At 41.9% G+C, this 60,948-nt stretch overlaps 3 protein-coding genes across 12 annotated transcripts in view; 1 reads left to right on the top strand and 2 right to left on the bottom strand.

Annotated features, from left to right (window-relative positions):
* Positions 1-298: 298 nt before the first annotated feature.
* Positions 299-19,378, top strand: RBL2 (RB transcriptional corepressor like 2). Its single transcript, XM_034426503.2, has 22 exons — positions 299-793; positions 2,911-3,041; positions 4,009-4,209; positions 5,129-5,193; positions 6,752-6,880; positions 7,275-7,435; positions 7,530-7,594; positions 7,787-7,973; positions 8,990-9,156; positions 9,554-9,663; positions 10,123-10,226; positions 11,123-11,260; positions 11,754-11,918; positions 12,051-12,162; positions 13,221-13,496; positions 14,406-14,677; positions 15,412-15,588; positions 15,686-15,757; positions 16,391-16,493; positions 17,334-17,539; positions 18,065-18,229; positions 18,825-19,378. The coding sequence occupies exons 1-22, from the start codon at positions 473-475 to the stop codon at positions 18,993-18,995; spliced, it is 3,498 nt and encodes a 1,165-aa protein (XP_034282394.2). The 5' UTR covers positions 299-472; the 3' UTR covers positions 18,996-19,378.
* A 1,770-nt stretch (positions 19,379-21,148) lies between these two features.
* AKTIP (AKT interacting protein) lies at positions 21,149-32,138 on the bottom strand. Of its 2 annotated transcripts, none has more exons than XM_060682499.2 (9): positions 32,039-32,138; positions 31,356-31,561; positions 28,553-28,617; positions 28,356-28,456; positions 25,221-25,309; positions 25,023-25,121; positions 23,951-24,058; positions 23,162-23,222; positions 21,149-22,263 (listed from the first exon to the last, which is right to left on the bottom strand). In XM_060682499.2, exons 1-9 carry the CDS (start codon positions 32,078-32,080, stop codon positions 22,153-22,155), a joined length of 882 nt encoding a protein of 293 aa, XP_060538482.1. In that variant the 5' UTR covers positions 32,081-32,138; the 3' UTR covers positions 21,149-22,152. The 2 variants fall into 2 exon arrangements, with proteins under 2 accessions (XP_060538482.1, XP_060538484.1); XM_060682501.2 differs by having other exon boundaries at positions 21,149-22,260.
* Positions 32,139-60,055: 27,917 nt separating this feature from the next.
* The window catches only part of RPGRIP1L (RPGRIP1 like), a 59,701-nt gene continuing 58,808 nt past the window's right edge, over positions 60,056-60,948 (bottom strand). For all 9 annotated transcript variants that reach the window (XM_060682492.2, XM_060682496.2, XM_060682497.2 and 6 more), the window contains one exon: positions 60,056-60,296. In XM_060682492.2, the coding sequence (XP_060538475.2) occupies positions 60,184-60,296 (113 nt within the window). In that variant the 3' untranslated portion in view covers positions 60,056-60,183. The remainder of the gene's footprint in view (positions 60,297-60,948) is intronic.

The following is a 60,948-nucleotide window of genomic DNA, read 5'->3' as shown; positions in this document are numbered from 1 at the left end:
GGATTTAGCCTCACCTGAGTGATTGCTTGTACTGCACGGCTTCTGAGAGATGCCAGCAGCTTTTGATGCAGGTGTGGGAGGAGCCCACCTTGAAAGCTACATCCAATCACGGTTAAGCTTTATAACAAGAGGCGTTCCTTCCAAAGCATCTTTGAAGGTGTGGACTTCAACTCCCAGAATTCCCCGGGAGACCCAAAGCTCTCCTACGCCCCGCCTCCGAACAGTAACGCCACTGAACAGGACCCCACTGATTGGTTCGAACTCCTCCCTCACCCACCCAATGGGAGAGGCCGCGAGGGGCGGGGCCGGCGGCGACGAAGGAGGCGGGAACCGCGCTTTTCCCCCCCTTCCCCCGCACGCACACAAACAAGCCGCGGCGCAGGCGCAGTGCGGGCCTGGTCGCGCGAGCCCTTCCCCTCCACCATCCTCCCGTCTGCCTTTTTTTTTTTTTTTCCCCCCTCAGAGGCGGGCGATGCTGGGCGGCGAGGAGAGCGGCCAGGCCGCGGCCGGAGGGGGCGCCCCGGTCTCCGCGGCCTCTCCCGCAGCTGAGGCCGAGGCGCCGGCCTTGGCCGCCCCCGCTGCCCGCGACGCTGAGGTAAAAAAGGACGAGGAGGAGGAAGAAGAAGAGGAGGAGGAGGAAGAGGAGGAGGAAGAAGAAGCGGCGGCGGCCGAGGCGGAGCGAGCCACCCGGCAGCGTTACGAGGAGCTGTGCAGCAGCCTCAACATGGACGAGCGAGCCCGAGCCGAGGCCTGGCTCAGCTACCAGAGTATGAGGAGGAACTACACCCTGGAGGTGGGGCCGGAGGCGGGGCCTGTGGAGGGGGGCGGGGCTTGCGCGGCAGGCTGGTTGATCGGCCCGGCCACCGCCAGGGGGCAGCAAAGCATCGCAGCGCCCTTATTTCTTCTTTTTTGGGGGGGGTGGGGGGGAGGCGCGCTCCAGGATGCCTCCAATGGCAATTCCTACCATTGGCTGGCACAATTTCTTTTGTATTTTACAGCTGGTCCTCGCCTTACGGCCATAATGTTTGTAAAGTGAGACATGGGTGGAAGTGAGTTTTGCCCCCTTGCCCTCCGTTTGTTAAGTGGGTCACTGCAGTGGATAAGCGAGTCAGGTTAACTGTAACAGAGTTGGAAGGGAACCTTGGAGGTCATCTAGTCCAGGGGTCTGCAACCTTAAACACTCAAAGAGCCATTTGGACCCGTTTCCCGCAGAAAAGAAAACACCGGGAGCCACAAAACCCTTCCCATGTATTTCTTGAGTGGCCACAAAACTAGTATATGTAGTTGAATTAAACGTTCTGTTTTCTTCTGAAACTTTTCTTGGATTTATCCATGGTTGGCCTACCAGCGGTTGAAAAACTCAATGAATCGCATTGATTTATTCGATGATCCATCTGTTTGTTTTCTTGGCTGTCCATGGTCCTCTCAGGAGTCCTATCAAACACCAAAGTTGCTGGTGTAGACTGAGGGTGTCTGGAGTTGGTTGTGGTATATCACAAGGGGATGATTGAGCCACTGGGGTTTGATTTATATTTTTTTATCAGTTTTATTGTTGTGATCATGGAGAATATTGCTTAATCATACCCTATATTGTAAATTGAAATGAATAAATGCTTCCCTTAGCAAAGCATACCTCCAATACATCTAATAGACAGTTGAAAAGCAGCAAAGAGACAGGAGTAATGAACAAAATAAAGGCCTTCAGTGTTGAAAAGAGGAAGGATGTATAAAGAAACATGTAATCAGTGAGCAGTGATGGATTTTAGCCTGAGGGTTTAAAGCTTACATAATAGCTTTGGTAAGAGTTACAAATCAGTCATACACCCAGTTGTGGAAGCACATAGTCTGCAGTTATGTGTTCAGAAAACTGTAATTACAGTCTTCCAAAAGATGCACCTGATCAGAAAGAAGCTGTTTGCCTGTTATTTGCCTAATTAAATACTGGATCTATATGACAGGCAAGGACTTTTCTCTCTGCTTTGTGGGTTAAGTTGATGTATCACTATTAAATTATAGTACTGTTTGGTAAATGCCACTCTACATTTGGCCACTTGATGAATTTTACTGTTGTGATGAATAAACAAAATAAAACTAGTACATTTCTTGGTGGACCAGTATGAATATTTTGGTTTTTTGAGTTGGCTGCATTGCCACTGCAATTTACCTGTAGGAATGGCTGTCTGAATTCATGGCTTGTCATTGTGTAACCTTCCTGAAATCTCCATCCGTCTCTCTTTTAAGTACATTGTTAATTAATCCAGACTTTTATTATTTTGAACCTGAAGTTACTTTGATATAGCATAGAAATTCTCAGTAGTAAGAGAGTAATAACACACTACATGCTGGAAAAACATGGATTAAACAAAGAAAACTATGCTTTAAGCAATCCTTAAACTTCAAATATTTATTTCATTGGAAATATAATTGTAGAATTTAGAGACAGTCAGTGACCATTACATCAGTTAAATTGGAATAGATTTAAACCAGATTGCTTATTGCAAAAGTAATCTACATATATGTGAATGTGAGCCTTGTAAATCCTTTCTGAATGTGTAAATTGGAGCTCACAAAGTCCCACTACAGTTTCTGTATAGGCCAAGGTGTTAACTCACTTTCTGTTCCCCTGGATCAAAGGTGTTTTTTCAAGAGGCAACTGGACTTTCTGGTTTTTCTTTGAAGACGTTTCTTAAGACTGAAAATCTTCATAGACATTTCCGTGGATCAGCTTTCCTCTTCCAATAGAATATGATAATTGTTTATTATGAACTGAGCAAACTTTTAAAATATGTTTATAATAACCTAATAGTTAGTTAATTAATTAACATAACTAATTCCCAGTCAGGAACGAATTTATTGCAGTTGTATGACTTTGGAGATGGGTGAATTTATTTTACTGTTTTCAATTAACAGGGGAATGATCTGCACTGGTTAGCATGTTCGTTATATGTGGCTTGCAGGAAAGCCGTCCCAACAGTTAGCAGAGGGACTGTTGAAGGAAATTATGTGTCTTTAATCAGAATATTGCGTTGTTCAGGACAAAGGTAACTTCTCTTCTAAAATGTTATGAAGTGCTGAGATTGTCAAGTTTAGAAAGTCTGCTGCAGAACATCATATTTTAATGTGTAAATTGCTATAGTTACTAATGAAATCTTTTTTTTTTTTATAGTTACTAATGAAATCTTGTCATACCTTAACACATACTTCCTGATGGTTAGAGAGCACTTTAATTCCATACAGATAATCCTTGATTTGCGACCGCAATTGAGCCCAGTATTTCTGTTGCTAAGTGAGACATTTGTTAAGTGAATCTTGCCCCATTTTACAAACTTTCTTGCAACAATTGTTAAGTGAATCACTGCAGTTCTTGAGTTACCATACTTTTCGGAGTATAAGACGCACTTTTACCCCCCTAAAAGAGGGTGGAAATGTTTGTGCGTCTTATACACTGAATACAGCCATTTTTGGCCTCCCATTTTTTGCAAAAACAGGGCGCGCGGAGGCTTTGGGAGGCCCGCAGAGTGCTCCTGGTGGCTGGAGTAGGCAAAGACTTTTTTTTTCTTGCTTACCTCTTCGAAATCTTGGTGCGTCTTATACACCAGTGCGTCTTATAGTCCGAAAAATACGGTAGTAACCCGTTTGTTAAGTCAGTCTGGGTTCCCCATTGACTTGACTTCTCAGATAATCACAAATGGGGATCACATGATCACAGGACAGTGCAACGGTCATAAATATGAGTCAGTTGCCAAGAGTCTGAATTTTGATCACGTGACCTTGGGGATGCTGCAACAGTTGTATGAAAAATGGACGTAACTCACTTTTTTCAGTACTGTTGAAACTTCAAATGGTCACTAAATGAACTGTTGGGAGTCGAGGAGGACTACCTGTCCCCTTATTCTTGTTCACCAGAAGTAATAGACGCGTGAAGAGACATAAATTAGGATCAACAAAATGTTTTGGAATGTAATCGTTTCCTAAGTTTAAATTTCTGACCATCGCAAATGTCTTCAGTTTGATAGAGTTTTTTAACAAGATGAAGAAATGGGAAGATATGGCAGACCTACCCTCCCAGTTCAGAGAACGTACCACAAGATTAGAAAGAAACTTTACAGTTTCTGCTGTAATATTTAAGAAGTATGAACCCATTTTTCAGGATATTTTCAAGTACCCACAAGATGACCAACCACGACAGCCCAGAGGGAGAAAACAAAGGTATGTATTCATGTTGTTAGCTCAAAATTCTCCCAAGGAGATTTACACGCCTGGTTCTTTAAGTATGACCGAGTTCTTCACTTAATTCTTTATTAACTACTCGAGGCTGATTAAAGTGCAATTTTCAGTTGTGGTCATAAATGGAGGACCACCTATTTATTACCTGTGTTTTCTTGACATATTCCAGAAATTACAGTTTTAAGACTTTGTTTCAGTTTCAAACCTGTTCTTTCTGATTTGGGATATTTGTAACTATATTAGCAATTCATAGTCTATGTCTCCTTTGTAACTGTTTTCGTAGGAAATGTCCTTGCTGAGTTAATCTATACTAATTCCAGTCAACAGGTTCTGACAGGTTCTGGAGAACCAGTAGCGTAATTTTGAGTAGTTTTGAGAACCAGTAAATACCACCTCTGGCTGGCCCCAGAGTAGGATGGGAATGGAGATTTTGCAATATCCTTCCCCCAGGAATGGGGATTTTGCAGTATCCTTCCCCTGGAGTGGGGAGGGAATGGGGATTTTGCAGTATCCTTCCCCTGCCATGCCCACCAAGCCACTCCCACAGAACCGGTAGGGAAAAATTTTGAACTTCACCCGACTAATTCATATTTCCACTGATCACTCTGCTTACTAGGCTTGTAACTGATAAGGTAAAATTATATGCTCATTAAGGGCCGATTATCATTGCTTTATTTAATAAATACAAGAGCTATAATATCTGCACCAATAGTTCATTTTTTTTTAGCCTAAAAGTTCCAAGCTGTCAAATTAAAGAGGAAATAGGCATGTATACCACTTCCGTGGTCCAGCCTGAATGTATATAAATAAGCATCTTCTGGGGTGTACATTTTGAAACATTTTATTAGATAATTGAAACATAATACATTTGTTTCTTTTTCATGGCTACATTTCTAAAAAGGAGGCAGCCTTGCACTGTCTCTGAAGTTTTCCAGTTTTCCTGGGTTCTCTTTGTTTATGCAAAAGGTAAGAATGTTTTTTTCTCCCCATTGATTAGAATGTAAAAGCAGTAATGATGCTGGGTAACAACCAGCTCATTATATTTCTGCCTTGCTTTCAGAAAGATTGGGTCAGGACATCTTTTGGAATAGGATAGATACGTATATTTGATAAATTAGTAAAAGATCCTTTTAGTGTTAAATGAGCATCTCGATTTTTTATGACGAGCACAGGATTTCTTCAGCATAAAATGTTTCTACGATTTTATAGGACAGCTTACACCAGTTGCAAATTGTTATGTGACAAATTCTGGGCTTTTTTCTAAGTTTTCAGTGGTAAGTATTAGAAAACAAACACTTCACATAATGTTGCAAAACAGTTTCCTAGACGTTTTAAACATAAAATTTCAAGCCTTTTATTTTAAAATATTTGGAAAAAACAGTTCAATAAGGTTTTATGAAAGTTCATACCAGTAAAATATGTTCCAGTTGTGTGGAACACAACATATCAATGCACAGTTAGAAAAAACCCTTTCCTTCAGTTAAGAAAGAAATCCCATCTGCTAAACAGTATTAAGAGAGTTGCCAGAAGTCAGCACTGACTTAAAGGCATAGAACCACACAAAAATTTATGGTAGAGGTTTCTGTAAGTGAGAAGTATAGAACTAACTTTTTGTCTGTTTACAATACAATACAATGCAATACACAACACAAACCCACCTTATATAAATATGCAGAGCCTTAAAATGAGAAAAGTGACCTTTGTTACTTGTAAGCCCAGGAATTCAAAATACACACAGACACAATTTGTTTCCGTTTCTTTTTGTTGGGGGAGGTGGTTCCTGCTCTCTTTTTCATAGCAACCATACTTCAAAGGGCTGGTTTGGACTTGTTTAAGTGATAGGCTTTCTAACTTAAAGAATAGCAACATAGGTTTCTTTTTCCTGCGTGGAAAATCTGCAGATCTCTTGCCTGCTTGTAATTCAGATTGCTTTCCCCATGAAGGCACACGGTACGTAGGACAAATGCTAATATCCGGTAAACCGATTTTTAGCAGCATCGACTATTAATTTTGTATTCTTACTTTCCCCCTTTTAAATAATTATCTTCTGCTTGTCTAAATTTATAACACATGCTATTTAAAACTATTATTAAATAGATGTGATACTTTAGTTTGATTATTTATTTCAAATGGAAATAGGCTCACTTAAGAAGTGAAAGACTTCATTTGAAGCTAAGAAACATTACTTTCTGATGTTTAACTTTGGTTAAATGAAAATAATTCTTAAAGAATATGGCTTTGTTCAGATTTACCGTATTAATGCTCTCCTCTCTCTATTTCAAGATCAGCGGATAACTGAATATTTGTGGATTTCATCATCATATTCATCCTAGCATTTTAATAAATTTTTACAGCAAGTCTGAAACAAACCACAAACTAAAGAATTAATTTATTTGATATATAGGCATATGTTCTCAAGATTTCATCTGGTTATTGTTAAAGAATGTGGGGTACAAATTTATTAATTTAGATTAAAAATAAATTTTCTGAATTCTGTTATCTGTTTCCATATTGAATTTCACAGGCAATTTCCCTATGATCAGTGATGATCTGGTAAATTCATACCATCTGTTACTGTGCATCCTTGATCTAGTCTATGGGAATTCTTTGCAGTGCCCAAATCGTAAGGAGATTCTGAATCCAAGTTTTAAGGGTAAATTTAATACTTTTTTTTATTATACTGCTTTCCGAGTATTATGATTTATCTTTAATTAACTTAAACCTTAAAATGTGGCTAGCATGTATAAATATTGTGCTAAATGGTTCACCCATTTGCTCTCTTGTGACATCCAGTCATTTATTAAAAAGAAAATCATAATATGCCATAGAGGAAAATTATTCATATTCAGACTTAACTAATTGGCCTGATGAAAATTGAAGAGCAAGAAAATCACTTCATACTTTTAAAAGAACAACAGATTGTACATACAACAGGAAATTGTTTGTTTGGGGAGTTGGGTTTTTTTTCCTTTCCCATTTGTCCATTAAGGAAGGTGGAAAAATGTTTTTTTATTTCTCTTTCTCTCACCCACTTAATCATTACAAAGGGCTGCCTGAAGATTTTCACAGTAAGGATTTTAAGCTCTTGTCTGAAGCTCCTTGCATCATTGACAAACTTTGCTCCTTGCACGATGGCTTGGTTTTGGAAGCCAAGGGAATAAAAGAACATTTCTGGAAGCCCTATGTGAAAAAACTCTTTGAGAAAAAGGTATGTCATTGGATAACAATTCTAACCGATCTTCAGAATCACTATAGCTCCATTATTGATGGTTAACTTGAATACCTTTTTTTTTTTTTTGTAGATCCTAAAAGGAAAAGAGGAGAACCTGACAGGTTTTTTGGATCCTGGAAACTTTGCAGAAAGCTTGTAAGTATCATAAAACAATGGTACTACTAATTTCAGGATTTTCTGGGTATAAAGGATTCACCAGTCTATAGCTTCTAAGTCTCTTAAGATTCAGGTTGGGTTTCACAATTTTATGAAAACTTATAAAAATGTTTAGCGATCGTTTGCAAGCATTTATACTTCGATCAGCCTTTCTTCCATTCTTCATTCCAGTAAGGCCATCAACAAGGCCTACGAGGAATACATACTGTCAGTTGGAAATCTAGATGAGAGGATCTTTCTTGGAGAAGATGCTGACGAGGAAATCGGAACCCTGCGGAGGTGTTTAAACACAGCTTCAGAGATGGAAACAGCCGAAAGGGTACAGATGAAATATAATCTGCAGGAACACTTTGAACGGGTGAGTCTAAACATGGTCTGTTCTGAAGTTAGCTCCATGATGATCAGCCTCATTTCAAGTTCTATCAAACAGAATCTAGGATCTATCCAAGGGGACAGAACGAAAAAACTCTCTTATTCTAAAGAGGATGTTTATCTGTTGACAGACATTCCATTATTTCATTTAATATAGGTTATTAAAATTTAAAGTTTAATTACCAATGTGGGGTAAATCTTGGTAGCTCACGGTTGACATGAGTGGGTCCTTGGTGCTCTCTGAGCTTGCTTGTTTTCTTGCAGAAGTTTCATTATCCAAACTAGGTATTTGGATAATGTCTGCAAGAAAACAACTAAACCCAGAGACCACCAAGGATTCCCTCCATGTTTAATTAGCTTAACTTATCATATATATCACTTCTCAGACTCGCATCCTGATTAAGAGCTAGTGGTCTGTCAGTTAATTGCCGTGTCCCTTTAAAGCAATCATAGTGCCCTGTCTCACCCGAGATTATCAGAAAATGCCAACAGTTTATCTCTGACCCTGTACTTGTTCTTTTTCTTATGCACTTTATAGGGGCATTGTTCTGTATAGATATCTTAATAGGGAGACTATGGGTTAGAAGAAGAGGCAGATTTCAGTCCAAAGAAGGCATAACCAGGGATAAGCGTTGTTGGAGTTGATGAAGAGCCTGAGTGGCGTAGGAGGCTAATGCCTCCTACTAAGGCAGCATTTAACATCCAGCTGCCTGCAATTACTGCGAGTTCAATTCTCACCAGGCTCAAGGTCGACTCAGCCTTCCATCCTTTCTAAGGTGGGTAAATTGAGGACCCGGTTTGTGGGGGCAATAAGCTGACTTTGTATAAATATACAAAGTATGAAGGCTATTGCTTAGCGCGTTGTAAGCCGCCCTGAGTCTCCGGAGAAGGGCGGCATATAAATCAAATTTTTTTTAAAAAGGTGATTTTCTGAATCGAAATTTTGGTTGAAAGTACAGGAACTTTCTTGAAATGCCTTTCGTCTCTGTATCTTTTGATTAGACAAAATCTTTCAGAATATCTACGCCTCTCACTGGCCGGAAATATATCAAGGATAGCGATCCTTACTTGAGCCCCATTTCCATCGCGACCCACTGCTTGACACGGCTTCACACAATGTTGGCAGGGCTGAAGAACGCCCCTAGTGAGAATCTGGAGCAAATTCTGAGGTCAGTAGAATCCCCCTCTTTGCACTTCCCAAATTGGTGGCTACATGACGATTCAAATTTGGGCAGGCGGCTGAAATTTAAACAGGATTTAGTTGGTGAAGTGGCACTCTTTTTAAGAATTCCATGTGTTTTTTTTAATTCAATGTTTTTTTTTTAAATCCCAAAAGTGGACTGTGTTCTTTAGTGACGTTGTGTGTGTAATAAATCAATTTGTGAACACTGCATCATTATACAAAGTTAAACCTTTGAAACTTAAGCACGGGTTTTAATTTCTTTTAGTGATAAATGCTTGGATAAAGGGATTGTTTTTAAAAGCCTCCTATATAAAACTACATACACACAAAGATGTTTTCTTTCAAAAGTGGCAAATCTACATTATTCACTTGTTCGTTGACAGGGGGTGTTCCAGGGATCCTTCTCTCTCCATTACCAATAGAGTGAAAGAAATGTATGAAATTTATTCGCAAAAGGCACCATCTTCTGGAGAATCTGGGAATTTCCCCAAAGGTGAGAATGTGTAAAAAGCGTTTTTGCTTTTTGTTTTGTGTTCCCAAAATTTTAGTATTAAACTAACTATTTAATTTAACATTTTTACTTGGTATATTCTTACATTTTAGCACAATATAAGAATGATCATTTACTATTATTTATCAAATTTATTGGCCGCACAACTTAGCACAGGGTAACTCTAGGAAGTTTACAATATCATTTCTTAGCGTTTATGAGGTATGATGTATAAAAGAAATTCTGTTTCTTTACAAGCTCATTCTTAATTAATGTTCATTTCAAGAGACCTTAAAATAGTTCATGTTTCAAGAAACCAGTTCTGAGGGAGAAGGGATCCACACGTGTGTGTGTTTAATGATTATTTTACTGGTAGTTAATAACCCCTGAAAGTTTTCTGTTCTTTTTTTAAATGTTATTATGGGAAAACAGTGCTTATTTTATGTTACATGATTATTTCAGATCTTGTTGGTAAACACTTCCGTCTCGCTGAGGTCCTTTATTATAAGGTTTTGGAATCCGTCCTAAAGCAAGAAAAAAAAAGACTTGAAGACGCTGACTTATCTGTAAGTATAGCCCAGTGATTTGCATAAATGTTCTCTTTTTTTAAAAAAAAACTAATGGAGTCTACAGGAAAATGCAGCATGGAACACTGAGTTAAGATGCAACACTGGCCAGAATCTGATACTTAACCATACTGATTCCATACATTCAGCCTTCAGTTTGCTTACAGCTTTCCACAGAAAAATCAACTAACACGATAATTTGGCAGATGGATATAATGTTAGCAGGGCCACCATGATTTAACCAACTGCAATGAGAGATGAGGGTAAGAGAGTCTTCTTAGGGAAAGAAGTTAGAAAAGATTCACCCTGATCATCACAAGGTTTAGGACACCCCAATATGGCTCAATGGCTAAGATGCTGAGCTTGTCGATCGAAAGGTTGGCAGTTCAGAGGTTAGAATCCCTAGTGCCGCATAACGGGGTGAGCTCCCGTTACTTTTCTCAGCTTCTGCCAACCTAGCGGTTCGAAAGCAGGTAAAAAATGCAAGTAGAAAAATAGGAACCACCTTTGGTGGGAAGGGAACAGCATTCCATGCGCCTTTGGCATTTAGTCATGCCGGCCACATGACCACGGAGACGTCTTCGGACAGCGCTGGCTCTTCGGCTTTGAAACTGAGATGAGCACCGCCCCCTAGAATCGGGAACGACTACCACATATGTGCCAGGGGAACCTTTACCTAATATGTAATCAGGATGTTTTATTAAGCTTCTTTAGTGTCCCCTTCCACTTAAATCTGCTTTGTATACGTTTCTTAACAGACAGATAGCATTGCAGGTGCATTTAAAACAATCTACCTATGCTTGGCAATTTAGGCACATAATAATGTTAGCGATCAACAAATATTTGATTTTTGTATTGACCTGCCTTCTCTCTCTCTTTTTTTTTTTTAATTCTAGGCCATCCTGGAGCACGATGTCTTTCATAAGTCTCTCATGGCCTGCTGCCTTGAAATAATTATTTACTCCTACAAGACTGCAGATAGTTTCCCGTTCATCACGGATGTTTTTGATGTTCCTGCCTTCCACTTTTATAAGGTAAATCCTTTGCGTGGAGTGCTGCAACAAATTAATGTAATTGCTGTTAAAGGCACAAGCAATGGAAACAATAGTAGAGGAGCATGTGTCAGGCGCAAGAAATCAAAAGCCGGGATGGAATTGAAAACTACTACGAGTTTATTCCATGCTACCTATAGACATGCTACCTGATCTACTAACAGTCAAGGAAAATTGGCACCAGATAAGAGAACAACTGGGGGGACGCGGTGGCTCAGTGGCTAAATGGCTAAGACACTGAGCTTGTCGATCAAAAGGGTTGGCAGTTCAGCGGTTCGAATCCCTAGCGCCGCGTAACAGGGTGAGCTCCCGTACTTGTCCCAGCTTCTGCCAACCTAGCAGTTTGAAAGCAGGTAAAAAATGCAAGTAGAAAAATAGAGATTGTGCGGCGAGAGCTCCACCTCTAGGCCACTGCACCACTCATCCTTATTGCTGATCCTTGTCCATAATAAAGACTTGATTTGATATATTGCAGGTGATCGAGATCCTGATCAGAGCAGAAGATGGCCTTTGCAGAGAGGTGGTGAAGCACCTCAACCACATTGAGGAACAGATTTTAGAGAGCCTGGCATGGAAACCGGAATCTCCACTCTGGGATAAAATAAAAGAAAATGAAAATAAGGTTCCTACCTGCGAAGAGGTAAAAGACCTCTTGCTCCTTTGTGACTTGTACAAAGACTTTTACTAGAAATGTCCAAAAGACTTGGAGCAATGGGAATTCTTAGGTGCCTAAATACCTATAATACCGTGATGAAATATTTTGTGCTTTTAGGTGATGCCACCTCAGTATTTTGAAAGATCAAATGGGAACAGCGTGCCTGGTTCCCCTTTAACTCCAAGAAGATTAAATGAAGTTCGTGCTGAAACTGGAACACAGGGAAAGGGTAAGCCTTTCCAAATTTAGAGGAAGATACCAAGCTTATATTTAAAATTTCTCCAGTTTTGAGAAAATATACATTTATTAATGCAGGTAGTCCTTGACTTGCCACCATAATTGAGCCCAGGATTACAGTTGTAAGTCGTTACAGTTGTAAATTGAGGCACCCACATGAGCAGAAGTAATATTTCATCTTTTTTTCAGAGTGGTTCTTAAGCTAACCCATTCATTTGAATGGATTTTTTTTTTTTTTTGCCAGAAATCATTTGCAGTCATAGAACTGCAGAATGCCACAATAGATCATAAACTGACCTGCTGGACGTGTGGTTATGGGACACGGTGTGTGTGCGTGTGTCAATTTATGATGTCTGGGAGTGCTTTTATGAGCCATAAAGTTGATGTTCCATAGTCATTGTAAATTTGAACAGTTGTAAAACGAGTGGCTGTTCAGTGAAGTCTTACCTGTAACAAAAAAAAACCCACTTCTTTTTGTTGTTGTGGCATCTGAGCTAAGTTAGAAAGTGGCCATAAGTCTCAGGAAGCTATTCGCATTTACTGTCTCCCTTCGGTGACCCATCCATGTATCCTTCCTTTCCTTAATCTTCCTATCATCATCATCATCATTTAATGACCCCGGGCAACTGAATGGAGCTGAGTGTTTACTGCCCAGATGCCCTTCCTGTCGCCAATGCGGAGCTATATTCAGCAGATATATTCTCATTGTCCCCAGAGAGAGAAATATCTGCCTCTACCTAAGATCGAACTCACAGCCTCCTGAGTGTGAGGTGAGAGCTCCACCTCTAGGCCACCGCACTACTCTTTCCTTAATCTTCCTATCTGATAGGAATCCAGTGTAGGGCCCAGAGATGAGGTTCAAGCCCTTTCAAATCATGAACTGTCACATTCTTGCTCTGTTCTTCTTCTTGAACTTCCAGCATGTCTAAAAGAGCTCAGTGATTTAGACCGATACAAGCCCTTTGAGATTGCCCTTAGTTTTTTTACCCAGGTTTTTTCACGTCTGCTTTTCTCCCCCCCCCCCCACCCTTCCCTTTGTGATCTCTGTAGGCATTTCGTTTTCTCCAGCCACCCTCTACGAACGGTACAGTTCTCCAACCACCAACCCTACCAGAAGAAGGCTGTTTGTTGATAACGACACCTCCGGGGAGGCCCCTCGGACACCCGTGAGGGTCCCTCAGCCGCCTGTGATCAGCACCATGCCTGTACAGAGCGTCTCCTCCGATACCATCCCTGTTACGCCGGTGCCTGGACAGACTTTGGTAACCGTGGCAACCGCCACAGTGACTGCAAATAACGGACAGACAGTTACCATACCTGTACAAGGTGAGGTGGATCAACGCACGGGTGAGAAATAATGCTTCCTTAAACCGTGGTACGGCTGGCGGCTAAGGAAGGACCACGTTGACATCGAGAATGTAGTCTATTCTTTGTTGGCCAAGTGTGATTGGACACACAAGGAATTTGTCTCCGGTGCTTAAACTCTCAGTGTACATACAAACAACAAGTAATATAATCATAAGATACCATTAGGAGAAGGGGTAGGAAAATGAGAAGGACGGTAGCGAGACAGCCCTACTACATGGGTAAATATCCTTAGATCTAAAACAGTGCTGAGGGGATTAGATATTCAGCAGAATGATGGCACGAGAAAAAACTGTCTGGTTATTTTTTGGCATGCAGTGCTCTATAGCGGCATCCTGAGGGGGGAGGTTGAAACAGTTTATAACTAGAATGCGAGGGGGTCTTTCAACTAGTTTTCCAACTTGAAATAATTTGGGGGGGCGGCAGGCTTTCCTGTCCAAAGGGGGGAAAGTACCAATCGCCTAATCTATTCCTTGGCGGTAGGATTATATAATAAGGGATGCGGTGGCTCAGTGGCTAAAACACTGAGCTTGTCAATCAAAAGGTCGGCAGTTCAGCGGTTCAAATCCCTAGTGCCGCGTAACGGGGTGAGCTCCCGTGACTTGTCCCAGCTTCTGCCAACCTAGCAGTTCGAAAGCACCTAAAAAATGCAAGTAGAAAAGGTAACAGCGTTCCGTGCGTCTTTGACGTTGAGTCATGCCGGCCACATGACCATGGAAACGTCTTCGGACAGCACTGGCTCTTCGGCTTTGAAACGGAGATGAGCACCGCCCCCTAGAGTCAGGAACGACTAGCACATATGTGCCAGGGGGAACCTTTACCTTTACCTTAGGATTATATATATATATATATTTCCACTTCCTTTGACAGGCATTGCCAATGAAAATGGGGGCATAACATTCATTCCGGTCCAGGTCAACGTTAGTGGACAGACTCAATCACTGTCTAGTCCCATCCCGCCTCTCAGTGCGCAGACCCTTGCTGGCACGCTGAGTTCTCAGCAGATGACTGGTCCAACCCTTCAGTTGCAAGGCCAGCTTCAACAGGTGGCCCATCCTGGAGAACGACGACAAAAGCAGCAGATCAGTAGCGGTGGCAACAGATCCCGAAAAGCTGGCTCACTCACTCTCTTCTTTAGAAAGGTACATCGACCTTGGAAAAGAGACACTTTGCTGTAGTGGTTAAGGTGCTGGCCTAGAAACCAGGAGACGGGGAGTTCTAGCTCCGTCTTAGTCAGGAAAGCCAGCTGGGTGACTTTGGTCCAATCACCAGGAGACTTGTGAGTTCTAGTCCTGCCTTAGGCATGAAAACCAGCTAGGTGGCATTGGGCTAGTCACTCTCTCGGCCCAACCCATCTCACAGAGTGATTGTTGTGGGGAAAAGAGGAGGAGGAGGAAAGAGTATCAGGTATGTTTGCCTCCTTGAGTTATTTATAAAAAATAATAAAGGTGAGGTACTAAAATAATATATAAAAATAAATATCGTAAACCCAAACAAGGAACTACCAAGACCATTCCCACCAACATTGACAGAGCAAGCCACTAACATATAAAAAGAGCAAACCTCATTCCATGCTACCATTGATGATATTACCTAGCTTGGTAATGAAACGTCTGCAAGAAAACAAGCTCAGAGAGCACCAAGGATCCCACAGTTCAATCCTGAGCCAAAAATATTCTCTTCCATTGATGCAAATAAATCAAAGAATATGGCATGTTTTGCAAAAAAAACTCCTCTCCCTGTCTTTTCCCGAACGCTGTAATCCCGTGAAGCATTTTCATAATTTTTCATCCAGATGCGAAAAAATGTCATTCTATGGAAAAAGAAAAAAAATCGTATGTCTTCTAGCTCTGATAGTATTTTCTGGCTTCAACAGGTATTTTATTTAGCAAGCGTTCGTCTGAGGGATATCTGTATCAGGCTGGATATTTCCGACGAGCTGAGGAAGAAAATCTGGACCTGTTTCGAATTTTCACTGGTACAATGCTCGGAGCTCATGATGGACCGACATCTCGATCAGCTGTTAATGTGTGCTGTTTATGTAATTGCAAAGGTAAAGTTTCACCAATTTAACTTGGAAGATAAAAAAAATACCTAGCGCTAAATAAAAGTGCTAATATTTGTCCGCTAACGGATACCTTCCATTCCAGGTTACCAAAGAAGACACTTCGTTTCAGAACATCATGCGCTGCTATAGGATGCAGCCCCAGGCCAAAAGCCACGTGAGAACATTTTCTTTGTTCCTGTATTCAATCGTCTTCTTTTAATGACCTCATAATCCTTTGTGGGGTGGAGTCTGGGCAACTGAATGGAGCCTAGTGTTTACTGGCCGGATGCCCTTCCTGTCACCAATGAGGAGTTTTGTTCAGCAGATATTATTCTTATTGTTCCCAGAGAGAGAAAATATCTGCCTTTACCTGAGATCGAACTCACAGCCTCCTGATTGTGAAGCGAGAGCTCCACCTCTAGGCCACCGCACCACTCTTGTTCCTGCATTCAATGCTACATTCAATTGTTTTATTGAGTTTGTTTTCTTCAATCATCAGTTTTAGTTCAACCTTAAGGGGGAAATTCCAGATATTGGCATAGTCTTCAAGATTAGCACCCAATTTTATTAAAGAAGGTCATATCCTACCTAGTGAAAAAAGGGCCTTCTATAAAACTATCATGAAATGCATACAGAAATGCTTCCCTCTGCATCTCAGATTCGTGCCGCTTATACTTGCAAGAGTTCCATCTAGCTGGGCTTGATGTTGTCTTTGAAAAGTATCAGAAGAATAACTCTCCCACTGAAAGCTCATATTTTTATTCAGCAAGGCCATTTTCCCTTCTGAAATAATTTTGCCTTTTTTAAGGTGTACCGCAGTGTATTGATTAAAGGCAGAAAACGAAGGAATTCTGGCACCAGCGACGCAAACAATCCTCAGAATTCCCCCGTGGAGAAAAATAAGGACCGAAGTAAGTGAATGTAGTAAGTAGAAGACTAAAATTAGAAAGGTCTCCCGCTTTCTAGCCTGGTGCCTTTACTACTAGAGTCAACTCTGAAGTTGCCCTGACTGAGGCCATCTTTGAGGCTTCAGTGTTGCCACAACAGTGATGAGGGTTAAAAGGTAAAGGTTCCCCTCGCACATCTGTGCTAGTCGTTCCCGACTCTAGGGGGCGGTCCTCATCTCCGTTTCAAAGCCGAAGAGCCAGCGCTGTCCGAAGACGTCTCCGTGGTCATGTGGCCGGCATGACTCAATGCCAAAGGTGCACGGAACGCTGTTACCTTCCCACCAAAGGTGGTCCCTGTTTTTCTACTTGCATTTTTTACGGGCTTTCAAACTGCTAGGTTGGCAGAAGCTGGGACAAGGAACGGGAGCTCACCCCGTTATGCGGCACTAGGGATTCGAACCGCTGAACTGCCGACCTTTCGATCGACAATTGGAGAGCGCTGGGGGTTTGTAGCCAAAACAAGATACTTTCCCCTGGGAACTGAGGACATTTCAACAGGTGGCTGAAGGGAGGAGGAGTGATGTTACCAAGCCATTGAACAGCACCCTGATTGGACCATGTGACTGTTTGGGAAAAGGGGAAAACTTTTAATTAGTTGAAAACCACGGGAACCTTTAGAGTCTGTGCCAATATGATAGATCCAATAAAAGTGTTCTTTGAGGAATCTACCTGCCTCTGAGTTCTGATTGTTATGGGTGCATTACTTGGAACCCTGACGACAAAAAAAAAAAAAGAAAAAAGGCCAAAATAGCCAGTGGTTTCATAAAACTATCCGATCCAGTGAATCGCAATCTGTTTTTGCAGCAAGCCGAGATTCCAGCCCAGTCATGAGGTCGAGTAGCACCCTGCCTGTTCCGCAGCCTAGTAGCGCTCCTCCAACACCAACACGACTGACCGGAGCCAGCAGCGACACTGAAGAGGAGGAACGTGGAGACCTGATTCAGTTTTATAATAATGTCTACACAGACCGAATTAAAGACTTTGCCCTAAAGTACTCTTCAGCCAACGGAGTAAGTAACCCTTTTCTCCCCCTTCCTTCTTCAGAATAGGTAAGCTACTATTTGTCTGATTAACAACTGGAGTTACTCAGGTTGTCCTGCCATTACAATATTTTACTTTTTTTTTTAAAAAAAAAATCCCAATCTATTTTTGGGTGTGTGCGTGGATATTGACGTGATCTGGGCAGAAACTGGAAATATCTGGGCAGAAACTGGAAATAGTAAGAACCTAAGTCCATTGCAAATAAATCTCTTAAGATGAATAAAAGCATCTCTGCCTTACAACAAAATGGAACCATCTTGTATTTGACATGGGATTCTTGTATTCTGTAGGCTAAATTTTAAAAGCTGGTAATTCTGAAAACTTGTCACAATTCTCATACAGAATTTCTAAATTGCTCAGGACCAGGAATGTAAAAAAAAAAAAATCCAGTGGATGTGTTGTGGTGCTTTAAGTTGCCAAATGCATTCCATTCTCTTTTTTTTTTTGTGCTTGCTTGTTAACTGTATATGCATTTTATCACTCTTTTGCATCAGACTGATGTTCCTCCCTTATCTCCATATCCGTTTGTGAGAAGCGGCTCTCCACGCAGAGTCCAACTGTCTCAAAACCACCCAATTTATATTTCTCCCCACAAAAATGAGTGTGCAGTCTCTCGGCGTGAGAAAATATTCTACTATTTCAGTAGCAGCCCATCAAAGGTAAGAGCTGCTGTTTGGTCACTCTGTGGTGCTGTTGTCCATTAAGTATTTTGAAATCTTATGTCATTTTAGTTAATCAATAACTACATGCTTTAGCAAGCTGTATATCTTTTTTCTATAAATATTCATGGCTGACTAGATTTGCCAATGAATGTCATTATTTATATGGCGGAGAGAGGGGGGGGAGAGAAAAAGAAAGAAAGAAAAAAAGAAAGAAAGAAAGAAAGATTGATTTGGAAGTTAAAATGCAAAGTTTTATTTCTCAGTCGTATTATTCAAGTATTTAATGTTTTTCCAAAGCTGTATTTGTTAGGATGAATGTTGATTGGAGCCTCTTTAAAAATGAGACCAATGATTGAGACAAAAAAAAAAAGCTATTGTTTGAACTGTGGGGATTTGAGATGTAATCTTGAAATATTAATTTACGGAGCAGGGGACTGAAGCAACCTCAGCCACGTTGCTTAAGGGGATTACAAGAAGTTGAACACGATGTCAGTGGGTTTAAACGAGCGATGTAGAGATTAATCTTTGCAGCTGGATTTTCAGGGGAGGGAGAAAAAAATGACCAGTCTTTCTTGCTCGTTGCACATTTCAGAGACTTGAAGAGATTAACAGCATGATTAGAACGGGCGAGACCTCGACGAAAAAGAGGGGCATTGTCTTAGAGGAGGGGGCCGAATCACCAGCCAAGCGCATGTGTCCGGAAAACCACACCGCCCTTTTGAGAAGGTTGCAAGATGTGGCCAACGACCGAGGCTCTCACTGATGTCAAAGACTGACTGAGGATTGATACATATATATTTTTTATCGCTATCTGGGCTTTTTTAAAACATTTGACCAGTAATAATAGAAGCTGTGACTTCCACATCTCCAAGGCACTTTGGGGGCAGTTCCCTTTTTTTAACCTCCGTGAGCGTGATGCTCCTGACATTACCACGGACGTCTTCTGCTCAAAGACAATCAGAAAGTTTGAGAAGAAGCATTATTTCCTCTGTCGCCCTGCAAGTCACACCAGCTGTGTTTGGATGTCTCCTGTCAAGCGTTGATCGATCCAGTTTACATCCTTTTTTTTTTTTTTTAATTTATTCGGTAGAAGGGATTGGTTTTAATCTCAAAACTGGAAAGACAAAGTATTTTTACATTAGCCCATTAACATTTCTTTTTTTCTTTCTTTCTTTTTTTAAGCTAACTGGATCTCATCCAGTGTCATGTTTAGAATCTGCAGTATTTTAATCGCATTTCGAAATGTGGAAGTCAGCAGTGATGGAATCAGCTCTGTGACTAATTATCTGACCCAGTTCAGAACTGCTGTGAACCTTCTTTTTAAATTAGGAGTGAAGATTCTAGAATGTTTGTCAGGCAGTAGTTAAAAAGCACACTGGAGACTGACCAGAAATTGAAACGGAGGGGAGGAGAGGAGGACTTAAACCCTTCCTCCCCTCCTTCTCTTCTCTCCTTTCTCTTCTCTCCTTTTCTTCTCCTCTCCTTGTCTTCTTTGCCCTTCAGGTGATATGGGAATATTATGTATATATACCACAATTTCATTGTATTTTAGCTGTGCAATGTTTCCAGTCAGCTCCTATCAGCAGGTAGCACTTCACTAGTTCTTAAATGCAAATTAGTTTTGCAACCTTGGCAATGGCACTTTTGAAAAATATATATATATATATATTTTAAATAGCAAACCCTAAAATGAAAAGCTGTGTAAAACTGCTTGAATTGTATTTATTCTGGAAGCACACAGAAGTCCTACTGAACTCTCACGTATGAATATTTTAAGATAGGTCTGTTAGCCTTCCCTGTTTCTTAGCTTTATCGGAGCAGTTGGTTGGGGGGGGGGGTTCCTTTTCGAAATGAGGAAAACATTGGCCATCCTGGATTATCGTGGTAGCTGTTTGGTCTGTTGCAATGTTTAACTGCTTTAAATGGAGGTCAGGAAGAATGATGTAGAAGAAGAAACTGAACAGGCCACCATCTAGCCTACTTGTGATCACAGTGGCTCAGTAGCATGCAATACGACCGTTTCCTAGCTTTTTTTAGGGATGCCATGGATTAAACCTAACACTCTGTGTATGCATAAGAATATGTGCTCCACCACTGGACTGCGGCTTTCATGTGGTTTCTAATACATGCAAAAAAATTCCATTTTCCCCCCCCATAAAGGATCAAATTGAGTCTATAGAAAAGTTAACAATGGTGTTCGGGCAATTGAATGATCACTTTGAAGACTAATACGATCACACTCAATATTGCCAATATTTTGCCCTGGATTGCATTTGCAACAAGATCTGTGCTGCTCTTAAAATTGCTCCAAGGGGATCTAAAGATAGGCATTGGAAGAGGGATTTTAGCTTTATGAAATGATCGACTGGACATAAATCGAATGCAGGGATGTGGTCATGAAACAGGGCAAGTTTTGGTGCATGTAAGTTTAGCCCGTTCATGTCATTCGTACATTTTATAAAGGAACAAAACCCAAAAAGATCTAATTTAAAAACATAACAAAACACTGCTAATTCAGCCTTTCATCAGGCACTGTCAGCAGCTGTGCTACTTGCCATCATAGCTTCTCAAAAGGGGGGAGGGAACAATTATGTGTCCCATAGATTAAGCCAGTTAAACCCTGTAAAATTCTTCCCTCATTTAATAGACTGGATTCAAAATTTCCATCCAGTCATCATCTGAGGCAATTCTCCTGCATCCAAAGTAGTGAAGGTGTGCTTAAATTTACCTATCGATACCATTATACAAATGACGTTATTTCCTGATTTAACAGATTTGGGGGCGTAATAGAAGCCCTTTTCCGTTAAATGGCCTGTTAACTTGAGGTTTCACTATAGTCGGCAAATCAGAATTCCAAAGAACTCGTCCTTAAAATTTGCAAATATTTTATCCAAAGAAAACAACCACAACGTGGACTTTCTGCCATGATTGGTCTTTATTTTATTTTTTTTAAGATGTTACTAGTAACACATTAGTCAAACCATCTCAAGCATGATTCCTAAGTCAACCTACGCTAGGTTCCCTTTAAGATTTTTATTAAAACCAAGACCTCTAAAGGATTCTGATTTTTTTTCATTTAAACCCCTCCCCCCCACCTTTCCTGACTAATGTACTATTTAAGGCTGCCTCTAATATTACTTTGACACATCTTAAAGGTTAATTTGAGTTAAGATGCATGCAACTATCACAATGGAAGAGTTCTCTACCTAAGCCCCTTTTTGCAGTAAAATCTTTCCTCCTATATGATTCTTGCAGGCAATTCGGTTGTGGCCCTAAAGATTATGGGACAAGTTATGTTAGAAGCAGCCAGTAGTGGCAACATCTGTAAAGGAGAAAAGGAAGGAAAAAAAAAATAGGTACACATCATACATAAATCAATCTCGGCCTTTCTGCCCTTAAAAGGGCTAGAAGGAATTGGAACCAAGTATTTACAAATTCCATATCCTAATAATATTTACAATAGAAACCAATGCATTTAAAAGTTTTTAAATATAGTATTTTACTCTGCTATATTAGTTTACACAAACACAGATTATCTCTGGAATGAGTTTTTTCCGGCCTGCTCTTTACATTAAAAAAAAAAAAAAAAAGCTTTAAAAAGGAACCCACCGAAAACTTCGAGCTACATTTGACTCCTGAGCCATTCGTTACCCACGCAGGACCGACTTCCCGTACAGAAGCTCAGCCTCTTTTGTTTTAATAAGACCTACTTGCAGGCTGCAATTAAAACCCAACGTAAAAACATCAAGACGAGTCCGAGCAACCCCGCTGAAAACAGGATTACTTTTAAGTCATTTGCTAGCATTTACTCTTTACTAATCCAAAGTCAAGAAGGAGAACCACAGTTTTCGCTGTTGGGCTCTGTTTACGTTCTTCCTTCCAGTCAAAAGGGTGGAGTGTTTATCGTCCTTTTCGGGCAGCTAGGTGGGAAGGGTCTTGTCTTCTTTGCTGAAAGGTTGAACGGAGCCCGGTTTGACCCACGACAGGCCGGAGACTTGCGTGTTCTTGCATTGTTGGTCATCTCCTTTCTTCTAGGAAGAAATGAAGAAAAAAAAGCATCTTTTGTTGCAAACTTAAGTCATTTTTGTTGCCTTTGGCAAGCCTCCTTTCTCACTAAGCCCCCCTTGCTCAGCTGAGTAATCCACAATGCAGCTGGTCCTAAAAGAGTTAGATACCGGTAACAGTAACAGAGTTGGAAAGGGACCTCGGAGGTCATCTAGTCCAACCCCTTGCTCATGCAGGAGACCTGTACTAGGGATTCGAACCACTGATCTTTCTGATCGACAAGCTCTCAGTGTTTTAGCTCTCAGTGACTGAGCCAGCTAGTCAAGATATTCTTAGCCTCTCTGCAACTTCAGTGTGAAAATATAGTTTAAAGCAGGGGTGTCCAACCTTGGCAACTTTTAAGACGTGTGGACTTCAATTCCCAGAATTCCCTCAGCCAGCATGGAATTCTGGGAGTTGAAGTTTAAAATGAAAATTTTAAATTTTTAATTGTATTTTAAAATTATGGGTATTTTAAATTATGGGTATAAATTCAGCCAAATTTATTTAATTTATTTTATTCGATTTTAAATTTTGTATATTTATGTGTTTTATTTCATGGCTGTACACCGCCCTGAGTCCTTCGGGAGTAGGGCGGTATAGAAATTCAATAAATAAAATAAAATAAGTCCACAAGTCTTGAAGTTGGACACCCTTGGTTTCAGCGATGTGCAGCCATGTGCTTTCTAGCCTGTTTAAAGATGCACAACCCCCATACAGAACAATCTTCTCTCTTGTCTCACAACAAGGCTACACAAGGGACTTTCTGCTTGATAACTTTCATCATAAAGAGCTTGCCTCAATTTCTTTCAATGCAACAGGACTTATTTCTCCCTGTTAATTTTTTACAAGTTCTATAAAATAAGACCGATGCTTCCTCCGTACCTTCTGAGTCAACATCTTCTCTCTTACTTCATTGTGTATAGCTGGATTCCAGGGAGAAAAGCTGCAAGATGCAAGCAAAATGTCACCAGGGCTTCAAAGTTTCCAAAGCTAAAGACAGATGATCTTTTTAATGGAAGTACAGTAGTCCAACAGAGGTAAAATATGAAAATTAATAACCCACTTGTCCTAAGCACGTCTATTGGATGTTTACAATGTCCTAAGAATTTCAAAAACTTGCAATGAAATACCGTGTTTCCCCCAAAATAAGACCCTGTCTTATATTTTTTTGAATCTCGAAATAAGCGCTTGGCCTTATTTTCGGGGAGGGCTTATTTTAGTGCATGCGCTCAAAAGCTCAATTGGGCTTATTATCCGGGGAGGTCTTATTTTCGGGGAAATTGTATTTTTTTTCCACACAGGACGTCTATGAATGTAATTGATTGTAAAATCGTCCAGTTTGCATGGACTTGTAAACACTTTAGAGAGCCTAAATCTACATATGATTAAGAGAAATACAGGTAGTTCTCATTTAGCGGCAAAAACGGAACTAGTGACTTGGCCATTGAGTGAAGTGGTCGCTATGTGAAGCCTTAACTGTGCTTAGAACCATAGTTCAGCTTCCACTGCTTTACAGATCTGTGGAGGTCATAAATGCAAGGACAGATCACTAGATCTATCCTTTTTCATCACCCATCGTAGCTGAAGAGTCACTGAGGCTGTTGCTAAATCAGAATTATCTCTAGTTGGTCCAAACTATAGGATATGACTTGATAACTGTATTAAGGTTACCTAATTGCATGGGGGTCTTCAATTTTGGGGGGATCAAATAAGTGACTGCTGCATAATTTTACGCTGTCAACCACTTTACTCTTGAAGAGTTGAATATCTTTTTCATACCTAAGAAGAGAAAGAGAATGCATCTTAGAACTCCACTGGAAAGGAACGGAAGCATTCTATTAAATGCCTTGAAACAAACATAAGTAGATTTATTGCACATTTTACCATTATAACTTTGGTCACTAAATGAATACCATATTTTTCAGAGTATAAGACGCACCTTAGTTTTTGGGGAGGAAAATAAGAAAAAAGCTGCTTGGCGGCCTCCCAGAATACCCCCAATCAGCTGTTCCCAGAGGTGAATTTTAGCAACAGGTTCCTTGGTTGTGAGCTCTGCGCCTTGCTTTTTTTTCTGACTCTGAAAGCCTCCAAAACAGAGCTTCAGAAAAAAAGCCTCTGAAGCTGTTTCTGAGGCTTTTTTTCTGAAGCTCTGTTTGGAGGCTTTTTTTTTTTTTTGGAAGCTCTGTTTGGAGGCTTTTTTTTTTTTTTTGGAAGCTCTGTTTGGAGGCTTTTTTTCCTGAAGCTTAGTTTCTGATGCTTTTTTCAGCTTCTGAAACCTCCGTTTGAGAAGCTGGGTGGGGCTACATTTGGAGTATAAGACACACCCAGATTTTCACCCTCTTTTTTGGGGGGAAAAGGTGCGTCTTATACTCCAAAAAATACGGTAGCTGTAAGTTGAGGACTACCTGTAGTTTAAGTAGAAGGGAGTTAACCCCTTCTAGAATTCCTAGAACGGATTAATGAAAGTAATTTTGGAACTGAAGCAAAGAGGGAAGGCACTGTCCCTTGGCCTGAGACATGTAAATATAAGAAAAAAAAAATCATACTCAAAAATAGTATATTATGGACTGCAACTTTCCGAGAAGGTTCTCATGTCCCCCCTCTCCACAAATAAAAAGAACTTTGTTCTTTTAGAATAAGTGCACTAACGTGCCTCCCATTGTATTTTTATTCTCTTCTTCTTGTTCTCATTTTTGTTTGACCAATTCCAATAAATAAATAAAATAAAATAAAAAGAACTTACAGCACAGCAGATTCGGGGTTCAGAGGGTTGGTTGTGTCGATCTTGTAGAAAACTCTGCGCGCGTACATCAGTATTTGCCATATGTGGTTGTGATTGCGCCTTTAGGAGAGAGAGAAACTCAGATCAGAGCCCTCATCAAAGGCACATCTTCCTCTGCTCAGTGCTGAGGCTCTAGACCCCCCGGCCCATCGCTCTCACCTCCATTTGGCAAACGCTCTTTTCACGTCCAGTTCCCCTGAGACAGGATCCACAAGCGGGTGGAAAATGGGCAAATCAAAAATCAAGCGCTGAAGAGAGAGAAAAGAAGAAAAACACAGATGCCAAACATGCAGATTGGTTGATGAAATTCCATTCAAAGGAACCAACTCCCCCCTCCCCCCCAAAAAAGTTTCTTTCCTTCATCAGAGTAAAGATGACACAGTAAACTGTTATTAGATGCAAGGGTCAGGTTGCACTTTGGCTGTTAAGAATCCTTTCGTACTATTTTTGAGCCTTTAAGGGATGGCATTTAATGTGCTGTTGGAGGATCTGAAAGACCAGGTTAGGGAACAGAACATCAAACCATCATCAAAGAGAAAAATCCATCCATGTGGTTACTAAAGAGTCAACAACAGCTTGATGGCACGTATAACCAATCAATCAAGAAATGTCAACGCTAAAGACTACAATTTATCCGTAGGCTATTGTGCTAATTTCACTGAACGGGCAACCAGGCCAAGTATTAACTGGTTTTTATACTATACATTCTACTTTCCTAGCCAAATGCATTCAGAGCAGATTACAATCACATTCACAAAATTGTATTTTTGTGGTTTGTGAGTAAGCAGAAATGAGTTCTTAAGAGTTTGAGAACGGACCCCAGATTTTCCTTAAGGTGTGAGGAAAAGAGGACTATTTTAGGGTTGTCTTGGGTAGAAAGATAGATAGATAGATGATAGATAGATAGATAGATAGATAGATAGATAGATAGATAGATAGATAGATGAGATAGAGATAGATTATATATATATATATATGTGATAGAAATAGAGATAGATAGATAGATAGATAGATAGATAGATAGATAGATAGATAGATAGATAGATAGATATAGATGATAGATGATACATAGATGATAGAGATATAGAGATAGATGATAGAGATAGATGGATGGATGGTAGGTAGGTAGGTAGACGAGAGAGACAGAGAGAGAGAGAGAGAGAGAGAGAGAGAGAGAGAGAGAGAGAGATGGTAGGCAGACAGACAGACAGAAAATATGTTTAAAAATTCAGTAGTTTCCAGCAACCCCAATCACTCTTGAGAACTATTCAGCAGGGTCAGGAGGATTATCTCTGACTTTCTTTCAAGCTGAGCTCAGCTCCTGGTATCCCCATAGATACTACTTTCTCCCATTAATAGATTTTGTCTTCCCAATTTAGCCCACAGCCCTGTGAGTGCCTGATGGCTTCCTTCCAAGTCGAAACCTGCTTAGCTTTTCTTAAGGTCAACCAGAGACTGCCATCTGCTATGACCCTTCCTAGTTCTATTAGTAGGAAAGTGGCCAATAAACTGAAGCAGCCTCTCCCTGGAGTTCGGCCTTCATCCTGGCAACGGCGACTTCTGCATTCCAATATTATTTTTTTAATCATATCTCTAATTTAAATGGCCTGATATAAAATTACTTCCATGCAAATTCCTTCCAGTGAATCACATTTCAATAAAAGCATAAGTGCGTCTCCCAAATCTCGAGTTAACTTTTGTAAAGTTTAGTTCCACACGATGACTGTGCAATAATTACCAGTGGAGTTACAGTAATTTTTTAAAGAAAGTTTAAATGCATTATTGCCTAAAACTCTTCTAGTTATTATATTTTTAAGTTATCTGTGTTTTACATATGGCTTGGTTCCTCCCCAATATCGTTCTGGATTAAAAGGCATTTAATTTTTCCAGCAAAGTAGTTGCAGGAAGCTAAAGACATTTTGACAATAACTTCGCTGCCATAAACATCTCCGAGTTTGGCTGCATTTCTTAGTCCCTTGAGATCTGCCAGAGTCAACCCAGAAATGGTAAACAAGGCAGTCCTGTAAGCTCAGGAACTAAGGGGACAAAACTATAATGCATTTCATTGTTACAGAATGCAAAAAGGAAGGTAAATGGCTGATGTCTGGAACAGGTGACTTCAAAATATTCTCATTAATAGGTTTGGACTTGTTACAAGTAACAGAGCTTTAAAATTCACGCCATGTGACGATAGATGCAGAGAACATCAGAATCTTTTGGCGGTCTGCAATAAATCCACCAGGATTTCTGACTCTTAATAATTAAATGCAGAAAAAAATAACATTGGCCCTTTTGCCCACCCTAAAATGAGGACCACGCCAAGTAAACATGGCTCGATTTTTATACGAATACTTTGAGGTTAGTATGCAGAATAAATTCCTGAACCGAGAATGCTTTAAGTCTCAGCAAGGATTAACTAGTAAATTTCTGGGTTGGGAATCTAAGGATTTCAGTGTAATAGCAGCCTAACCTTAACTACATTCCTGAGCTCAAGATACAGGATCGCTGGTTCAAATCTCATCTCGGTCACCAATTTACAAAATTGGCCTAGTTTAGATAAGCCATTATCTCTACGTCTCTAATATCTTGTATTATTTATTTAGGTGATGTAGGGTATATGTAGCCCACTCCCTTTAATGGATGTCAATAAGAACACAAGAAGTCTTGTTGAGCATTTCAAAATGCTTTATAAACTGGAAAACATTTGACACAGGTAGTTTATTCGCCTGCTTCCAAGTTATATCTTGGAAAAGCTATTGCTTAATCTCATATTTATCTATTCTATTAAAAGATCACCTCCATCAGACGGATATTTATTGGTGCACAAAAGTGAATTAAGAGTTATACCAGGGGTCTCCAAACTTGACAACTTTAAGACTTGTGGACTTCAACTCCCAGATTGGAGTTTGGAGACCCCTAAGTTACACTGTCCCATCTCTATTCTCCCCAAAATTTCCAGTCTGCCGCTTTAGAAACTGTGATGACATGTTAGGAAGAATTACCTGAGTTTACTCCCCAAACCACCTAATTTTTCCCCCACTTCCCTCCACATCCCTTTTTTTCCTTTAATGTTGTGTCCTTTCAGCATGGGACACATACAGAGGTGTCCTTTTGAAAGCCAGAGGTAAGCCAATTCTGACATTTCCTTGGCTGAAGAGGATAGGATAGGATACTGTCCATAAATAAAGAATACAATAAGCACAGGCGTTCCATAGGTATATTTTCGAGTAAATATTGAGGCGACTCAATTGACCACATTCAAATAATATTCAGGATTGTTTGAAGGTTACTTACTGGGCAATCCCCATCGGGATAATTGTCGGGGATGTAGATTGTAAACTTAAAAACACCGTCCTGATATAGCCCGTGTCTTATGAATATGACTCCAAACCACACTGTTCAGAAAAACAAAAAAGATTTTTTTTAAAAAAAATGAGCCACTGAAATAACTCTGTATGGGAGGAAAAATAGATCCAGACTGTCAGACTTACTTAATGCGGACTGGTAAGAAGGCTGTACGTAGACTCCCGGCAGTTTCTGCTTCACAACCAAAGTACTGAAATAAAAGACACAATTAGAAACTTTCAAAGACACCTTCGTGAGAACAAAGCCACTATATATATATATATATTCCTTGAATTAAGACATTTCTTCCTCAGAGCCAAAGGCACAGATGTTACTCTGCTCATCTGCCACAGCTGGTGAGGTTCTATCAGCTATCTCAGTTAATGCTTTGGGTAACCGGGTCCCCAATGTTTAAAGCAAGGTAAAGGCAAAGGTTCCCCTCGCACATATGTGCTAGTTGTTCCTGACTCTAGGGGGCGGTGTTCATCTCTGTTTCAAAGCCGAAGAGCCAGCGCTGTCTGAAGACGTCTCCATGGTCATGTGGCCAGCATGACTCAACGCCAAAGGCGCACGGAACGCTGTTCCCTTCCCACCAAAGGTGGTCCCTATTTTTCTACTTGTATTTTTTTATGTGCTTTCGAACTGCTAGGTTGGCGGAAGCTGGGACAAGTCACGGGAGCTCACCCCATTACGTGGCACTAGGGATTCGAACCACTGAATTGCCGACCTTTCGATCGACAAGATCAGCGTCTTAGCCACTGAGCCACTGCGTCCCTTGTGTTTAAAGTATATCCCGGTTAATGGTGCTCTCTATGTACCCTACAGCAGTCTTTCTCAACCTTGGCAATCTGAAGAGGTGTGGACTTCAACTCCCAGAATTTCAATTTCCCCATGGCTGGCTTGGGAATTCTGGGAGTTGAAGTCCACACCTCTTCAGATTGCCAAGGTTGGAGACCCCTGCTTTAAATACTGGGGACCCAGTTACCCAAAGCATTAACTGAGATAGCTGGTAGAACCACACCAGCTTTGAGGATTCACAAAGTAAACCTATAAGACCGGTATGCCAAGAAAATGAGAAGTACAGCAAGGAAATAAAGAGATGAAAATTCACAGCAGGAGAAAAATACGACTATGTTTTCTTCTAAAAGCATGCAGGCTTGCTTGAAAGCTAACCAGGATCTGCTTCGGATGGACTCCTAATTTGTCAAACTGGACTTCCATGAAGGAAGAAGAGGTTCAGCATGGCATACTTTGTAGACGAAGAAGATCCTTCTGGTTATCTAACTCGTTTAACTGAGAACAGCTTCTTAAACTAGAGGAGAAAATCTTGTTTTTCTGCATATTATGCACAACAAACCGCAAGACTAACAAGAATGGTTGCAGGAGGCACAACAGTGTCAAAAGTCTTTCGTAGCCCCTTTTGCCTGATACAGAAGGATGACATGACATTTCTGATCTTTTTAGAAACTTTTGGGAGCGGATTACATCACGTAATGCTGTTGCAACTGGAGAAGAGGACGCCCAATGCTTTCTTGACAAGGAAGGGCATGTGTGAGAACAAGAGGGAGTTCTGTTCCCAGCACAGCGGCAGAATCTGACCCAGCCATCAAGTAACAGGAGCAGGGACGGCATTTTGCCAGACCGAGGAGACGAAAAGATTTCACAAATAAGATTCTGATTAGCTAAAATGCACGTCTGTTCAACTGAACAAAGCTAGTCGAGAAAGGGAGCTTTCTCACTGACTGTAGCACCAGCAAGGCCTGTGTTAATTCACATTTAAACAGGCCTATTCACAATTTTCAGATGGGTTAATAAAAGAGTACTAACCAACTTAGCCAAGAATACACTGACATGGAAATAAATTTCTTAACTGGGTCAGCTTGCCGTCCTTCTTAAGCCAAAAATGGCAGCAACAAAGACACCACAAAAGCCGAGAGTAGCCTTCATTTAGTTTGTTGTTACCAACAGCCCATCTTACAATAAACTTCTTTATAAAAAAAAGTATAGGAGTTTATGTCAAGGGAAATGCATCCCTTCTTTCGCAACCTATTCAGAAATCGCTTTTCAGTAAGGAATGGAACCGATGTCGATCAATTTCTTCTCTTTTTCAATCCCATGCTTAGGATGCAGATCAGCAGATGATCGAAGAAAAGAACTGGATTTTATTTTACTTAATTATCTATAAGAGCTTTTCCCCAATCTGATCAGACGCGCCCTTCCCTCCTGGTGAATGTATAATTTTGAGCCAGTCCAACCATTCCTCTGTGCTGGCTTGAATTCTGGAAGTTAAAATCTAAGGCATGGAAGAACAGATGAAGGAAATTTGCTATGTGTCTTTTCCAAGGAGACATCTTCGAAACCGTCATCAGCCTACTGGATGCTAAAGAGAACTTGTTGTTATTAAAGTTGTATGCTGCCAACTCTCAAAACAATCCTTGGCAGCTTTCCCTAAACTATGATCTATCCTGCAGCCCTTCCAACAGAAACTGATGCAGGAGGAACAGTGAGATCTGATGCACTGAGAGTGTCCAGGACACTCTCTCATTTGCCTTGTCTCATGACAATATATATATATTTTAATCACAAAGCAGCATGCAAACCAGAGATTCGACCTAATGATATCCCACTGCATCTTGGGCTATCATAAGGGCAGCGTGAGAAATTTTCCCTTTGTCAATCTTGAATCGCGGATGGCGACCCTTAAACAACGGAGCGCTGGCTTTTCGAGAACTCCGTGGAAATCTTCCAGCTCTTCGGAAACCTGCCCTTCAACCCCCGAGAGAAGATTAAAAACCTCGGGGAAATAGCCCCGATTCCCCTACTATTAAACCGAACGCAAGATGCAAACTCAGCAATGGGGTGTGTCTTCCTAGGCAAAGAAAATGATCCTAATTCAAAGGGAGCAACCAAAGTCAGCACTGCACATGGCCACAGAAGGCAAAGACATACTATTCTGCCAGCAGGGAATATTCCAAATAGAAAGGTCCATAGGAGGCATGTGTCCCATTTGTAGACTGGGTAGACAGGGCAGGAGATGCAGGCTTGGTCATCGGCATGACATTTTTGGGAACGGAAGGCAGCTGTTTCTTGGGAGCGGAGCGTGGAGGACTGGTCTTCAGCTCGCCAAGCGGAGCCTTTTCCTCCGTTTCCGGTTTCTGCAGGAGGGAGGCAAAACAAGAATAGTCGAATTCCAGCTGCAAAGAATATAAACCCCATTCAACCTCTCTCCTGTAGCAATGAAGCAGATGTGCATCCGGGCTAGTCCCAACGACTCAAAATGCACTGAACGTTGCTATGCGTAAACTAACTATGGCCAAATATAGATTGTCATTACCTAGTCTACTTTTTAATAGCGCTAACCACCTATCTGCTTTGCCAGATCTTTTTTTTTAAAAAAACTCTTGGCCAAGTTCTAAAAGACGGGAAAACTCCACGTAAGCAAATTCTCTTTTGAAGAAAGGGTTGTCCAGGAAGGTTATTCTGGGATTATAGGATTGAAGAGTCTATTTTTTTATTATTATTATGCTTTCTACTTAATTACCCAGGAATTACGATTTTTAAAATGACTGACGTTTATAGCTCAGAACACGTGAAAACCAGCAACAAAAAAAGAGGAACAGCAGATAAGCTACCTTGCGTGTAGAACTTGCAGACATGCTCCAGAAAGAGTTCATAACGTGTAGGCCCAAAACACCAGGTGGAACTGTACTATACTTCCCAAGCGTCCGACTTTCTACAGTTACTTTCTAACCTGGAAACATGAAAGTGAAGTTAATGGCTCAGTTCCCACTGCTCTGATCAAGAGAGATGTTCTTTTAGCTTAACTGCCCCGTGTGCTTTAACTGTTTTAAGTCTCCAATATTTCACCCAGAATGAAGCTCATCTAATCTATGAAATACGAATTAATAGAACTCAGCTAGCTTTCTCGGCAAACTCATATTCCCAATTCCCCTTTTTTGGAAATGTAACAAATATGCTGGAGTCAAGGTTGCTTGCTGGAGAAAAATTGGCAAGCTAAGGAGGGACGCTTGCAACAGCCTGGGACAGGAGATAAGACATAAAGTCGAGGAGAGATAAGCCACGGTTATAAGTCAAGGACTACCTGTATGTAACACTACAGGAAAAGTGTGATCAGTATCCAATGTGTATTTCACCAGCACGTTCCTTTTCGTCGATGCCTTTTAGAATTGCTTCCCATCATTTAAAAAATAAATAATAAGAGCTACACTGAAAGATTCAGAGAAATTCCAGATGTGCTTAAGCCACAGGCTGGCATGCTTAGCTGATGCTTCCCTGCACAAATCACAGAAAGCTCCATTTATAAAATGTTGGGGAAAAGGGTATCGGAATGGCAAAAAAATGCTATAAGGATTTTGCTTAGTTTAGAGGATGGACTACTAAACACTTAAAAGTCAAACATCACAAAGTCATTAACATCTTCATTTCTGAAACCAGATTCCAGCGGATTTGGTCGAGGCTAATTTTTTGTTGTTGTCTTTAAGGTGTTCTTAATTATCTTGAATAACAAAGAAATAAATGTGGTTTTTCCCTCCCTCTCCCTGGAATGCATTTGTGCTATTCAGAAATCATGGGCACAATACCATCTTCAGGAGACGTGATCTCACCTAAAGAGCATGTAAAACAAAAATAGGCCAGCTAAGGAACGACAGCAGGTTAGACTTGTCTGCCCACTCCATTGTAAATGCCAGCACACCTTTTTTTCTGAACACCTAATCACTTCCTGCGGTTCCTATTTTCACTGAAAGGAAGGCTGCGGATACTTCTGTGCCTCCATCCTCAAATTTTCCTATTAAGAAATATAAGGACGCGCACTATATACGTACCGGGTTTTCCCAAAAATAAGACCCTGTCTTATATTTTTTTGAACCCTGAAATAAGCGCCTGGCCTTATTTTCAAGGTGGTCTTATTATTTTGGGGTACATGGAGCAAGACGGGGCTCCTCTTGCCGTCTTATCTGATTCCCAACTCTGTCTCCCTAACCCTAACCAGAGGAAATGGCGGGGACCAGCTGTGCATGTGGTTAAATATTTTCGGGGAGGTCTTATTTTCAGGAGAGGTCTTATTTTCGGGAAAACACGGTACTTCAAATTTCTGACTGCCGAACAAAATAGAAGCAGAAATGTGTTGGACGAAGCCGCCCTGCCCGGATACAGAGTTCAGGGTTTCACAAATAGATAAATCCCAGGGGGAATCGACAAGAGAAAAAAGGAAAGAATTCAGAAACAGGAAGGGGAAAAGTCTATTGTAAAAAAAAAGAGAGAGACCCAGAGCCACAGACCTAGGATTATGATTAAGTACTAAGCGAGCTTATTCTTTATGTCCAAGAAAATTCCTTGCATTAGTAGACGGGAGTGTTTTCCCTCTGCTTCGTTTCTTCCTGTCCATAAGGCCTTACCAAGTCATATACAATTTCAGGGGCAGCCAAGAACTAGGAACGGCCTTCCAGAAGAATCCGGAGAAGCTGTCATAAACATGTTTAGTCAAGAAATCGGGAAGTGATTTAAGGAGAGCCGGACAAGGCCAAATTCCAAAGATCTATTTGGTTTTCCGCTGCAACCAACCAGATCCCTACAGGAAATGCACTTGTAGAAAATAAGGACAACTGTTCTGAGCTTTATACGGACGATCCTACCAACTCTACCTTCCCAAAAAGATGTATGCTCAAGCTAATCCATTTCTACGTGCATAATTCTTCCGCTGGCTGCAGGGAGGTGCAGTTCTACAAGAAACTGCAACCTGAAAAAGGTAGTTTACCTACAATGCTTAAGCAGGAATGCTTACCCTTTTCTTTCTTTCTTTTTCTTTCTTTCTCTCTCCCTTCCTTCCTTATTTTTCTCTCCTTCTTTGTCTTTCCATTCTCTTTCTCTTTCTCCTTCCCTTCCCTCCTCTTTCTTTCTCATTTCCTCTTTCTCCTTTCCTTTCCTTTGCTTCCCTTTCTTCTCTCTCTTTCTTTCTTTCTCTCCCTTTCTCAATACAAGTAATCCTCAATTTACAACAGCTTGCTTAGTGACCATTCAAGGTTACAACAGCACTGAGAAACGTGACCGATGATAATTTTTATACTTACAGCCACTGCAGAATCCCCCTGGACACCCGATCAAACTTCAGATGCTTTGGCAACCGACTCATATTTATAACGGTTGCAATGTCCCGGGTCATATGATCCCATTTTGCGGCCCTCTCACAAGCAAAGTCAATGAGGAAAGCCAGATTCATTCGACAACCGTGTTACTAACTTAACTGCAATGATTCACTTAACAACTCTGGCAAGAAAAGTCGTGAAATGAGGCAAAAGCCACTTAACAAATGTCTCACTTAGCAACACAAATTCCGGGCTCAATTTTTGCTGTAAGTTGAGGACTACCAGTATAACTCTAAAAGCTTATGGGGTGAAGCCTGATAAAGAAATAAAATAAACTCCCTTTGCACCTGTTCTCACTCTTTTTTAACCAGAGCCAGTCCCAGAGATATCTATTCTATAAACTAAATCAGCTGGAGATTATAAGATTTAAAGTATGAGATATGGGAAAGGCTGGTTTAGCTAAATGTTTAATTTCACAACATCTTTGTTTGTTTGTTTCTAATCTCAGATGTACCCCTTGTTTGCTAACATTCCTCCTCCTGTGTCTATACGGTCTGCAACCTTAAACACTCAAAGAGCCATTTGGACCCATTTCCCACAGAAAAGAAAACACCGGGAGCCACAAAACCTCGGTGGGTGTGGCCGACACAACATCACTCACTCCCACCCAGTCACATGACACAAACCCCAGCCAGGCCTACCCGGATTTTGTGGCTCCTAGTGTTTTCTCTCTGTGTCTCTGTCTCTCCTCACTCCTCTCTCTCAGGCCAGGTGAGGAGTGACTGGAAGGGGAGGGCGAGGGGTGGGGCCAGCCAGTGGTAGGTTCAGCCGATACGGAGCCACAGTAGGGGGATGAAAGAGCCGCATGTGGCTCCGGAGCCGCAGGTTGCTGACACCCGGTCTATACGCTGGAAGTAATATAGAGAGTGAAAAGCAGGGATTTTTTTATGAAGTCCAGCTCAGGAGCAGAATTAGTGTGGAAAATCCCCGATTTCCAGAGATAAGCTTCTTCAGTCAAATACTGGGCATCAAAATAACCCTAAATCACCTTTTTAAGCCAAGAGGCTCTACGCAGCAGCAGTATACAAAGGTAATTCATAATTAGCATTTTAACCATGGCTCCGTCACAGTAGAGGGCCATAAACCATGGACGATAAAATCCAATGACTGGTTGACCTGTACATATAAACCAAAGGAAAAGAAACCAACTTTTTGAACTTCAATCGACATGTGACACTTCCTCTTATACTAACAGGAGGAAAAGAGGATCGTCCTTTTCTGAAGCCCAGTTTTTGAAGATTTTTTGCTAAAGTCAAGTTTAGCCAAGAAGGCTTGCAGTAACCAAGTCTGCCCTCATATAACAACACCGCAAATATACAATAAATTGGTGAAGGTACCGGCTAGAAACTAAAACAGCGTCAGCTCTGGTCCTCTCGTAGGCAAGAAAGCCAATTGGGTGATTTCAGATCAACTGCTCTCTCTCTCTCTGCTCAGCCCACCTCACAGGGTTATTTGTTAGGGTGAGTGAGTTGGACAGCCTATACATTTTCTTAATAAATAAAAATTAATTTAGAAAGTGGGTAAAAACATAACAACACTTCATAGGTGAAAAAAAACCACCAAATCCAGTCTAAACATCTGGCTGACTGTGTGACCTACTATGACATCATAATAATAATTTGTCATACCCATCATGACTACAGCCCTCTAAGCAACAGCTAAAGGACTCCTCCAATATTTGGAAATTTTGAATTTATCGGACGTAAAACCGTCCCTCCCCCCATTACACAAACCTTGTTTAGACCTTCTTATATCCTCAAGCGCTACATTAATAATTTTTAGGTCCATAGGTCAGGATTTGAATTATTTTCAGCGGACTGTAAATCTAGCTGCAGATTATTCATGATATTCTGGCTGACTAGGCTCTGAACCATAATAATTATAATTATAATAGCTCACAACCATATCATCATCCTAATATAGTCCTGGTAACTTGGGCTGGGTGGCTTTGGGCCAGGCTCTCTCTCAGCCTACCTCACTCAACAAGGGTGTCATTGTGCGTTTGAGTGTGTACATACACATACACACAGAGAGATGCTGGGTGGTTATTATGTTTATATCTATATCCATTATATTGTTCTTTCTTTATCTCTCTCTCATATATATATATATAAGTGTGTGTGTGTTTTTCTGTTGAAGCACCTGGTCTACCCCAATATGGGAGGGAGCCTCCTGCTTCCCTTTCGCCTTTCAGCTCCAATCCAGGAGCCCTCAAACAGTCGCATTCACGACAAACCATTTTATATACCAAATTTAAATATAAATTTGGTGTGTGTGTGTGTGTGTGTGTGTGTGTGTGTGTGTGTGTGTGTATGTGTATATATATATATATATATATATATATATATATATATATATATATATATATAATGTATGTATATATGTATATACACACACATATATACCTATAGAGATGTGTTTTATATAATATATAAATTTGTAAATTTATATATTATAATTTATAATTATATACAAACTATTCTAAAAATACGAGTTCCAGGTATATTAGTAAAAAAAGAAGCAGACATACTGCGAACTCCGGAACTTAAGATTTTAATACATATATACATACACACACAAACACACTATGTGTAGGTGTGTGTGTACATGTATATGTGTATTTAGATATATGTATACACACATATATATGTGTATGTGTGTATATATATATATAAATATAAATGTATATCTACATGCCTACACACACACACAATAGGCACATATAGGAGAGATACAGAGAACAAAAATTAGACAGGTGTTGTGTGTTTTTGTGAATACACATACACACACAATACATATATATACTTGTACATACACACACCACACACACACACACATATATATACACACACAATAACCCCCCCCCTCCAAGCAGAGGGCCAGGAGGTGCCCTAAAGGAGGGAGGGGAGCCCAGGAGGAGCCTCCTATTCCAAGCAGGGCAGGCAGCCGCTCAACAGGTGAAGCCCCCCCTCCCCCCCACAATTGCCCGGCCAGAGCTGTTTCTCCTGGCGAGCCGCGGAGGGAGGAGGCGGGGGCCCTGCCGGGGCTGCTCCTCGAGGCCTCCTTCCCCGGAACGCCCTGGAAGTTCGTCAGGTGAAGCTGGAGCTGAGCAACCCGACCTGGCGGAGGGCAGCCTGCCGGGCCCGGCGCTTCTCCGCCCCCCCCCCCGCCGGAGCGGAGCCTCCTTTCCCCGCACGGAACCCCCCGGAGCGGAGCCTCCTATTCCCCTCACCTTCAGCCGGGAGGGCGCAGAGCCTCGGCGGCCGCATCCGCTCAGGCCGGCTGTCAGCGCGAACCAACGCGCGTCCGCTCCCGATGGAAGGGCGGGGGAAGTTTGGCCCTCGCCGGGCACCGTCGCGCAAGCCAGGACGCGCGTGCGCAGGAGGCCCCGCTGCCCTCCCACCGCGCCCCAATTCCACACACACACACTCACATAGCCCCACCTCCGCTCGCGGCCTGACCTCCCCGAACTCACCACGACCGGCCCCGCTGGCGCCCTGCCTGCCTCCTCGCCACCCCCATCTGGACTGCTCCCGAGGCTCTCGACCGAGGCTCTTTGGCAAGGGACGGGACGCGGTGATTGGCCAACCCCTGACTCAGGCCCGCCCCCCCGTCACAGCTGCTTTTGTGACTTCCGCCACAAACCTCCGGATGGCCCTCCCCCCCCGAGGGAGCGGTTGAAGGGGCGGGGCGGGGAGGCCGCGGCCCCGTTGCTAAGGGGCGGAGCCCGGCGACGCCCACTGGGTGGGCAGGGCAGGGCTATCCGGATTGGATGGCGCAGCCGCCTATATCCAAAGGCGGTCGGATTACAAAGAGACAACCGCGAGGAACGATTTTTAACAGACGCGGGGATTATCCAATCAAAGCGTTCGGGCGGGGGGGGAGGGAAAAAGAAAGGAAAAAAGGAAGGCGTTGATTGGTGGACAGGGAACGAGGGCTAGGCCAGGGCGTAGAAGCAATTTCCCTAACTCTGCTGATGGCGTAGACTACATATCCCATCATCCTTGGCTCCCCAAAAATAATTCCTGATTATTTCGAAACGGTGGAAAATATTTGCAGCTGGGGTGGTGGAAGGTGGTTGGTGGCGGTTTGTCCTCTGAGCTCCTTGCTTAGTTTCTGAACGTTTCTTCACCAAGCTGGGTAACATCATCAGTCGCCTTGGAAGGAAGCACCTTGGTTTGGTTCTCTTCTGCTTACCCAGGCAGTCCTCGACTTACGGCCAACATTTGAGCCCAGCATTTCCGTTGCTAAGCGAGACGTACCTTCGTTGAGCGAGTTTTGCCCCATTTTACGACCACTCTTTTAAGTGAATCCCTGCAATTAGTCACACGGTCGTTAAGCGAATCCGGCTTCCCTGTTGACTTTGTCCGTCAAAAGGTCACAAAAGCTGAATCACGTGACCCCGGGATGCTGCAACCGTCATAAATACAAGTCAGTGGCCGAGCTGACGAATTTTGATTACATGACTGTGGGAATGCTGCAATGGTCGTAAGTGTGAAAATCAGTCATAAGTCACTTTTATCAGTGCCGTTGCACCTTTGAACGGTCACTAAATGAACTGTTGTCAGTCGAAGAATACCTGTATAGGACGTTGTTGTTCTCTCCTTTCTGTACTTTCTCCTTGGTTCAGGACAGCTCTTGTCGGAGTGTTGATGTTGGTTTGTGGGCCCCCATTATTCCCAGAGGTTGTAGAATTCTGGCCGCCATTTCTGACACGAATTGTAGGGTTTGTTTCCGTGGTATGACTGTCAGAGTATGAAGCTGTTTGGGTAGCAGTTACGAAGAAAGACGTTGAAAAAGTACCACTTTGTGATTTGGTGGGAAAGGAAATGTATAATTGCATTTCACTGTTATCGCAGGGGTGAAATCCAGCAGGTTCTGACAGGTTCTGGAGAACCGGTAGCAGAAATCTTGAGCAGTTTGGAGAACCAGCAAATGCCACCACTGGCTGGCCCCAGAGTGGGGTGGGAATGGAGATTTTGCAATATCCTTCCACCCAGGAGTGGGGAGGGAATGGGGATTTTGCAGTATCCTTCCACCCAGGAGTGGGGAGGGAATGGGGATTTTGCAGTATCCTTCCCTTGCCATGCCCACCAAGCCATACCCGCCAAGCCACACCCACAGAACCGGTAGTAAAAAAAATTTGGATTTCACCACTGTGTTATCAGTTGCTCCTTGCCCCAAACCAGTGTTTCTCAATCTTGCCAAAATGTGTGGATTTCAACTCCCAGAATTCTGGGGAATTCTGGGAATTGAAGTCCACGCATCTTCCAAGTTACCAAGGTTAAGAAATACTGCCCTAAAACGATCAGGTGCTTTAACCAAGATTTTTAGAACAAGCCTGGTTGACACAATACTATCCCAGCCTACAGTTTATACACGCCTGAATTGGCGAAAACACATTTATTTATTTATTTATTTATTTATTTATTTATTTATTTATTTATTTATTTATTTATTTATTTATTTATTTATTTTTCGAATTTCTATACCGCCCTTCTCCTTTCGGACTCAGGGCAGTGAACAGCCAAAATAAAAACATTTATACATAAATACGATTAAAAATAGATTTAAAATAATTAAATTTGGCCCCTAGTTTAAAATTTATCAATTTAAAATCCATATCAAAATTTAAAACCAACCATAAAATCATAAAATCAAGAGAGACCGGCTAACTGAAAGAGATTTAATCTCACTCTAAACAAACCACATTATGGTTTCGTCTGCATCCGTAGTCTTACAGTGCCACGGATCAACGTGCCTTGCCCATCGTTACTCTTAACAGGCATCGGCTCTCTGGTGGGTACCAGTTACGAGATGCCAGCCTGATTAGTTTTGTTGGGAAATAAAAGACACCACTAGATGGAAACCTCCACCGTTTTTTAAAAATATTTGCTTCCTTTAAAGCAACCGATCTTTGCCCAGAACAGGCTCAGATTGAGAAATGCATGGATTCAGCTCATCCCTTTGGATCGCATTCTGTTGTCAAACCGATTCAAAGAATCCAGTGGGTTTGATTTGCTGAATCAAGGTAGCCTTTCCAAATACAAACCCTTGTTGGGGGGCAAGATGCTGAATCTTATAAACTGCTTAGAGAAGGGCTGTAAAGCACTGTGAAGCGGCGTATAAGTCTTAAGTGCTAATGCTGTTGCTCTTCCATCGGTTTCTTTCTTTCTTTGTGTATGCAAACTCTAGTAAGAATCCCACTGCCTCGCTCTTCACACTGGCACAGTTTCTGTTGGGTGGTTGTTTCACCCAAAGAAAGAGAACTTCCGCCGTGCCCTTAAAACCCACTTTTTCCAGCAAGCCGGGCTGGCTTAGGAAGAAATTTTTTAAAATTTTTAAATGTTTAATTGGTTTGTGGTTTTTTAAATTTTGGGCCAAATTTATATAGATTTTAATTGTTTTTAATATTTGTATTTCATGTTTTTAATTCTGGCTGTGCACCGCCCTGAGTCCTCAGGGAGAAGGGCGGTATATAAATTGAAAAATAAAATAATAAAATAAAATAGAACTAAGGAAGTGAATGATCCTCAGCCTCCTCTCGACGGACCTGTGCCCAGTGATGGGATTCAGCCGGTTCGGGCTGCTTTTGGGCGAACCGGTAGTTAAATTGCTGGCTGGCCCCTCCCCTCCCCACCCTGCTCCTTCCAGGAGTCCCCATGCGGCCCATTTTGGCTCCATTTTGTGACGGAAGTTTGGCTCCCACCATGGCCACGCCCACCCAGTCATTAAGGCAGAGAACCGGTTGATAAATTATTTGAATCCCACCACTGCCTGTGCCCCCCGTCCAAGATCAAGGAACAGCTTCATGGCAAGAACATTCCTGAGGGTGCCCAAGAACAAAATCGAATTAAAAGACGGAGGAAAGAGACCATCGAGCAAGGAGTAACATTAAAGCAAGACATGGCTGAAGGATCTGACCTCCCTTACACTACTTGGAGGACTCTGAATAGGCTGAGGGTTGGAACACCTAAGTGTAAAAGCAATATACTCAAGCGGAGGCTCTTAGCGGATAGCAAGACAGTGTGTGACACAGACCCAGAGGCCAGGCCATTCGATGGTATGTCAGCAACTACCAGAAACATGTTCCGATAATGACTTCCTTTTGGCCAACGACAAAGCCAAGAAGGGGGCTTCATTCTGGCAGTTTAAAGCTTGATCTTAGACATGGAAGAAGAAGCCAGTCAAAACTGGCTGTGAATGTGACTCACACAAGTCAACTTTTTTCTCCAAATCACTCTGTCTTACACATGGAATACGTTAACCACAAACCCCGTGAACCATGATTCCAGCTTGCAATACTCAAGATGCATGGCTCCAGGCGCCAGTCCTGTTTGTAGGTTACCGGCATATGTAGATGTCTGCCAACGAATTAATCTATTAAACTCCTCTGCTTAATTAGCAAAGATGCTTCCAAATCAGTTGACAAACCTTATAAAGGATGAGAAGTTTTGCAAAGCAAGAAGAAGAAGAAAAACATCGACTTCTTTGTAAAAAAAAAAAAAAAAGAATCAAGGTTCTGGATGGAACTTTTCAGAGAAGGTTTAATATTCATTTTTGCTCTTGGCAGACATCCTCTTGCTAATCTGAATGGGCAAAAAAAGAAAAAGAAAAAAAAGAAGAAGAGGTTACGTTGCCCCGAGGCAGTCAGAAATGCTGCATGAAGATTTGATGAACAAGCAAAAGAGTTTCCTTCAAGGAAACAAAATGGTTAGAACGCAAGCCCTGTTAAGGACTCCCATACAGACTTTGTTTCAGCAGCTTTCTATCTCACACAGATAGGAGGGATGCAGGGAGAAAACCAACTCTGGAGAAAGATTATGTTTGAAGCAGCCACAAGGGGCTTCAAGCCAATTAAAGAAATATGAATCACTTAATCATCTTGAGTTTCAGTCTATCAGGTCAATTTGCATACATTTGCTATGGACAAAAATAATATTCATGTAATGATAACCATTTCTCTCTCTCTCTCTCTCTCCTTCCCTCTCTCTCTGTGTGTCTCTCTCTCCTTCCCTCTCTCCCTCCCTCCCTCCCTCTCTTTCTTTCTCTCTCTCTCTCTCTCTCTCTCCTTTCCTCTCTCCCTCCCTCCTTCTCTTTCTCTCTCTCCCTCTCCTTCCCTCTCTCCCTCCCTCCCTCTCTTTCTCTCTCTCTCTCTCTCTCTGTCTCTCTCTCCTTCCCTCCCTCCCGCTCTCTCTTTGTTATGAGCGTGATTGTGCTGTAATATTAGGTAAAGGTAAAGGTTCCCCTCGCACATATGTGCTAGTCATTCCCGACTGTAGGGGGCAGTGCTCATCTCCGTTTCAAAGCCAAAGAGCCAGCGCTGTCCGAAGACATCTCCATGGTCATGTGGCCGGCATGACTAAATGCCAAAGGCGCACGGAACGCTGTTACCTTCCCACCAAAGGTGGGCCCTATTTTTCTACTTGCATTTTTTACCTGCTTTCGAACTGCTAAGTTGGCAGAAGCTGGGACAAGTAACGGGAGCGTCATCCCGTTATGCAGCACTAGGGATTCGAACTGCTGAACTGCCGACCTTTCGATCGACAAGCTCAGCGTCTTAGCCACTGAGCCACCGCGTCCCTTGCTGTAATATTATCACTGCGTCCCTTGCTGTAATATTAAGGCACTTCAAATGCAGCATTCTTCCTTGCAAGCTAAAGTTAAAAGCAGGAATAAAATCCTCTCCAGCAAGTCATTGCTTGGATTACTTTGCCAATGAAACGTAGATCAAGAATTAGAGTTGGTTGTTTTTGCTCAGTATTCCTGTGGGGAAGAAGGCAACATACCCAAAAGTCACATTTCAAAATGCAAGAGTCCTCCTGTCAATCAGCTGTGCCGCATGATCGTCGGAACCTCTTTTTTAAAAAAATTTTAAAGCATTTTTTTTACTACCTATTACTGGTAGTAAAAAAAATGCTTTAAAAAAGTTTTTAAAACTTTTCCGATGATCGCGTGGCACAGCTGTGATCGTGGGAACTTTTTTTTTTTTTTTTTTACTTTTTTAAAGCATTTTTTACTACCGGTTCAGGCGAATAGGTAGTAAAAAAATGCTTTAAAAAAGGAAAAAATAAAAGTTAGCCACACCCACCCAGTCACATGACATGCCCACCAAGCCACGCCCACCAAGCCACGCCCACAGAACCGGTACCCAAAAAAAATTGCATTTCACCACTACTAAAGTGCAGAGGGTGCAAACCCTGACCTACACCAAGTTTTGCAACCCAGTGAATAATTTTCATTCTCAACCATCTTGGACACCCCTCCTTTTCAACGTCGCACCCTTCTCAAGCGAAGGAATTAACTTAGCTTGTTTCCTTTTACGTGACTCCCTCAGCCTAAGAAAGGAACTATCTTAAGTTTCTTTCCTTTCACAAGCCCCAATGACCTCTCAGCCTAAGAGGGTGTCAGTGGAAGCACCGTGACGGAGGCCCGATGCTTTGATCTTTTCCTCCGGCTTAGGTCCCACGCGGCAGGTGTACCTCTGAACGGATTCCTTTCCTAATCCTGGATCCTCTGTTTCCAGTGGCCATTAAAACTGGCAGCGAGCCTTCCTGAATGCAATTGAGCTTGGCAGACTTGCCAAGGCAATTCAAAATAAATGACTTCACATCCAAATAATAAGTAATAACAATGTTAGCCCTGCATCGGCACGGGGTTCACATCGGGGGGGTGGGTGGGGGGGTGGGGAGCAGATTCAAATACAATATTAATTTTAGGGATATGAGTGACTAGGGAGAGGGATACAAGCAGAGGAGCAAACGCCTTCCTATCCCCCTCCCTTCATATCCCCAGGCAACCGGCTGCTGTTCACCTCGGCGGCGCGGCAATTATGTGGCATAATGACTGCACTGCAAATAAGCAGGGAGATTTTATTAAACCAAATGAGCAACTCATCTGCGTCTTATTGCGGTTTGATTGACAGTGACGAGTGTCGAGCCGACACGGGTGTGGAAATGACAAAAGGAGCGGGCCCGCAAAGCTCTTGATAACATTGCTCTCGATCAAGTTGCTTGGGCAAAGCTCTCCGAGTCAATAAAAGAGAGAGGAGAGAGAGAAAGAAAGAGAGAGACGAGAGAGAGAGAGGGAAGGGGAGAGAGAGAGGAGGACAGAGAGAAGAACAGAGAGAGGGAAGAACAGAGGAAGAGAGAGAAGCACAGAGAAAGAAAGGACAGGGAGAAGAGAGAGGGAAGGACAGAGACAGAGACAGGAGAGAAGAAGAGAGAAGAAGAGGGAGAAAGAGAAGGACACAGAAAAAGAAGGACAGAGAAAGAGAAGGACAGAAAGAGGAGAGAGAGGGAAGGACAGACAGAGAAAGAAGGAAAGAGAAAGAGGAGAGAGAGAGAGGAGAGAGAGAAAGAGAGAGAAGGATGCATATTAATTTGCCAGCTTTGCCACCGCCGGATGCCCAAGCTGGGAGACGGGGAGGGTCGATGGGTGGGAGGAGAAGGGTCTGGACGGAAGACGCCGCATTGCATTGGCATTTCATCTGAATTTCCAAACTGCCTTCTCTTGAGTCGTACAGATCTGGCAATAATATATTAATATGAAAAGTAAAGGTCATTGCACATAACGGTTAAGCTCCCTGAGCTGCGCATTTCCATCAGCAACAGGCTTATGAAGAAACGGAGAAGAAAACAAAAGACGCGCTTGCAGACTGACGGAATTGGGGGGGGGGCGATGAGGCAATCCGGGGGGGGGGGAAAGAAGGGAGCCCATTTCAAGCATCTTATTGCAAAGCGGCACCTGATTCACGTCCAAATCCTAAGCAGAATGTCTTTTAAAAGAAACTCAGCTCCTCACCCAGGAACACCAAATTCCAGCTTCCAGCTGGTGGTTTAGCAATAGCCTTTGGACTTATATACCGCTTCACAGTGCTTTACGGCCCTCTCTAAGCGGTTTACAGAGTCAGTGTTTTGAGAAAACCGGAAACTCATTGCCCTCACCAATCTGGATCCTCATTTTCCCGATCTCAGAAGGATGGAAGGCTGAGTCAATCTTGAGACTGGTCAGGATTGACCTGCTGGCAGTGAGCAGTGTCAGCTGGCAATACCGCATTTCAAGCACTGCTCCACCATGGAAAGGAAGGAAGGAAGGAAAGAAGGATCACATCAATGTTTTTGAAGGTTTTAATTGTTTCGTATTGCTGTTTTTAATGACACTTTGAGTTGCTCAAACATGAGATGCGCGGCGTATAAATTTAATAACGAAATAAAGTAAAACGAAGGGAGAGGACAAAGTCTTCCGAGACATTATTTGCAGTCTCCAAGGACCTGGGTATGAGGTGGAGGTAGACTTCTCCTGGAGTCTTGGTTTGCATTGATGTTTACAAAGGCTAAGAACCCAACTGGTGTTTCTCAAAAGGAGGAAGAGGAGAAGGGAGAAAGAGAAGGAAAGGAAAGAAAGAGAAGGAAGGAGAAAGAAAGAAAAGGAAAGAGAAAGAAAGAAAGAAAAACGAAGGGAGAGAGAAAGAGAAAGAAAGAAAAAGAAGAAAGAAAGAAAGAAAGAAAGAAAGAAAGAAAGAAAGAAAGAAAGAAAGAAAGAAAGAAAGAAAGAAAGAAAGACTTTGCTTTAGGCCTTGTAGTCCAGAAATCCCACCCCCCGCCTCTCCCGCAGCGGCTGATTCCAGCCCTTTAGAAAAATCAGCTTACTTATGAGATATTAGAAGCTTTATTGCCTCCTTTAATATTCGTGACCATCACCAAGAAATGTATCACAACTTGGCATTTATGAGTGCTAGGCACAAGTAAGGGGCATGTTATTTGATTTGAATAACAGCTCGGAGCTACCGTTTGAGTCGAGAAATATATTAGTCAGAAACAATCTCATTTAATAACACCGAAACTAATAACAGGGGGGAGAAAAAGTATCCAACTTCTTCAAAATTGAATTTATGAATATTGCTTAGCACGATTAATGATCAAAAAAACCCAGGCCTGTTTGTCATGTTATTACCACATTTTTCCACTTATTTAAATGCAAAACTGGAGGCTCAGATTTCCTGTTGCTTTTCCTACTGGGCTAAAAGAAGCTATTACATATATACAGAGGCTCGGGAAACACCCCGATAAACTTTAATTACAAGGTCAGGTAATCAGATTATAATCAAATCGCCTCGCATAAAACGTGTGTTTGATATTAATCAGAGGTAATTTTACAACTCTTGTTATTGTACTTCGAAAATGAAAATATTTCATTTTCATTTAAAAAGTCACTGTACGACTTTAGCCCTCTGTCTTCTCTGTGGCTTAATTTGATTTTTAAAAGTTCTCCGTCTGTAATAAAGTCTACCTATCTTTTTGAAAATGATGGGAGTTTGAAAATCTGCAACACTGCAGATTAGAAAGATAAGGAGATGCGCAGGAGATAAATGTACATACATACAGTAGGTGGCCACAGATATAAGTGCAGACGGAAATATAGCTATTAGTTTCAAAGGCAAATAGTGTTTAATAAAGATGCCAGGAGATTTAAATCAAAGTGTGTGTTTGAGAGAGAGAGAGAGAGAGAGAGAAAGAAAGAGAAGTATAATATTGTAATTTTACTCCTGTGTAAAATATCTAGAAATTATAGCAAAGGGAGGTTTTTTCCATCTTCAAATAAGTATTTTGAAGTTATTTCCTAAACTAATATCCCCTGTAAAGAGAATCAGTTTCCCCTTTAGTTCTAGATAGAAGTGTGTGTATGTTTAAAAAAAACCCCTCAAACTACAGTGTTTCCCCAAAAATAAGACCTCCCCGGATAATAAGCCCAATCGGGATTTTGAGCACATGCGCTAAAATAAGCCCCCCCCCCCAAATATTTAACCACATGTGCAGCCCCCGCCATTTCCTCTGGTTAGTGTTAGGGAGACAGAACTGGAAATCAGGTAAGACGGCAAGAGGAGCCCAGTCTTGCTCCACCCCCCCCAAATAATAAGACCTCCCCCAAAATAAGGCCAAGTGCTTATTTTGGAGTTCAACAACCTATTATTTATTTTATTTTATTTTATTTATTATATTTCTATACTGCCTTTCTCCCGTAGGACTCAAGGCGGTGTACAGTCAAGAAAAATATAGACACACAAACATCATAAAATTGCTAATTAAAATTATTACTTAGTTTGGTCAATTAAATAAAACCCAGAATTAGATCACATTTAAAAAATCATTCACATGTTCGTATGTTTAGCCCCGCCTGTTGGAACATCAGGGTCTTGAGGGCACGGCGGAAAGCACGGAGATCAGGGATATTCCGTATCTCCGGGGGCAGTTCATTCCAAAGGGTTGGAGCCCCCACAGAGAAGGCCCTCCCCCTGGGAGTCGCCAGTCGGCATAATTTGACTGACGGTACCCTGAGTAGTCCCTCCCTGTGAGAACGAACTGGTTGGTGGGAGGCTATTGGTGGCAAAAGACGGTCTCGTAGGTACCCAGGTCCTAAGCCATGGAGCGCTTTAAAGGTGATAACTAACACCTTGAATCGCACCCGGAAGACCACCGGGAGCCAGTGCAGCTCGCGTAGGAGAGGTGTTACATGGGCGTAACGAGCTGCACTATAAGACAAGGTCTTATTTTCGGGGAAACACGGTAGCAACTCAGACAAACAAACGGTAAATAACAGCATACTCAAGAAACGGCGGCTCCCACCAAGACTGACATGGCTAACCATGTGCATATAAAAAAGAGCAAACCCCACTCCCTTCTGGCACGGATGATGTTACCTACTTGGGTCATGAAATGTCTGCAAGGAAAGCAAGAAGCTCCGACAGCTCCAAGGACCCCTTCATTTCAACCCTGAGCTACAAATATTCTCTTCTATTGAATCAATTTTGTAAGGTCAGGAAGATAAGATAATAATTTTTCGAAAGTTCTTAAACCTTCTGGAGTGTCTGCAGAAGCAACTCCATTTGAAGTGTGGGCAACTGGATGCTGCTCCCTTCTTTCTTTTCACGCTAATCCTTCACAAAGAAGTTTTCCCAGTCCTCCGAATGAAAAAAAAAATGTGGTAAGAGAAAGCTACTACTTTGTTGGGCAATAAATAGCAGAGTTTTCCGTCTGCTTATTTGCTCAAAAGCCACCTTCAGTTTAATGGACTTCCTGGAAAGCCAGGGATAAGACTTAGAGAGAGAGAGAGGGATGGATCGATGGATAGATAGATAGATAGATAGATAGATAGATAGATAGATAGATAGATAGATAGATAGATAAGATGATGGACGGAGATAGACAGGCAGGCAGATAGACAAAAGAGAGATAGATGATGGATGGATGGATGGACGGACGGACGGACAGACAATAGAGAGAGAGGCAGGCAGGCAGATAGAAGAGAGAGAGATGATAGACAGACAGACAGATGTTAAACATAGTTTTAGGAATTACAAGTGGACTAGAAGGGATATATGTGTGCATTTGATTCCAGACTGTAGATGGAGCCATGTGCTAATTCTTTAGAGCAGTGCATTACATATTTCATGTGTGATCCAAAAAAATAAATAAATAAACTTGCCAGGATCTAAATGTGTAAATAACCTCCCTCTTTCTATCTCCCTGCTTTTATTTTCACCACCAGCACCGCGTTAACATTTTTAAAATTTCCACCAGCCATTTTATTGCACGTCCACTCAAGGAATAAGCCAGGCAGTTACAAGGTTTATTCTCAGCCACCCGGGAGTGTTAACGTTTCAGCTTTTGCTAAGTTTTAAAAAGGATGAGCTAAAACCACCCTAAACCCCGAGCTTTATTAAATAGGAGTTTAAAGATTGCAAAGTGGCATTCCATCCAAGATCATTCTCTTCCCCTCTCCCTCTCAGCTGCGCCCTTCTCCGTTGGAATATTTAGCTAGGCGATGTGAAGCTAGAACTAGGGGGGCTTCCATTAAAAACCATGATCGCACTTTTCATCGTCAATCCGAGTTAACAAAACTCCATTGCACAATGTTCGCCTGTCAGGCCTTACCCAACCAAATAAAACACGGTTGGGTTTAGACGCTCAGAAAGGTCGGCGGTTCAAATCCCTAGTATAGGTCGTCTGGGTGAGCAGGGGGTTGGACTAGATGACCTCCAAGGTCCCTTCCAATTCTACTTTATAATGGGATGGGGCTGCTTCATCCAACATGTTCCGCCAATGGTTGTATTCTCACAACATGTTTGAACCGCCAACTACTTGACATGGCTTTAATCTTAGGACCCGGGTACTTGCGAGACCGACTTCTGCCACCAATAGCCTCCCACCGGCCAGTCCGCTCACACAGAGAGGGTCTCCTCAGGGTGCCGTCGGCCAAGCAATGTCGGCTGGCGACACCCAGGGAGAGAGCCTTCTCTGTGGGAGCTCCTGCCCTTTGGAACGAACTGCCCCCGGAAATACGCAAGATCTCCGACCTCCGTGTGTTTCGCTGTGCCCTTAAGACCCTGCTGTTTCGCCAGGCAGGACTCACTATATGTAATTATTTTAAATTGGGAGTTTTAAATGGGGGTTTTTAATCCGGGCCAAAATTGTGTAATATTTTTAATAATTTTAAATTTTGATATTTGTATATTTTTTTGTTTTAATAGGCTGTACACTGCCCCGAGTCCTTTGGGAGAGGGGCGGTATAGAAATAAAATTATTATTATTATTATTATTATTATTATTATTATTATTATTATTATTATTATTATTATTATTATTATTATTATTATTTATCTTTAGTGAGATTCACAGCCTTTGAAGCTCGTTAACAGCTCAGCAGCTCAAGTCCTAACCAAGGACCTAGGAACTGTTAGGGTATCGTCGGAGGATGTAAGCTGTTTATTATTATTATTATTATTATTATTATTATTATTATTATTATTGTTGTTGTTGTTGTTGTTGTTGTTGTTGTTGTTGTTGTTATCATCTAGCCACTTGCTCCCCAGCCCATCGTATTTGCCAGATATGTGGTTGAAGGGATAAATTGGAGGCAGACGTGACATGTCCGCTGCCTTGCCCTGCGAGGAGAAAGGGTTGGGGTTGGGAAATCTAAGAAGTTACGTTATCCAGGAGAAGGTCCAGGCATGGAACTGACCTCAGTGGGCGTAAGAGCATAAGAACGTTGATTAAGGGGCCGGAGGCTAAAATGTATGAAGAGCGCTTGCAGAAACTGGGTATGTCTAATCTAGTGAAAAGAAGGACCAGGGGTGACATCCTTAGAATAGAATAGAGCTGGAAGGGACCTTGGAGGTCTTCTAGTCCAGCCCCCTGCTCAAGCAGGAGAACCTATACCATCTCAGACAAGCAACTGTCCAGTCTCTTCTTAAAAACCTCCAGTGATGAAGCGCCCACGATTTTTGGAGGCAACTTCTGTTCCATTGGTTAATTGTCCCTCACTATAAGGAAGTTTCTCCTTAATTCCAGGTTGCTTCTCTCTGTGGTTAGTTTCCAACCATTGTTTCTTGTCCTGCCCTCTGGTGCTTTGGAGAATAGCTTGACTCCCTCTTCTTTGGGGCAGCCCCTCAAATCCTGCAATATTGCTATCATGTCACCCCTAATTCTTCTTTTCTTTAGACTAGCCAGACCCAAAACCTGCAGCCATTCTTCGTATGGTTTAGTCTCCAGGCCTTTAATCATCTTAGTTGCTCTTCTCTGAACTTTTAGCAGTCTTCCAATATTTGTGGGGCTGCCCCAAAGAAGAGGCGGAGGGGGTCAATCTATTCTCCAAAGCACCCAAAGGCAGGACAAGAAGCAATGGATGGAAATTAACCAAGGAGAGAAGCAACCTAGAAGCAAGGAGAAATTTCCTGACAATGAGAACAATTAAACAGTGGAACGGCTTGCCTTCAAAAATTCTGGGTGCTCCATCACAGGAGGTTTTTTTAAGAAGAGATTGGCCAACCATTTGTCTGAAATGGTATAGGGGTTCCTGCTTGAGCAGAAGGTTGGACTAGAAGACCTCTAAAGTCCCTTCCAACTCTGCTATTCTCTTTCATGGTCCCTTCAGAGCTGCTAAGACATCTTGTAGCAAGATGCTCTTGTTCTCGGGAAACTGTCTGTCAAACAATCCACCCTCTGCATCTGGTTTGGGAGGAATGCGAAGACTTTTAGGGACTGGTGCCAGTCCTACGTACTTAGCAGGGGACTCCAGAGCATAATCTCACACCGTTTTCTCATAATGTTGACCAGGGCTTGGCAAGCAATGTGAGTGCTCTTGGCGGTGCGTTCTTTTCCGATGGAAACCTTGACGTGGATCTCGATGGCGTGACACGTGCCTCGGCAACGCAGAAGAAGCCTTGATGTAGTTCACTCTTCCTGGACTCTTCGGGTCCATCTGGTGTAGCAAAAGGAGCTGAGCAAACAGAAGTCTCTTTCTGGGCCTTTCCCCCCCACCCCCCACTTTTTCTAAGGTTCCCACCTCACAACCAGACAACAGAGTCAAGGAATTCACTAAGCGCTTCTATAAAACAGGCAACATGTTTCTGTTCGTTGAAAGTCTCGCACGCTTGAGGAGCAATTTCAGAAGCTTCAGGATTGAGTGAGGGTCAACAAAAGCCCAGGTTGCGTTGATCAGCATCACGATGGTCAAGATTCTTACGTAGGTAGTCCTTGGCTTCAGAGGTGGGTTTCAGCAGGTTCTGACCAGTTCTGGAGAATTGTATTGTATTGAGATGTATTGAGATGGCTGCGATAAAGTGAGTCCATAAAATGAAATAAATGAACATGGGCCCCTGCAGTGGGGAAGGATGGTAAAAGAAACCACAAACCACAAAAGTTCTTTAAATAAAGCTGGCTCAAAACAGTTGGGTTATTCAGCTTTTTTCCAAGTAGAAGAACATATAGAATATGGAATGGAATGGAATGGAATGGAATGGAATGGAATGGAATGGAATGGAATGGCGGAACGGAACGGAACGGAACGGAACAGAATGGAACAGAACAGAACAGAACAGGAATAGTAATAATAATAAAAATTAGAATTAGAATAGAATAAGACTAAGACTAAGACTAAGACTAAGACTAAGACTAAGACTAAGAATTGAATAATAATAATTAGAAGTAGAAGTAGAATTAGAATAGAATAGTTGGAAGGGATCTTGTAGGTCATCTAGTCCAACCTCTGTCCAAGCAGAAGTCCCTACACCACTTCTGACAGATGGCAGTCCAGTCTCTTCTTGAAAGCTTCCAGCAATGAAGCTCCCACAACTTCCGAAGGCTTATTTGACCATTTGATGGGGACCGTGTTCCAAAAGGTAATAGTAGGAGCCAAGAAAAAGAAAAAGAAAAAAACTCATTTCATCCGCATGTAATTATAACGAAACATAGCGAACAGGCTTCTTCTCCAATCATTTATTATTAAATATCCCCTCATTAAAAATGGCAACTTAGCAACAATGGGTGGTCTCGGAGTTGTGGGTGGGGGGGGCAAATAAAGCTTTTGGTGCCCAGGCTTGTCTTCCTCTTACTTAGAATGCTGTTTAGAAAAGAAATTTGCTTCATTAGTGCTTTTTTAAATCCCCCGTTTTCCAACTTGCATATTATTAACAAGTCACAAAGAAGCGATAGGAAGTTTGGGCTGAAAACCTTTTGCATTTGCATACATAGATCTCAGGCAATTGTCCTCCAGAACTTCGTTACGGTCTTCTTCGCAAAGAACCTGCCGATTAATTATGAAAATTATTAAGTCCCTCTTTCCCTTTCTTTTCTCTCTTTCTCTCTCTCTCTCTCTCTCTCTCTCTCTCACACACACACACACACACACACAAAAGGAGATCCAATTTTCTTACTACCTGAATTTCAAATTAGAGATTGTGACAAGTCCAAAGCCATAAAAGTGGATTCGTTTGACGGTTTCCAACGTTCCTTTTTATTAGACATTACGAGCGTTTGAGCCAGGAATAACATTGATCTCATAAACTGGCACCGAAGAAGTGTGGGGGGGGGGGGGGGAATTGTTAAGGAAAAGATTGGAGGCTGGGAGTAGGAATTTTTCATACTCTCCTATCTGGTGAGTCTTGTTTGGGCTTAGCAGGATGAGCCTAGTCTGTATAGGAAAGGAGACCACGAGGAAATCTGAGAATTGTATAGCTGGAGTGGAAAATCAAATCAAAACAAAAACAAAACCCTACTTCTATTTTGTTGCCATGAAAGAGGCATAGATGTAGCTCTATGCTGGTCTATCGTTGTAGTAAAGATTTGGCTTGACTTAGCCAAGCTTATCATGATTATAGCCAATTTCCTATATATATGCTGTACATGCTGGCTGGGGAATTCTGGGAGCTGATGTCCACACCTCTTAAAATGGTCACGAATGAGAAACACTACCCTAATGATTTTCTCCTTTACTTTTAGCTCATTTTAGGTATTGTCTACGCTTAATTTTACTATCGATTTAGAGATGATAAACCGATGGAGGGAAGAAGTAAAAAGAGAAACACACGTATATTTTAAATCATTTTTAAAAATCCCCTTCATTTGGGTTTTGGGAGCCTTCTGAAGAACTAAGGCTACATATCACAATCCAGTCCAAAAAAGTGCTTTTTACAAAATGAAAAATATGTAAACACAGCTCCCTATGATTCGTTCTCCTATCAAAGGACGAAAGACCCTCCTGGGTTAAAGTCACCCCCAAATCAAAACTTTCTATTGAAATCCAGCTTTTATTTATATCTTTTTTTATTTTTTTTAAAGGGAAATTAACATATGTTTATAAGTGCATGTTTTGGATTAAATCTATGGGCTGCCTCGGTTGCAAATCAAGCCGGAATGGTTTTGCTTAATCTATACTTAGTGTAAGCTAATAAATCCGTATGATAATGCTTCTGTTTAATTAGGCAAACACTTGTGGGTATTTTCAAAGAACAAATACGATCTAATTTAGGGCTTATCCAATGCCAAACCCCATCTAAGAGAGCTTCCAAGTGCTTCTCGTGTATTCACACGAAGTATGGGTCTCTACAGGGGAACATTTCTGAAATGTAGAATAGGAATAGGAATAGGAATAGGAATAGAATAGAATAGAATAGAATAGAATAGAATAGAATAGAATAGAATAGAATAGAATAGAATAGAATAGAATAGAATAGAATAGAATCTCCCTTGGAAGAGTTAGCACTCAAATTTATTCATTTATTTTGTCATGTTCATTTATTTATTAGTTCAATTTATATGCTGTCTTTCTCCGAAGATTCAGGGCTGTTTACAATGCATTTAAAAAAAAAAAAAAAAACCATTATAAAAACATTTAAAAATTAAAACATTAAAACCCATTCACACCATTCATGTCCAGATCTCACAAGATGCAGTGACAAGATGCAGATACACTCATGCAGTGTATACTGGAGGTATACACTGCAGAAAGCTTTGAACGAAAGCAAAACACATTTGGTAATGAGAAAAATTGGTGGGTCCTCATCTCAACTCTCATTTGACATGATACGGCTGGGAACTATTAATTACCACAAAGGAAAATTAACACTAGAATATTTGCCGTACCCATCCGTCCTGCAGACTGTGGTCCCTCACTTTCCTTGGTTATCAAGAAGTCTTATCAACTTGAAAAAGTCGGACGGTTGCAGAAGGCCCCAGAAGTTTTTCAACTTTAGCAATTTGACCACAAAATGTATGGAATAAGGATGCTGAGGAATTCTGGGAATTGAAGGCCGCAAGTTTTCAAGTTGCCAAGGTTGGGCACCTCCGCATTGAACTTTCAACTGCATAGTCCCACCACAGAGTCTGGCCCATAGTTGGGAATAAGGTCTAAGTCTCCAGATTAATTTCTTTACATGGAAAGTATTTGGTTTGGGGTTGCAAAATATTAGTTGAATAATCAAAACCTCCTGTCGAAATACCACAACCGCCTTTTCTGAAAAGCTCGGGGGGTTAATCTTGGTGTCAAATCGAGCTGGTTTAAATTATCGTAATGCATAAGAAGGAGCCTTAATGACAATAGTGGGGTGGGAAGCCAAAGAATACGAGGGAATATGGGCCAACGGCAGCGAGCTGAATCCAGAGAGAGCGAGAACGCCAACATGTTGTGCCTGTTTGAGGAGAAGGGGAGAGACCGTGGAAAGTCGGCATCTGCCGTTCCCAGAACGTCTCTCGACAGCGCAAAATATTTGTGAGAACTTGCAGAGTTTAATCCTCGGAGAGAGTCAACAATCCCTCATGAACTGAAAGAGGGAACTGAAATTACAAAGGAAGAATTCTGGGATTTTTGTGGCCAAGATATTTGAGTCGCCTTTGGTGAGATGGGCAGGGAACAAGCTGGATAAAGAGAAAGAAAGAAAGAAAGAAAGAAAGAAAGAAAGAAAGAAAGAAAGAAAGAAAGAAAGAAAGAAAGAAAGAAAGAAAGAAAGAAAGAAAGAAAGAAAGAAGAGAAAGAAAGGAGAAAGAAGGGAGGAAGGAAAGGAAAGGAAGGAAGGAAAAGAAGAAAGGAGGGAAGAAGGGAGGGAAAAAAGAAAGGGAGGAAGAAAAAGAAGGGAGGGAGGGAGGCAAGGAAAGAGAAAGGAAGGAAGGAAGGAAGGAAGAAGGAAGGAGGGAGGAAGGCAAGGAAAAAAGAAAGAGGAAGAGAAAGAAGGGAGGGAGGCAAGGAAAGAGAAAGGAAGGAAGAAAGAAAGAGAAGGAAGGAGGGAGGAAGGCAAGGAAAAAAAGAAAGGAAGAGAAAGAAGGAAGGAGGGAGGGAGGAAGGCAAGGAAAGAGAAAGGAAGAAAAAAAAGGATGGATAGATGGTAGATAGACAGACAGACAGACAGACCTACAGACAATAAATTGGCCTCTTAATATAAAACCACAAATTAACCCAGCATGGTTGCCATTTCAAAACCCTCGCTGGGCAGACACGTATCTGATGCCATTATAGATAGTCCTCAACATACGACCGTAACTGAGCCCAACATTTCCATTGATAAGCAAGACGGTTGCTGAGTGAGTTGCGTCCCACTTTCGACCTTTCTGGCCACGTTTGTTAAGCAAATTCCCGCAGCTATCAAGAGAACCATGCCGTCGTTAAGCGAAACCGGCTTCCCCCGTCGAGTTCGGTTGTCGGAAGCCAGGCGGCAAGGTTACACAAGCGGCAATCGTGTGACACCTCCCCCCCCCCATGGGACATTGCAACCGTCCTAAGTCCATAACCGTTCTTAGCGCCCAGATTTTGATCACGTGACCACGCGGGGAAAGCTGCAACGGTCATGTGAAAAACCGGTCAGAAGTCCGCTTTCCTCGGTGTGTTGTTGTAACTTGGAACGGGCCACTCAACGAATCGTTGGACGTCGAGGACTATCTCTAGGCCCAGATGGTTCAAACTATACGCAGATCTTGTGCTTTTTAAAAAAAAAAAAAAAAAAAATCCCATATTTTGTCTGCCTCCCCTCCCTTCGCTCTTTCTGTTGAACTGTAATGAATTGTCTCATAATCTATTCCATCTTCTCGCCATTAGCAGGCTCGGAGTGTTTCACAAATAGCAGCAAAAGAACTCATTTTCCAGAGCTTTAATCACACAAAGAGGGGACGCCTAATTCTCTAAATGAAATGGTCTGTGATCACTGAAGCAGAGATTTAATATATCATGGCAAATTAGGTAGATTTTAATAAATTACTTATCTTTCCAAATACTTTACATCTACCGTGCACAAAAGGAAAAGATCGCCTGTTTTTGCAAACAGCGGGGTGGCTCTCCCCCCACAAAATCCCAGTTAAAGACTTTAAAATAACACACACACACTCACACTCACACAAACACACACTCACACAAATAAATAAAACAAAAATTGTTTCCGGAAACAAAACTCTTTCACAGAAGTGAGCAGAGAGGGTTGGGCCCAGTGTTATTCGTGGCTCCTTCCATCCCCATTTTTCTTTATTATTATTTTTTTTTAAATGTTACCTGTTCCTTGCGAATTTCATTTAAATCTTTTTCATCAGCCTCGCTGGAAAGCTGGAATTTTTCCAGGTTACGCAAGTAGTCCTCAACCTACGACCAACATTTCTGCAAAGTGAGACAGTCGCTCCAGTGAATTCCCCCGCCCCGTTTTATGATCTTTCTTGCCACCGTTGTTAAGCGAATCACTGCAGCTATTCCTAACACGGTTGTTAAGTGAATCTGGCTGCCCCGTTAGACTTTGCTTGTCAGAAGGTGGCAAAAGGCAGATAGAAGGACAAGTCTGTATTTTGATCACGTGACCATGGGGATGCTTTGACTTTGACTTTAATTCAACTTGTATACCGCCCTTTTCTCCAAGGGGACTCAGGGTGGTGAACAGCCAGACTTAAAACACATATAGTACAAAAGTGAAGAAAAAACTAAAAATAAATTAAATCATCGGCATTTCCAATTTAAAATCCCAGATCTGCAAAATCGAAAAGTTCCCAATTTAAAACCCAGAATCAATAAAATCAAAAATTTAAAAACCCCATTAAAACCATTTTAAGCTAGGCCAGTCTACGACGGTCATAACTGTGAAAAACACTTGTAAGTCACTTCAGTGCTGTCGTAACTTTGAATGGTCACTAAATGAACGGTTGTAAGGCGAGGACTACCTTGAATCATGTATTATACAAATACGGTCTAAATGGGAGGAACGTAGACCAAGCAGAGAGAAGGAACAGCTAAGCCTGAAGTGTAAAAACACTTTAAAATGAGGTTGATATATGTAAATGTTGTGGCCGGCCACTCAGGCAGCCGAATCAGAGGAGGAGGAGGAGTGGGAGCCAAGATCAGCATCAGGGCAACCTGAGAGCTCCGAGGGGGAAGAGGGAATGGAGCTGGCAGAGAGAGAGACAGACGTGGAGCCTGGGCCGTCCGTCAGCCCTCAGATGGAAAGTCAACAGCCCTCAGGTCTGGAGGTGGCTGATGAGGAAGAGGAGGAACAGCTGGGCCCAGTGCCTGACGCGTGGCTGCGCAGAGGAGAGGAGAGCAGTGGAAATCTATGGGCCGGTCCTTGGGACGGAAGAGCCACTGCTGCTAACAAGGCCCCGCCCTAGCTCTGGAGATAAAAGGCAGGGGGCGGAGATGAATAGATGTGGCAGACAACTATTCATCTTCCGGACGGAAGGATGTGTTAGCCTGATTTCTCTATCTCTTTTGGCATTCCTAATTAAAGGAATCTTTGAGTTCACGTCAGAGGGTTTGTTGTGTTTGGGGAGCTGGGTCAGAACAGTAAATGTTCTGCCCCAGCTATGGACCCCAAAGAATACAGCACACACAAAGTTTGTACAAAACTTAATTTACTAAAAGAACTCGGTCTTTTTCAAAACAAAGGCTGTTAATAAACTTTCTTAACAGCCTACAAGAAACCAAAGATAAAGTAATCACAATCCTACTAAAGTTGGCAGAAAGCCCAGAAGCAATTTGCAGAGAATCCAGACGCGAAGTAGAGTGAACTAAAGTTGTTCCCTACAAATTGCTTCAGTCGGCGTTCCTCCTTAAATAGGCTAAGGGAGTGGCCAATTAGCCCCAAGCCTTATTCTCGAGGAGACCTCCTCCTGAGGAGCCACTCCTGCCTTTTGGCCGCTTTGCGTGCCCGTGCATTGAGAAGAGGCTCCTCCTCTTCGTCCTCTTCACTTAAAGGAGCTTCTGGAGGTTCTGAAGGCCCTGGCTGAATCCCTGCCTCTGGCACCACATCTTCTCCAGCCTCCTCACTGTCCGACTCAAGTGCCAGCTGCGCAGGCTGCTGGCGCAACACCATACCAGCCTCCTCGCTGTCAGAGTCAGCTACAATTCGCACAGGCTACTGATGGGCCACCACAGTAAATCTCTTTTGCTTACAGATGACTCTCCCTTTCAAGATACCCATGTACACATCCATACGTACCATTTATCACACACACACACACACACACACACACACACACACACACACCTACTTTCCAAACTTGATAATCTCAACTCTTTGCAGAAGGGCAAAAGTTGTGTGTTTCTTTCTTTGTTTCTTTTTTTTTCTTCGTAAAAGCTTGCAGTAATTTAATAAATCTGGGGACTAGCCTCATTCTTTGTCTTTAATTGATAGAAATGGCAGGCATCAAAGGAAACGCATACTGAGACTTAATGTGCATAAAATGGATATTAGCATTTTAAAGAGGCAGATTAACACATTTATCCAAGTAATTTTCATATATTGCTTCTAATAAAAGCTTTGCAGTATAAAATTCTTAATGAGGCTAATCACAGGCATTCCATTTAGTGGGGTGATTAGGGATAGCATAGAGGTATTTTTAATCAGTTTTCTGAGGCTTAAGTGTATTATTATTATTAGTATTATTATATAATTACTTGATTTTTCACGACTTTTGTATACGGAATATATTTATACATATACACAGTAGACAAGTCAGTCTCTTTCTCTCCTTCTCTCTCTTTCTTTCTCTCGCCTTCCTCTCTCTCTCTTTCTCTCCTTCTCTCTCTCTCTCCTTCTCTCTTTATATACACATATCCAATTAACAAAAAGTTCCATCATTCAGTCATGTAGATATTAATTATTTACAGGCTGATGGGCTGGAATGATAGCCCTGGGCTGGGGACAGAGGGAGAGAAATATAAAAATATAAAATTCAAACCGGGGAGAAAAAATATACAAACTTTAAAACTGCAAACTGAGCAGGCTTTACATACAAATTAGACATTTCAATATAAGGTAGTATCTCTCTCTCTCTCTTGCTTTCCATCAAACCTGGCCAGGCCTCCCTCCAGGTTCAGGTTTCCTGAGCATTTCCACGCTTCTTCCAGACTGTATTCAGCACCGCCAGGGCTTCTACGGTCACTTTCAGCTTCCCAATCACTGTCCCGCCGTCTTCTGAATTGAAAACTGGAGAGGAAAAAAACAGCAGAAAAAGAGACTGACACATTAAGAAGCAAGATTGGTCACCTGGTGGTGCCCGTTTCCATAATTACCGCTTAACTGCAGACACTGAAAACAGTTGGCATACATTTTGTTACACGGATGTACACAAGAAAAAAAACCTCTCCATTTCCAGCAAGGGAAGAATGTGGAGCACTCTTTAATATGAGGCTTCCACATATGATACAATTCTGTTAATATTGCTCTGAATATATTTGTGGGACAGAAGCTGCATTGATTTCCACGAGAGCTGGGAACTTCATGATGGAGGGACAGAGGCCAACACATCAGTCTCTCTACACGCAATCTTGCCTCCTGAAGTCATTGGAAAGTTTGAATGGCATTTGCAAGGGCTTATATAGAACACAGGGACATGGTGGCTCAGTGACTAAGACACTGAGCTTGTCGATCAAAAGGTTAGCAGTTCAGCGGTTCGAATCCCTAGCGCCGCGTAACGGGCTGAGCTCCCGTTGCTTGTCCCAGCTTCTGCCAACCTAGCAGTTCGAAAGCACATAAAAAATGCAAGTAGAAAAATATGAAAGCAGTGAAATATCTAGGACCTGAGGAAGCACCAATGTTCCATGGTTCAATTATTCCTAGTGGTATTTTTTCCCCCTGG

The sequence above is a fragment of the Pantherophis guttatus genome, chromosome 11 (genome assembly GCF_059756535.1).
Source record: "Pantherophis guttatus breed Tessera chromosome 11, ASM5975653v1, whole genome shotgun sequence".
Taxonomy (NCBI): Eukaryota; Metazoa; Chordata; class Lepidosauria; order Squamata; family Colubridae; genus Pantherophis; species Pantherophis guttatus.
Note: the sequence above shows the minus strand (reverse complement) of the source record. Positions and strands in the feature narration are given on the sequence as shown.

Excerpts from the sequence above, each read along its gene's own strand:
- AKTIP (XM_060682499.2), bottom strand. The coding sequence starts at position 32,080 with ATGAACTCTTTCTGGAGCATGTCTGCAAGTTCTACACGCAAG. Across the intron at positions 24,059-25,022 it reads AACCCCGAATCTGCTGTGCT|GTATGAAAAAGATATTCAAC; the intron begins GTAAGTTCTTTT and ends TTCTCTTCTTAG. Across the intron at positions 22,264-23,161 it reads AGAAGATGTTGACTCAGAAG|AAGAAAGGAGATGACCAACA; the intron begins GTACGGAGGAAG and ends ATTTCTTCCTAG.
- RBL2 (XM_034426503.2), top strand. The coding sequence starts at position 473 with ATGCTGGGCGGCGAGGAGAGCGGCCAGGCCGCGGCCGGAGGGGGCGCC. Across the intron at positions 794-2,910 it reads GGAGGAACTACACCCTGGAG|GGGAATGATCTGCACTGGTT; the intron begins GTGGGGCCGGAG and ends TTCAATTAACAG. Across the intron at positions 3,042-4,008 it reads TTGCGTTGTTCAGGACAAAG|TTTGATAGAGTTTTTTAACA; the intron begins GTAACTTCTCTT and ends AAATGTCTTCAG.